General features: G+C 37.1%; 1 non-coding gene across 1 annotated transcript; it reads right to left on the reverse strand.

The window, feature by feature from the left end:
• Window positions 1-40,050: 40,050 nt before the first annotated feature.
• On the reverse strand, window positions 40,051-40,122 carry TRNAW-CCA (transfer RNA tryptophan (anticodon CCA)). Its single transcript has one exon. It is a non-coding gene; the product is annotated as a tRNA-Trp (tRNA).
• Window positions 40,123-72,089: the final 31,967 nt, after the last annotated feature.

Consider the following 72,089-nt stretch of genomic DNA (forward strand, 5'->3'; position numbering starts at 1 on the left):
GGGCAGGAAGGAATTAATAGGTGGAGCACAGAGGATTTTAGGGTAGAAAAACTATTCTCTGATACTATAATGGTGGATACATGTCATTATCCATTTGTCAAAATTCATAATATTCAATTACAGGAGCAAATTCTAATGTAAGATATAAACTTTGAATGTATCAGTGTAGATTCATTGATTGTAATAAATGTCCTGTGTTGTATGGGATGTTGATAGTGGGGAAGGCTTTAGTGTGTGGGGAGGCTCTATGTGTATGGAGTCAAGGGATATATGGGAGTTTTGTCCTTTCTGATCAATTTTTCTATAAACCTAAAACTGCTCTAAAAAATAAAGTCTGTCAAAAAATAGTGACTGTACCAAATGCTGAAGAGTTACAGAAAAACAGGACCTCTCACACTGTTGTTGGGAATTTAAAGTGATAATGCCACTCTGGGAAGTAGATTGGCAATTTAGTTAAAAAACTAAATGTATAGTAATCATATAACTCAAAAGTCATACTCCTGGACATTCATCTCAGAGATTTAAAAACTCATACTTGCACCAAAAACTATATAAGAATGTTCAGAGAAGCTTTATTTGTAATTTCTAAAAACTGAAAACAACCCAATTGTCCTATAGTAAGTGAGTAGATAAACTATAATACATACACACCATGGACAATTTACTATTCAGCAATAAAAAAGGGACAACTAAGATGCATCTCAAAAGTTTTATGCTAAATGGAAAAAGCTAATCTCAAAGGTCACAGAATATATATTCTATTATATAACTTTCTTTATACATGTACACAGTCAATTAGTGATTGTGAAGGATTAAGGATAAGAGGGGGATAGGTATAAATGGGGTAGCATAAGGGAGATGTTTATGGTGATTCAGTTCGGTTCAGTTCACTTGCTCAGTCATATCTGGACTGCAGCACGCCAGGCTTCCCTGTCCACCACCAACTTACAGAGCTTGCTCAAACGCATGTCCGTCAAGTCAGTGATGTCATCCAATCATCTCATCCTCTGTTGTCCCCTTCTCCTCATGCCTTCAATCTATCCCAGCATCAGTCTTTTCCAAGGAGTCAGTTCTTTGCAACAGATGGTCAAAGTACTGGAGTTTCAGCTTCAGTGCCAGTCCTTCCAATGAATATTCAGGACTAATTTCCTTTAGGATCGACTGGTTGGATCTCCTTGTGTGCAAGAGAACCTCAAGAGTCTTCTCCAATACCTCAGTTGAAAGCATCAATTCTTTGGCACTCAGCTTTGTTTATAGTCCAGCTCTCACATCCATACATGACTACTGGAAAGACCATAGCTTTGACTAGACAGACCTTTGTTGGCAAAGTAGTGTCTCTGCTTTTTAATATGCTGTCTAGGTTTGCCATGGCCTTTCTTCCAAGGAGCAAGTGTCCTTTGTTTTCATGGCTGCAGTTACCATCTGCAGTGATTTTGGAACCCCCCCAAAATAAAGTCTGTCACTGTTTCCATTGTTTCCCCATCTATTTGCCATGTACTGATGGGGCCAGATTTTATGATCTTAGTTTTCTGAATGTTGAGCTTTAAGCCAACTTTTTCACTCTCCTCTTTCACTTTCATCAAGAGGCTCTTTAGTTCTTTGCTTTCTGTTGATTAGGCAATTCTATTTCTTGACTAAAGTGATCAGTTCAAGAAATATATACACGTGATAAAGTGGTGTAGAACTCTGCACACATTGTAGTAATGTGAATTTCCTGGTTTTATTATTACCCTTTAGTTAACATAAAATGTAAACCATGGAGAAAACTAAGTTAAGGATACATGGGATCTCTCTATACCAACATTTGGTGCTTCTATAATTATTTTAAAATGGAAAGTTAAAGAATGTACTGTTATAAACATATTAGTATTCAACTGAGACTTATTTCCTAAAATACTTATAATAATGACTGTTTGAAAAGTCACTGGAAACTGATGAGAAAAATTTTACAAAATATTCCATGTAGAGAAAATGGTATTGATTTGTGTATATAAAATGCTTTCTGCTTTCTAGGATCTATTTTATGTAAATGGGATTACAGTTATGTAAATTATTCTTTTTAAAATAAAAATTACTGCCAAATGATAGATTCATACTAAACTAAGTGATGTTAAAATATAAGATCTTAAAAGGAAAATTATATTTATGAAGTTCTGTTTACTGAAATTAATATGATTACTGCTTCACAAGTTTTGTAAAAACATTTTTATTCCCTTGCTCATTTTTTCATTTATAACAATATGTTAGACCAGTGACTCCGAAATAGAAAAATGCTTTTTAAAAAAAATGTGTTTATTTATTTGACTGCATCACAGCTTAGTTGTGGCACATGGGATCTTCACAGCATTGTGCAGGATCATTTCCTGTGGTCTGGAGACTCTAGATCTTCAGAGTGCATGCTCAGTTGTTGCAGAGTGCAGGCTTAGTTGCTGAGTGGCATATGATATCTTAGTCCCCTGAACAGGGATGTAACCCGCATTCCTTGCATTGTAAGGTGGGTTGTTAACCACCTTTTAAATCAGAGTGTGTTTCCGTATTGGCACTCTTCCTATTTTAAGTTTTCAGCAATTCTGTTTTCTCAGTAATTTGACATTTGTTTGTTAGATATGTGATGATCATGACAGTCACTGCATGAAGCACTTTCTTGAAATCACAGTAGTAAAAAAAAATTCAAATCTATCCATGAAAATCTGTTCTCATAAAATTTCCTACCATTGAACTTTTTTATTCTTTCCATCATCCAAGTGTGTGATTTTGGAACATTCATATATATATGTATGTATATATATATATATATATATATATATATATATATATATATAGCTTTGATTTCCCCTGTTGATATATTTCTTTAATGAATTTTTAAAACTAAAAGTATATACACATACAAAATTACTTGAAAGATTGTCGAATAATTTGAGTGGAAAAGGAGGGTAGAGGAAGGGGTGCTAGTTCTCCATCTTTTCTAGTCCCAACTCCATCTTTTGGTAGTAAATATAAAAACAAAAGTTTGCTCTGGCATAGCATCAGGAGTTGTGGTATCCCTTTTTTACTAACGTTGCATCAGCACTGGAAAATGATAATTATGTCTTTGCTTAGTACCATGGCAACCAACAGACCTTTAAGGATACATGTTATTCATTTTAATTACTTGTTCAAAACTTGCTAACATACACAAGAAAATGTGGACTTCACCTTTCCTTGTGCTAACAACCTTGTTCTTTTATACATTTACTGAATAGTTTATGTTTTCAGAAGACAGATGCTGCAGAATGATTGAGAGTTGAATAATGATAATAAAGGATTATTATTTTTAATCTTGCTGGGATTGGAAATCATCACTGAGTGCATAGCTTATTCTATGGCTCTGTTTACATTCCTTGGAGGAAGGACTTCATGTTAGGCAGAGATTTTCAGAGAAATTGAACCAATATTTACTGTAAAGAATTGACTCACATGATTATGGAAATTGAGAAGTCTAGGTCCCAGAGAACTGATAGTATAGTTCCAATCTGAGTTTTAAAGCCTGAGAACAAGGATAGTGTAAGTTCCAGTTTAAGTCCAGACTTGAAGGCAGAAATTTTTCCTGCTAGTGTTCCAACTGGAAGACAGTGAGGCAGAGAGAAAAAAAATTCTTTGTTACTAAGTCTTTTATTCTATTCAGACCTTCAGTGGATTGATTTAGACCTATGCATATTGATGAGGGCAATCTGCCTATTGGTTCAAATGCTAATCTCAGCCAAAAACACTTTCACAGACACATCCAGAATAATGTATAGCCAAATACTTGGGCACCACATGTATCAGTGAGGTGGACACATAAAATTAACTGCTGCAGGGACTTCCCTGGTGATCTACTAGTTAAGGTTTCACACTTCCACTGCAGAGGATGTGGGTTCAACCAGGGAACTAAGATCTTCCATGCTGCAAGGCATGGCCAAAAAATAAGTAAAATAAAATTAACTATGAGATTTATTCTGCAGTGGTCACTGAGTGTATTTTTTTTGCTACAAATGAAATATGAATAGCATTAAAAAAGGATAAGAAAGAATCAAACCCACAGTGACTTCCTTTTATTAAAGGACTCCAGACATCTGTCTTTCTGATATTTTTCCACTGGTTTTATGTGTACCAAAGGCCAAAAAGAACTGTATTTTGTTTTGAAAGTTACTGAGAGAAATCAGTGTTCTGTGTACAATGTAGTATTACTGCTTTTTATCCAATTTCATTTTCCTGACACTACTGAATCAGATATCCATTTCTTCACTTAGCCTCCGCAGAAATACAGATAACCATGGTACCCAGTAACTTCAGACAGTCCATAGATAACTGCAGGACACATTGGGAGGTAATGGAAGCTGTTTCTATGTTGTTAGAGTCACCAGTTGTTAATTTCCTTTCTAACCTATCAGTGAAAAAATAGTATCAGAGAGGAGATAATGGCAGAAGTTATTCTTCTAATAAATAACAATGCGTAGCTGTTTCTCCAAATAATAAGCTGTGTTTACTTAAACATTTGCTTATATAATTTATTCAACATACCTTAACAAAACACTGACATGATTTAAGATACTACAAAGTCCTATAGGAAAACATGAAGAAGAATAAAATATTCTGTTTTAGGATTTAACAGAAATTCAAAAGTCAGTGAGCAACAGGGCATCTTATTCAGAAGAATGAGATGGTGGATATTGAGTGATCCTTAGAAGTCTAGTCAGGCAGCTCCAAAAGTTCTGAAAATGGCAATAAGGCTAATTATTTGAACAAGGAAAATATGTCCAGTCTCTGACTGGGACTGAAGAAAGCAAAGAGAACAATGAAGAAATAGACCAATTACTAGAAGTGGAATTTCAGAAGAGAACTCTAGAAGAACTGAAGCACCTGATGTGAGAAATCAGACATTTGAAGTGAGGTCAGCAGAAATGCATCACCTTGTTGGGGGTCTCATTAATAACAATGGCAACCTGATGCTTACTTAAAAATGCTGTTGGCATGAAGATCCTTAGAGAGCACCCACTTTAATTTATATTTGGTTTTGGAATCTGAATGCTCTTAGCCTTCCAGTAGCTATTTATTCTCAGCTATGGAAAAAGAGGAAAAAATACAAAATCAAGTTTCATCATAGGTCTTAACGAAGCCAGAGTTTCAGCCTCAAGAAGCTGTACTTTATCTGCTTCAGTGGTAGAAAAGAGTGAGCACAGACTTTATAGTTGAATGAGATGGGTTAACCCTTTTTGTTATTAAATGATGAGTGAATCATTTAAATTCCTCATCATTATTGTTCTTATATTTAAATATATATAGGGTTTATCAATTGCACTGAAGGTCTTAATTTCTCAATCTTCCTATTTTGGGGAAGACATTCTGCCCTAATTCTTGACTCGGGAAATAGTCATGTGATTTGATTTGACCAATGGGATATTATTATATGATAAACATGATCTAAGTAGAGTGTCTTAGTCATCTGTTGCTATGTATAAAATCATTCCCAAACATAGTGACTTGAAGCAAAATTCATTTTATTTCCGGTGTCAACAGTATGGGCTTGGCCCAGCTCATTGGTTTTTTGCTGTCTTTTCTGGGATATCTTGTTTGGATCTATTCATTTGGGGGCTTGATAAAGGGGTTGGCTTGCCTATGATTTCTCACTTGCTATGATTGGTTTCTGCTTCATGTGGTACTGTCATCCTCCAGCATGTATAGCAGAGAAGGCAATGGCACCCCACTCCAGCACTCTTACCTGGAAAATCCCATAGCTGGAGAAGCCTGGTAGGCTGCAGTCCACGGGGTCGCTAGGCGTTGGACAAGACTGAGCGACTTCCCTTTCACTTTTCACTTTCACGCATTGGAGAAGGAAATGGCAGCCCACTCCAGTGTTCTTGCCTGGAGAATCCCAAGGACGGGAGAGCCTGGTAGGCTACCGTCTATGGGATCGCACAGATTCGGACATGACTGAAGCGACTTAGCAGCAGCAGCAGCAGCAGCAGCAGCATGTATAGTTTTTTCACATTGTAACATGACTTTCCAAGAACTTGAAAGCAGAAGATACAAAGTCTCTTGAAGTGCAGGCTCAGAAGTTGAACAATGTCAACACTTTTGCCAGTCAGAGAAAGTCACAAGACTAGATTCAAGAGTTGAGTAAATAGACACATTGCAAAAAATCCTGTATAAAGGGAGAGGTGGAATCATTATGGCCTTTTGTTGTAAACAATTAGACATACAAAGGCATGAAAAGCATTTTGAGACTTGATGCCTCCATCAAGCCCTCCAGCTATCATTCTGGAGATTGAGATCTATGGAACGGAGCTGCACCATTCATCATCCCCCCTCTGCCAGGCTAGACTTCAATCAGCTGATCCCCATATATGAGTTAACTCAGTCAAGAACAACTGGCACACACTTGAATGCAGATGCATGAGCAAACCTATTTAAGCTCTCAGAATTACCAAGTTAACCCAAAGACCCATGAGCAATAATAAATAGTTGCTATCTTAAACCACTGAGTTTTCTTCATTTTGTTACACAGTATTATAGTGCCCATAGATAACATAAAGAAGCTATGTGTGTGTGTTCTCAGTTGCTCAATGGTGTCCAACTCTTTGGGACCACATGGACTGTAGCTCACAAGACTCCTCTGTTCATGGAATTTTCCAGGAAAGAATACTGGAGTGGGCTGCCATTTCCTACTGCAGGGGATCTTCCTAATCTAGGACTCAAATCTATGTTTCCTACATTGGCAGGCAGATTCATTGTTACCACTGCACCATCTGGGAAACCCCTAAACAAGAAAGAATAAAACTAGATTCAGAGGAGTTTTTGTATATGTATAGTGACTTGCCTGGTGGCACAGACACTGACCTGGGTTTGATCCCTGGATGGTGAAGATCCTTTGGAGAAGGAAATGGCAACCCACTCCAGTACTCTTGCCTGGAAAATCCCATAGATGGAGGAGCCTGGTAGGCTACAGTCCATGGGGTCGCAAAGAGTCGGACACGACTGAGCGACTTCACACACACACACAGGAGTGTGTGTGCATACTTGTTTATGTGTGCAATAGATAAAGATCTTATCTGTTTCAATAAGCAATCAGTAGAATGACTGGCATACAACTACAATACAGTTGACCCTTGAATAAAATGTCTTTGAACCACGAGGATCACTTACATATTGATTATTTGCAATGATTATATTGGAAAGTTTTTGGAGATTCAGTTCAGTTCAGTTCAGTTCAGTTCAGTCACTCACTTGTGTCCGACTCTTTGCAACCCCATGAATCGCAGCACGTCAGGCCTCCCTGTCCATCACCAACTCCCAGAGTTCACTCAAACTCATGTCCATCAAGTTGGTGATGCCATCCAGCCATCTCATCCTCTGTCATCCCCTTTTCCTCCTGCCCGCAATACCTCCCAGCATCAGAATCTTTTCCAATGAGTCGACTCTTCTCATGAGGTGGCCAAAGTACTGGAGTTTCAGCTTTAGCATCATTCCTTCCAAAGAAATCCCAGGGCTGATCTTTAGAATGGACTGGTTGGAACTCCTCTGAGTCCAAGGGACTCTCAAGAGTCTTCTCTAACACCACGGTTCAAAAGCATCAATTCTTCTGCATTCAGCTTTCTTCACAATCCAACTCTCACTTCCATACATGACCACTGGAAAAACCATAGCCTCGACTAGACGGACCTTTGTTGGCAAAGTAATATCTTTGCTTTTCAAAATGCTATCTAGGTTAGTCATAACTTTTCTTCCAAGGAGTAAGTGTCTTTTAATTTCATGGCTGCAGTCACCATCTGCAGTGATTTTGGAGCCCAGAAAAAGAAAGTCTGACACTGTTTCCACTGTTTCCCCATCTATTTCCCATGAAGTGATGAGACCAGATGCCATGATCTTAGTTTTCTGAATGTTGAGCTTTAAGCCAACTTTTCGACTCTCCTCTTTCACTTTCATCAAGAGGCTTTTGAGTTCCTCTTCACTTTCTGCCATAAGGGTGGTGTCATCTGCATATCTGAGGTTATTGATATTTCTTCTGGCAATCTTGATTCCAGCTTGTGCTTCTTCCAGTCCAGCGTTTCTCATGATGTAGTCTGCCTATAAGTAAAATAAGCAGGGTGACAGTATACAGTCTTGACATACTCCATTTCCTATTTGGAACCAGCCTGTTGTTCCATATCTTGTTCTAACTGTTTCTTCCTGGCCTGCATACAGATTTCTCAAGAGGCACATTAGATGGTCTGGTATCCCCATCTCTTTCAGAATATTCCACAGTTTATTTTGATCCACACAGTCAAAGGCTTTTGCATAGTCAATAAAGCAGAAATAGATGTTTTTCTGGAACTCTCTTGCTTTTTCGATGATCCAGTGGATGTTGGAAATTTGATCTCTGGTTCCCCTGAGATTAGGGACAATTTAAAAAACTTGTGGATGAAACATGTAGCCTAGAAATACCAAAAATAGTTATGATAAAGTTAGATATGTCATGAATGCATAAATTATGTCTAGAATCTAGTTTATCTTTACATAGGCATAAGGTAAATGATGCTGGGAAAGATTGAGGGCGGAAGGAGACGGAGACAACAGAGGATGAGATGGTTGGATGGCATCACTGACTCAATGAACACGAGTTTGGGTAAACTCTGGGAGTTGGTGATGGACAGGGAGGCCTGACTGCTGTGGTTCATGGGGTCACAAAGAGTTGGACACGACTAAGCTAGTGAAGTCACTGAACTATTTATTACAAAATTAATAATGCATTGGTTTTTTACTGTTTTATTGTCATGGGTAAGTGGTTATTAAAGTATGTAGCAATACTTCCAATATAGTATTATTAATATGAGTGCGATACTATATGCCGTAACAATTTTATAACAATTTGTTCATTAGTGTATAGGTTAGGCTACCACAACGCCTTTGTATTGATTTCATTAGGCTACCATAGAGCGATCATATTGCTGCTTGTTTGTTGTCAATATATAAATCATGATCAGTTCAGTTCAGTTTAGTTCAGTTGCTCAGTCATGTCTGACTCTTTGTGATCCCATGTACTGCAGCATGCCAGGCTTTCCTGTCTATCACCAACTCCTGGAGTTTACTCAAAATCATGTCCACTGAGTTGGTGATGCTATCCAACCTTTTCATCTTCTGTTGTCCCCTTCTCCTCCTGCCCTCAATCTTTCCCAGCGTCAGGGTCTTTTCAAATGAGTCAGCTATTCACATCAGGTGACCAAAGTATTGGAGTTTCAGTTTCAACATCAGTCCTTCCAAAGAACACCCAAGGCTGATCTCCTTTAGGACGGACAGGTTGGATCTCCTTGCAGTCCAAGGAACTCTCAATAGTCTTCTCCAACACCACAGTTCAAAAAATAAAGTAAAAAAAAAAAAAAAAAAAGCATCAGTTCTTTGGTGCTCAGCTTTCAAGTCCAACACTCACATCCATACATGACTACTGGGAAAAACATAACTTTGACTAGATGGACCTTTGTTGGCAAAGTAATGTCTTTTCTTTTTAATATGCTGTCTAGGTTGGTCATAACTTCCCTTCCAAGGAGTAAGTGCCTTTAAATTTCATTGTACCTGTAAATAAATATACATTTCTTTTTCACATTATCCTTTCTTTTTTGATGACTAGTGTTAGTAATACATATAGTATCTATAGTGTTTTTTATCATATAAGACAGTATTCATAAAGGTACTGACAGACAGTCAATCCCTTAAACAGAGGATATAAACTTATAAAATTGGTAAGTGCAGTACACTTTTATAAATGAATATTCTTTACCTTATGATTTTCATAATGATATTTTCTTTTCTCTAGCTTATTTTAAAGTAATGGTATACTACATAATGCATATGAAATATCTTTTTTCCATTTAATTTCTTTTTTATTGGAATACAATTGCTTTGCAATGTTGTGTTGTTAAAACTTTCTGCTGTACAACATCATGAATCAGCCATATATATATACATATATCCCTTTCCTCTTAAGCCTCCCTTCCATCCTCCCATTCCACCTCTCAAGGTCATCACAGAGTAGGAAGGTGAGCTCCCTGTGCTATACAGCAACTTCCTCTAACTTGCAAGCTATTTTACATATGATAATGTATCGACTGTTTATTTTATTGGTGAGGCTTCTGGTGAACACTATGCTCTTAGTAGTTAAGATTTCAGGGGGTCAAAATTTATATTTCAATTTTTTTTACAGCATGAGGGTGTTAGTGCCCCTAATCCTCACTTTGTTCAAGGGTCAATTGTATTCACTGAATGGATATATTCAGATGCTAATGAATATTAGCAAAGAGGTCTCAAAATTTTGTTAAAGAGTCTATGGTGGTAGAATGTCATGTAAACACTGACTCTGGATAACTGTAGAGACATTTAAATTGCTTGAGTTCTCTTTTGAGAAATGCATTGAGTTTAGACTGATTACTTTTATTTCACAACATGAGTCAGTGATTTTCTCCGGAGAAGAAAGAGAACCCTTGGAGAAGTTGTCCCGACCTACAGCAAATTCACTCAATGTCATCAAAGCTGTACTTTAAATGACCAGGGGGAAAAATGGATCAAAGATTGATTGGTTTATTGTAATCACTCTTCTGACTAATGCATTAATCTCTGTTTTGTTACTATTGCATTTTAGAAAAAGGTATTTTTCCTCTGGAAACGTTATGTCACGGCAGGTAGAATTTTACAGTTTAAGTAGAATATATCAAACACTCTTTTGTGAGAGACTATTCCCATATGGCACATAAAAAGATAGGATTTACTTTTGGTGGGTTGAATTCTAGATGGTTCTATTTGTTCAAGTTTGTTTGGAAGGCAGTCTCCTTAACTCTAAGTGGGCACAATCTTATTATGTTTTAAGGAGTTGTAGGTTTAGGGTTTAGGGTATTGTTTTTCAAATTTTTTATGCTTCCCACCTTAATTTGAAAAAGAAAAAAAAAAGGAAGAAAAGAAAGAATGAAGGAAAAGGAAAGGAAAAGAGAAGAAAAAAGAAAAGAATCTTTGTAAGCTAAAAAAAAAAAAGAATCTAAATATAAAATAATTGAAAGGTCTCATAGTTAAGCCCTGTGGTTGTTCTAACTCTGTTGATATAATGTCTGATGTTTGCTTACAATGTTGCACATTTTGTGAAGAGAAAGAAGAAGGAAGCACAAGAAGAAAGAAGGGAGGAAAGGAGAGAGGAAGGGAACCAGAGAAAGAAAAAGGAGAAAAGAGAAACAGAAAACACCACCTACAACAAGACATTTAGTCACCTGTGAATGGTATTTCAAGTGTTTGAGGGTTTGGGGAGACAGGATGCAACATGTAACCTTGTGTAATGTTGCAGAAGTAAATATTTGGGCAGCAGAAGAGAAGTAGATTACTGGCCTGGGCCTGGGGCAGTGAGGAGTGAACTGCCTTGGTGACTTTAGTGAATAAAATGTGGTGATGTCAAGATCTGTTTTCAGATGACAAGAACTTAATCTCTTTTGCGAGGGTAACAAGTGGAATGGCGGATCAGCAGTTATTTATGGTGTGGGCATATATCCAGATTTTCAGAACAACAGGAAATTTACTTCTGGCAAGTTCTGCATGGTAAATAGGCAGTGTTGCTATTATCATTATTGCTAATATGTTACAGAAATAGCAAAACATACTTTCAAGTAGTCTAACTAAAGCAGAATGACATTCTCACTAGCGAAATGTTAACTTTGCAGTTTTGCTGTTCTTGACTGACGGGGGAAGAAATGAGGCAAGAAACTGGGAAGAGCTGACTCTTGTTCAAATCACTGGTGGTTTAGTCCTTAAGTCCTGTCTGACTCTTGCGACCCCAAGGACTGTAGCCTGCCAGGCTCCTCTGTCCATGGAATTTTCCAGGCAAGAATACTGGAGTGGGCTGCTATTTCCTTCTCCAGGGGATCTTCCCAAACCAGGTATCAAACCTGGGTCTCCTGTATTGTAGGAAGCTTTCACATCACTAGCTAGTCAGTAATTGAACTTGAGAAAGTGCCTCAGTTTCTCCGAATTTCAGATTTTTTGATTGATGTTTCCCTGGTAGATCAGACAGTAAAGCATCTGCCTACAATGTGGGAGACTTGGGTTCGATCCCTGGGTTGGGAAGATCCCCTGGAGAAGGAAATGGCAACCCCTCCAGTATTCTTGCCTGGAAAATCCCACAGACTGAGGAGCCTGGTAGGCTACAGTCCATGGGGTCGCAAGGAGTCGGACAGGACTGAGTGACTTCACTTCACTTGTCCTAACAATTACTGCAAAAAGCAAGATATTTGTATGAAAAAAAAGCTCAGTGGAAAGTAGTATGCAGGCTAAGGTTTATTTCTGTCATGACTCTTGAAATAATAATTGGACTTTTGAAACAAAAAATAAACTGCATACCTTATGATGTCCCATATAAAAGAATACATTTTTAGGTGCTGTTCTTAAGATTCTTTATATTGTTTTTAATATAAATAATAATTTTATCACTCATCATAGTTTCTGTTACTCCATTCTCAATATTAGAAGCTTTGTTTCATAGTTTAGAATCATTTCTGGATATTAATAGAATAAAACTTGGGACCCTGTGGACTGGACTATCCTAAGAATGCTGTGTTAAATGATTGATTTTATGATTTTTATTGAGTGCAAACAGTTAATTGATACTATGCAGGGTCTTTTCACATACAGTGTTGGTATTTTTCACAATTGTACAAGTTTACAATATCATTATTATTATTACTTTATGGATAAAATGGCCTTGTGTATAGACAATTTAAGTAACTAGCTTGATATTATAAAGGAAAGAAACATGTCTTCCAATTACGTCAGTCTATATAACTTATGCCTATAGGGAACTTAGGATCTAACAAGAGAGGAAAATGCAGATATAACCATTACAATAATTTAAGAGACACAGTGATAAATACCATGAAAGCAAAACAAAAAAAAAAAAATCATAGAGGTTACCTCTGCTTATGGGGATCATGAAAGAGCTAAACTTCCAAAAGAAGTTTGGAATATAAAAATGCAGAAATAGAGGGGAATCTATTTTAACTAGGAGAATCTTGATGATAAGTTTATGGAAGATAGAAATAAGGTGCATTTGGGAAATTTTGAATGTTCTTTTTTCTTTGGCCTCTTTAAGTACATGACCTTGGTTCTGACTTTCTGGGGTTTCGGATGCCTGGATTGATAGTGACACTTGTTATCATGGAGTATAAAGTGGAGAACTGAGGCAAGTTTCAAGTTTGAGTGTGCAACAAAAGATTTTGCAGCAAAGGCAGTGTTTGAATACAAAAGGAATTTCCAAATTCATTTATTATGCATTGAAAACCTCAAGAACTAAACAAGACTTAAAACCGTCAAGTTTCTTCCATAATGTAGTGAAGATGCTCTTTCTTCCAGAGTAACCAAACTATGAGACTTACCTTTGTTGAATAAGGGACATTTGGTACAGAGGAAGAAAAATAAAATTTTTCATGCTGACTCAGTGGGTATTTGGAAGAAGAAAGAGGAAGGGGAAGGCAGAGGTGTTTTAGTAAGTAAAATAGCACTGAATGGGAGCCAGTGGTGCTTTCACCAAAGGTCCTCATTAAAATCTCAGGGAAGGGCATTCCTTGCAAACCATCATATACTAACCTGCGGCACAGTCAGCTGTGCTGCCCTGGGTTCTCAAATGACATAGACCAAACAAGATATGTTTCCAGAGGGAATATCATAGCAGGGGAAAAGTGCCTCTTTTTGAAGTTTTACTCACTTGAGAACTGTATTCATACGAGCCATAGGGAGATCCCAGAGGAGTTGAAAGTACTAGAAAGGTGTATGTGTGTATATGTGTGTGTTTTTCTGCATGCTCAGTAGTGTCCAACTCTGTGACCCATGAGACTATAGCATGCCAAGCTCCTCTGTCCATGGAATTTTCCAGGCAGGAATACTAGAGCAGGTTGCCATTTTCTATTTTAGAGAATCTTCTAACTCAGGGATCAAATCTATGTCTCTTGCGTCTCTTGCATTGGCAGGCAGATTCTTTACCACTGTGCCACTGAAGCCCTAGAAGGGTCTAGTTGAGGCTTAATTAGCCAGGATGTAGCACCAAGTTCTACCAGTTCAAAGTCAGATTATGAGCTATATCAGTGTTGGAGGCCATCAGGTGGGTGAGAACTGTGGTCTTAGAGAGCAGGGAAGCCTAAGAATCCTGAGTCAATCTTTTAACGTGAGGTTGTTTAAGTCAAATCTCTCCTTCCATATACCCAGAAGCTCCCATGAAAAGGAATTGAGAAAGAAGAAGGAAGACTGAGGCATTTGAGAGACATAGCACGTTTTCCGAAGAATCCTAGTTAATCCAAAGGAAATCTTCAATGATTACTCATTTTCCACATTACAGTGAATTCAAGTTTAGGAGGAAGACTATGTTGTTGGTAGCCAAAACTAAAGAAGTTGCATTTTCTCTATGAATCTGAGCTGTATGAATTCAGTTTGTGACTGCGCTACACTAAAATGTGAAGGAGATATTCCAAAGTTTTGATTAAAAACAAAATTGGAGTAGCTCTAATTTGACCAAAGTAACAGAACAGGTTCCTATGCAATATTGCTCTTTACAGCATCGGATCTTGCTTCTATCACCAGTCACATGCACAACTGGGTATTGTTTTTGCTTTGGCTCCATCCCTTCATTCTTTCTGGAGTTATTTCTCCACTGATCTCCAGTAGCATATTAGGCACCTAATGACCTGGGGAGTTCCTCTTTCGGTATCCTATCATTTTGCCTTTTCATACTGTGACACCACCCTTATGGCAGAAAGTGAAGAGGAGCTAAAAAGCCTCTTGATGAAAGTGAAAGAGTAGAGCGAAAAAGTTGGCTTAAAGCTCAACATTCAGAAAACGAAGATCATGGCATCTGGTCCCATCACTTCATGGGAAATAGATGAGGAAACAGTGGAAACAGTGTCAGAATTTATTTTTCTGGGCTCCAAAATCACTGCAGATGGTGACTGCAGCCATGAAATTAAAAGACGCTTACTCCTTGGAAGAAAAGTGATGACCAATCTAGATAGTATATTCAAAAGCAGAGACATTACTTTGCCAACTAAGGTCCGTCCAGTCAAGGCTATGGTTTTCCTGTGGTCATGTATGGATGTGAGAGTTGGACTGTGAAGAAGGCTGAGCACCGAAGAACTGATGCTTTTGAACTGTGGTGTTGGAGAAGACTTGAGAGTCCCTTGGACTGCAAGGAGTTCCAACCCATCCATTCTGAAGGAGATCAACCCTGGGATTTCCTTGGAAGGAATGATGCTAAAGCTGAAGCTCCAGTACTTTGGCCACCTCATGTGAAGAGTTGACTCATTGGAAAAGACTCTGATCCTGGGAGGGATTGGGGGCAGGAGGAGAAGGGGACGACCGAGGATGAGATGGCTGGATGGCATCATGGACTCGATGGATGTGAGTCTGAGTGAACTCCGGGAATTGGTGATGGACAGGGAGGCCTGGCATGCTGCAATTCATGGGGTCGCAAAGAGTCGGACACGACTTTGAATGATAAGCTTTAAGCCAACTTTTTCACTCTCTTCTTTTACTTTAATCAAGAGGCTTTTTAGTTCTTCACTTTCTGCCATAAGGGTGGTGTCACACATTATTGAATTAATATTAAGGGCTTCCTAAATGGCATGGTGGTAAAGAATCTGCATGCTGATTCTTTATTCTAATTTATCATTTTATTTTTTAAAAAATATCTTTCTAAGAACTTAAAAGATCAGGCCTAAATATTTCACAAATTTGCAGGTTTTATTCATGATATAATAATAAAAGTACAGGATTATTTTCTCATATTTCAAATTTATATCTGAGTTATTTTAATTAATTTTCATAAATAGAGTATTCATTTTAGATGTAGAAAAGGGGAAATGTACTTATCACATTTAAAAATAACATTGCATGTGTGCCTGCTTGTTGCTGAGTCATGTCCAACTCTTTATGACGCCATGGACTGTAGCCCACCAGGCTCCTCTGTCCATGGGATTCTCCAGGCAAGAACACTGGAGTGGGTTGTCGTTTCCTCCTCTGGGGATCTTCCTGCCCCAGGGATTGAAGCTATGTCTCCTGTGCTTCCTTCATTGGCAGGTGGATTCTTTACCACTGAGCCACGCGGGAAAATAACATTCTTTACAGATAAAAAAGTCTTAGTTTTAGATTTTTGTCACAGTTTCTCCATCTTTATGTTTTTCACCCTTAGTTCACCCTAGTTTATGCAAGGAAGCTTTTGAATTACAATACTGAAAAATATATTATAAGTTCAATGCAGGCACCAATTGATAAGATGTGATAATTTTAATATCTATTGCATGTAAAAAGAAATGCAGAGATGCAAGGTCTTAGGAAATGAGTTTTGTCTTATTTCATGGGATCGAAAAGATTTGGACACAACTGAGTGACTAAGCACAACACAGAGTCCCTGTGGGCTTCTGAAGTATACTTGGAACTATGAAGATTAGGCTGTTCATAGACCTGTCACTTTGATGTATTTTTTAAGTTCTATGGATACAGAGAACAGACTTTGTGGCACAGCAGGGGAAGGAGACGGTGGGAAGAATTAAGAGAGTGGCAGTGAAACATGCATTACCATATGTAAAACAGATAGCTAGTGGGAAGTTGCTGTATAGCCTAGGGAGCTCAACCAGATTCTCTGTAACAACCTAGAGGGGTGGGATGGGGTGGGCGGTGGGAGGGAGCTTCAAGAGGGAGTGTTAATATATATGTGCTGTGCTTAGTCCTTGAGTTGTGTCTGACTCTCCGTGACCCTGTGGACTTTAGCTCACCAGACTCCTCTGTCCATGGTGATTCTCCAGGTAAGAATATTGGAGTGGGTTGCCATACCCTCCTCCAGGGGACCTTTTGGATCCAGCAATGGAACCAGGGTCTCCTGTACTGCAGGCAGATTCTTTACTAGCAAAGCTACCAGGACAGCCAGGTAATATGTATACTTACTGCTGATTCACGTTGTTGCATGGTGTAAATGAACACAACATTGTAAAGCAATTATCTTCCAATTAAAAATTAAACAGAACCAAAAAAAAAAATAGACAGAAAAAAGTTATGTGGGATCTTGGAATCTCAGAGATCTGAATTTGAAAGCCAACTCACTACTCTCTTCTGTGAAGCTATACTATTTAACCTGTTTAAATACCCAATTTATCATCTCTAAAGGAGAAATAATGTATCCTTCAAAAATGGTTGTGAAAATTAAATGAAATAATGATACATAGTCAGAACACAGTAGGCGTCAATTCTGCTCTATTACCTGCTAATCAAATCTGCTGTATCATGAATATTTGCAGTTCTATACATGTGTTCAACCAAGTAAACCACCACTCAGGTCAAAATAGGTGTTTCCAACACCAAGTATGTCCCCTTATTCTTCCCTTCAGTTGGTGTACACTCAAAGATAGCTGCTATTTTAGTCTCTATCATAATAGATTGGCTTTGCCTACCTTGAATTTCATGGTAATTAAACATAGTACATATGCTTATTTCTGCCTTTGGTTCACTTATGAGTGTGAGATATATTCATGTTTTTGTCTGTTGCAATAGTTCATTTTTTTGTTTGTTTTGTTCATTTTGTTGTTGTTGAAGATTTTCATTTGTTCCTTCTACAGTTGTTTGGCATTTGGATAGTTTCCAGCTTTTGGATTTTTATAAATAACTATGCTATGAACATTCATTATAGTCTTGTATATGTATTATCCTTGTTAAAGTACTCATTTCTTCTTGAGATATATGTAAATTTTCAGTTATACAATGCGTGCTTGTGTGTGTGATTGTCACAGACATTGTCAAACTGCTTTCCAAAGTGTTTGTAGCAATTTACAATCCATCAGAAATGTATGAGTGCTTCGGTTGTGCCATATCCTCATTGACACTTGATATTTGTCAGTGCTGGTATTGTAAATAAAATAAAAAATACATATCTATCCCCTGGAGAAGGAAATGGCAACCCACTCCAGTATGCTTGCCTGTGAAATCCCGTGGACAGAGGAGCCTGGTGGGCGGCAATTTGTGGGGTTGCAAGAGTCAGACATGACTTAGCAACTAAACTACAACAGATGTATAATTTTAACCGTTTGTGTGGGGATGTAATATCTTACTGTGATTTCAGTTTACATTTCTATGATGACTAATGAAGCTATCTTTTAATATGATTATTTTTCATTTTCATTTCCAATGATGTTCCCTTTTAAGTTTTGTTCACTTAAAAAGTTAGATTGTAGGATTCTGAGTTCAAGTCCTTTGCTGTACCTAAATATAGGGAATATATTTTCTCAGTCTGTAGCTTGCCTTTTCATTATCTTGGGTTTTTGATGACAGAACTTTTTAATTCAATATTTTTTCTTGTATAGTTAGTGGTTTTGTGTCCTATTTAAGAAACAATGCCTATTTAAGATTAAAAAAATATCCCCTTATGTTTCCTTCTAGAAGCTCTTTGTTTTGTTTTTTTACAGTTAGGATTATGATCTACCTCAAATTACTTTTATATATTGTTTGAGGTAAGGGTCAGTTTTATTTTTTTCCTTTATAGGTACCTAGTGGACCAGCACAATTTATTGAAAAGACTGTCCTTTAAGTCTGAATTGAAATGGTATTTTGTTGTAAGTCAGGTAACCATATATGTGTGAGTCAATTTCTAGACTTTATAATCTGTTCCATTAGTTTCTTTGTTAAAACTTTATTATAATTTTGTTTATATTTGACATCCATTGTCAAATGTGTGGTTTTGCATTCTTCAATAAAATAAAACAAACATTTATAATTTTGGAATGACTGGATTGCAAAATTATTCTCTTTCTGAAATACATGAGTTGTTTGCTGTCAAATCCTGCTTAATTTTCTATAAATAATTGCAAATTCAGAATCAAAAGGGAATTGTATATGTTGGTTTCAAGCATTGATTTATCAATATTCTTCTTTGTAGGGTTTGAGTTTCAAGTTTGGTCCATAATGGCTTATTTGTTTATCCATTCATGTGCTCACTGTTTGAGGACATGATGCTTGGTTCTCAGCACTAGTGCCAGAGTCACTCACTTGTCAGTTTCCATACTGGCGTCTGATATGTATCGGCACGTGCTATTGATTTGGACCTAAGGAGTGTGGACCATAAAGGTAAAGGTAGGGATGGATTAGAGTGAGGACTGGGGGATGGATTTGGGAGATAGGATCTAAGGTTCACAACAGAAACTAAATTTTTCATTTTGAGTCATTCTGGATGTAATAATGCTGAAAATAATAGCTTTGGAGTTTTGATTCTAGAAAATTTTTTTTCTAAGGAATATCCCTTGAAAAATTGTCACTGATTTTAATGCTCTCATGCTATTCCAGTTAAATTCAATTATTATATTAACTACCTATTATTTAGATAGAAGAATTTTCTTTTAGAGCATGTTTGACTCTGATGTATTCCTATAGAAAAAAAATAGTGAAGCTACTCAAAATACTATTAAAAATGTATTGCAAGTAAGAGCTCTATTTTCTTTACCCATTTTTAAAAAAAGAAAATACAAGTCACTTGATGATGGATTCAGTTTTCTTTGAGCAGTCTTTTATCACAGATTTCAAAGAGAAATTTCTTTGAAGCCCATCTTTGCTGAAATGTAAAACCACAAGTTGTCTAAAGTAGATGTTTGCTACAGTGACTTAGTCTGGAATATGGGAAGAAATAGGAGGGTTTCTCAATTGCAATGAAGAGCTACAAAATCCTGTCTCCTACTTTTTACCATAGGGTATGTTGAACATTATATGTCTTTCTCCTGAGATAGCATTAAAATCGATCATTTTCTTATTAAACTCAAAGAGTATGTTTCAACAGTGTTGTGTTTGGCCTCCAAAGAGCAAAACTGGGAGGTTAAATGTGAGTCATAAAACTCTGTTTATCAATAAAAAGATTGGGTAGGTGGCAAAGGCAACAATGGCCAATAAGAGTTGATATGTGGTGGTCATTGATTCTGTATAATATTCCAAGGCTTTCTTTTTCACATTCTTGTGTCCAAAAAAAGAAATAAAACCAGGCCTGATTTCACTTCATTTTTTGAATAGGTCACGTGGGTTCTTAAAGAACAAAATTCAGCAGAATAGTTCAGACATCATGAAATAGATCATTATTATTTTTCTAAAGTAGCATAGCCACAAACAACAGCAACAACAAAAATGTATCAGTTGGCCAAGTAACTGACAGCTGTTATCTTGGTTTAAAAAGTCTAATAGGTTTTTAAAGGTATAAATTGGAAGATTCCTTGTTATTTATTTCAATATACTGCACTTTGTTTCCTTTGTAATTGTTACTTTCACCAAGTCACCCTACTTTAACATACTGAAGATAGATTTTAATGCAATTGGTTTGATATGAATATAGCAGCTTTCCAAATATTTAGTATCTTATTTATAGAACATACTACTGAGAATATTGCTATCCTTAAAGCATCTGTTTTCAGGGAATATATTAATGCCTACTCCTTCAGAACCTTTCAGTTCTGCTATCAACACTACTGGTCAAACAAACATATTTCACAGTACTGTCTAATGGAATCTTGATTTTTTTTTTTTAAAGGTAATTTCTATTCCTGGACAAGTAAGTTTTAATCTGTGCTAGAGAATCACAAAAGACATTTATTAGTCTTAAATTTAGTCAGTCAGGGTGCTAGTAAAAGACAGAGGCACACTTAAAGTGTTAACTGATATGAATCAAAAGAAGGGGAACTAACTATGAAAATGTAGGTGGAATTAAGAGAAGCAAAAAGGGATGGTTAAGCATTCAGGGACCCACCACAATGGAAAGCCATGACTACTCTAGTACCCACTGGGTGTAATGATAGAGAGACTACCCACCATCCCTAGTGATAGATGAGGCTTGGGAGATGGCCTGCCCAATAGTAGTGGACACACATAGGGGAACAGTCACTGTCAAAATGATGGGTTGGGAGGGAGGGAATTGAGGTGTGGCAGAAAGCTGTACCAGATAATTTTGTCTTCTTTTTTCCTGGTTCCCTGGTGGCTCAGAGGTTAAAGCATCTGCCTGCAATGCAGGAGACCTGGGTTCGATCCCTGGGTCCGGAAGATTCCCCTGGAGAAGGAAGTGGCAATTCACTCCAGTATTCTTGCCTGGAGAATCCCATGGACAGAGGCGCCTGGTAGGCTACAGTCCACGGAGTCGCAAAGAGTCAGACATGAATGAGTGACTTCACTTTCTCCTGGTAGAGCCTCCTATTGGTTGAAACCAATAAGATGCCAGAGGGCAAGAGAAACAAAGTGATATTGTTCTGGGGCAAAGATCAAGGTGAAGAATAGATCCAGAAAAGGTAAAAATAAATGCAGAATGTTCAATAGATCCCACCCTGATTTTCCAATTAGCATTCATTCCTATTCTTCATTTAGATATACAAATCTGAAATATAAGGAATAAAAAAATCCTCAAACATAGAAAAAACATAAAATCTTACTACATTATCATCTCAGGGACATATTATTGTAAGAATAACATTTCATCAGGAATTTCATCAGGAATTTTAATTGTAACCATTATTGAGCATCAGTGTCCTTCATAGAAAGCAAATACCAATATCAGGAATGGATGGAAAGGGGGATAATGATTAATATAAAACATAGCTGATCATAATGCCGCTTCTATAACTGATTATAATGTTTAGGTTACAAGTCTTGTTGAAATTATAACTTCGTTATTTGTTTTCCAATTTCATGTTCCCTTTATTCCCTGCTAACATCAATTAGTGAGGCTCTTTTTCTTGATGGGGTGACCCAAATCTTCACTCCTATAGAAGCCAGGTCTCTAGTGGCCCTGACTAGTTGGTAGTGTCCCAATTTCCCATTGGCAATTAATAAAAGAATGACTGTGCTAACAGGTGCCACTGTGAGTTGCCTGGTTTTCAAAACTCTCTTTGTCCCACTAGTTGGAAGCAATCAAATTTCTCCTTGGAAATTGAATTAATTATTCAAATCAGCACTCTGACCCAATTCTTTGCTGGATGGTTCATCAAAATGAGAAGCCCAAGATAGCCTGAGGTCAGTCTGTTTCTGTTTCAGGAATCTGAACTGTGTTCCCTCCTAGTGTTTGGAAGCATCAGCTTTCCAATCATACTGAGCTCACTTCTAGTGCACAGTTAGGTGTGATAGTAGGAAGGGCTATTCTCAGATCCACTCCTTGTTCCACAGACCCTGCATTCTGTCTATAGGAGAAAAAACACTATTTATTGTCTACTGCCTTGAAACATATTCTGCATCCTATAAATAGCACTACAAATTTGCATGTGATCTTTACTTACCACGTGCCATTCTTGTGCACTAATCCACCCCTGTGGCTTATCCACCACTTTATCAACCAACTGCTCTCTGGGGAGTATGATTAGACCAGAGAACATATTGAGAGGAGCACGTTGCTATATTTCTTTTACCATAAAATGTGTCCTCTCAGCAAAACTGATTTTTTTTAAAGATACTTAGCATGCAAGGTGATGAATGAGGCATTTTGTTAGTCCCTGCATAGCAATACCGGATGGAGTTCTGCAGACACAAAAGAAAATCTGTTTTTGGAATATGGCTATATTCCCATGAGAACAGACTTTGTGATAAAAAGGCTCCAAAGTAATCATCTTTCACCTGGTGAATAGATAGCTCCCCAGGAAATGGTCAGAGCAGGGACCTAGCATTTACTTCTGCTGTTGACATGACAGATACTCAGCAGCTGATGTGACCAGATCAGTCTTAGCGAAGGGAAGTCTATGTTGTCCATGTTACTGAGCCCATGCATAGCCTCCAGCCCTGCCGCTATGGCCGCTTTGTAAATGAGCCCATTAAACAAGCAATTTAGTGGCCAAGGATAGAAGCTAACTTATATCCACACAACAGGTAATGTTTTTTTGCTTGATTCGTGAATGCCTTCACTTCACTGGAGAGAATTTATGTGATCCATGAATATTTTCACACTCTGTGCTCATTCTGAAATGTTTATTCACAATCCTCTCTTCCAGATTCCCTTGTCACCGATTTCTTGTTTTTCCCAATACATGCTCAACAACTAGCCTCTTATCTATTGACTATGAATTAATGTAGATTTTACATCAGGTCATCCATCTCACCTTCTAATTCTCCACAGTAAGTAGACAAGCAGACATACTGACCAAAATTCTCCACTCCAGTTTTCAAGGTTTTACTTCTTTCTAACTGGTGTCTTTAAAGTTAGCCTGAGAGGTCTGAAGTGATTATGCATTTAGCTGGCATTGCATCAGCACTTATAATCAGGCTTTGTATCTGATCCACAGTCATGTCTGTACTTCAGCCTAGAGAAAAGCTTCAGATCAGCTTTCTGTACATTGAAAAGTCATTCTAAGCTTTGAGTTAACTTTCGTGTGTGTTTGTGTGTCAATTAGAAGAAACAAGCATATTTAAAATTCTTACATCAACAATATCAACATAGCAACAAAATACCACTGAAAATTGATCTCCCAAAGTCTCTTTGCACTGCACTCCATCTTACAATGACAATTTGAATAACCGTGGCTCCACTGCAGCCATGAAGTACCATTGTCTTTTTGCCCCTAGCAAAAAGATGATCTGTCTGCTCATTAAACAGATGGGACAGTGATCTTAAAATTCAAATTTTAGAGGTTATTTCCTGGGTATATTCCTGGGAAGATGATTCTGGCAAAAAAAGTCATTGACATATTGACGGATATCATTCAGTTCAGTTCAATCGCTTAGTTGTGTCCGACTCTTTGTGACCCCATGAATCGCAGCACGCCAGGCCTCCCTGTCCATCACCAACTCCCAGAGTTCACTCAGATTCATGTCTATCGAGTCAGTGATGCCATCCAGCCATCTCATCCTCTGTCGTCCCCTTCTCCTCCTGCCCCCAATCCCTCCCAGCATCAAAGTATTTTCCAATGATTCAACTCTTCACATGAGGTGGCCAAAGTACTGGAGTTTCAGCTTTAGCATCATTCCTTCCAAAGAACACCCAGGGCTGATCTCCTTCAGAATGGACTGGTTGGATCTCCTTGCAGTCCAAGGGACTCTAAAGAGTCTTCTCCAACACCACAGTTCAAAAGCATCAATTAAAAAAAAAAAAAAAAGCATCAATTCTTCGGCACTCAGCCTTCTTCACAGTCCAACTCTCAGAGAGTATAAACATGGGGTTATTTACAAAGTGAGGTCAAGGTTAAAGGTAACATTAAGAAAGGATAAGATCTCTAGGTATTATCAACAATTAGTATGCAACAGTCACCAGGACTAGCTGTTACCAAGCCTAGTTTTAAGGGGGAAATAGGAAGCAGTATTTTTGGAATGCACTGAGAGGAGACACTTGGCTGACTGATAACTAAGTGGAGAGGATTTGGGCCATTGTTAACATGGAAGGCCAATGGTAAGAAGCTAATGGGCACCTTCCTGATCCCTTCTCTCACTTTGGTGCCTCACGCTGGTTTGAATGCACCTGGAGAAAGGGGAAAAGTCTCCTGCTGATGCAGTGTCTAAAGTCCAGCAACCAAGGCATTCATTGAAGGGTGGGGCATTCATTCCTCTGGAAGATAAAGAGGAGACAACCCAGGACCAAGCATAGACGAATTATGTTTCTGACTAATAAAGAGATTATTTTGGATTGGCGTGTTTTTGTTTTATTCTTTTAGTCACAAATCTATAGTTATGTTGATGCAACTTCCTTTGAGGTTGAGACACAGAAAAGTTTTCTGATTTGCTGTCAGTCACTGCAATATAGGCATCAAGAGAGAGGGAGATTCCCTGTTCCAATCCTTTGTTAGTTTGTTAGGGCTGCTGTAACCAAGTACTACAAACTGGCTGGCTTAAATAACAGAAGTGAGTTGTAACACAGTTCTGGAGACCACAAATCCAAGATCAAGGTGCTAACAGGGATAATACTTTCCAAGGGCTGTGAGCCCTTGACCCTCCTCTTTCATGATGGTTAACAGGAACTCTTTGGTGTTCCTTGGCATAAAGTAGTGTCACCCCAGCCTCTGCCTTCATTTTCACAAAGTGTTCTCACTTTGTGTATGTGTCTATGTGTCTGTGTCTAAATTTCTCCTCTTTATAAGGATACTAGTTAGATTAGGGGACTACCCTACTCCAGAATGACTCCATCATCATTAACTACATCTATAATAATTATTGGGCTTCCCTGGTGGCTCAGATGGTAAAGAATCTGCCTGCAATACAGAAGACTGGGGTTTGATCTCTAGGTCAGGAAGATTCCCTGGAGATGGAAATGGCAACCTTCTACAGTATTCTCACCTGGAGAAGTCCATGGACAGAGAAGCCTGGAGGGCTACAGTTCATGGGTTTGCAAAGAGCTGGACATGACTGAATGAGTAACACTTTCACTTTCATAATAACTCAGTTCAGTTCAGTTCAGTCACTCAGTGGTGTCTGACTCTTTGTGACCCCATAAACCACAGCACGCCAGGCCTCCTTGTCCATCACCAACTCCCGGAGTTCACCCAAACCCATGTCCATTGAGTTGGTGATGTCATCCAACCATCTCATCCTCTGTTGTCCCCTTCTCCTCCTGCCCTCAATCTTTCCCAGCATCAGGGTCTTTTCAAATGAGTCAGCTCTTCACATCAGGTGGCCAAAATATTGGAGTTTCAGCTTCAGCATCAGCCCTTCCAATAAATACCCAGGACTGATCTCCTTTAGGATGATCTGGTTGGATCTCCTTGCAGTCCAAGGGACTCTCGAGAGTCTTCTCCAACACCACAGTTCAAAAGCATCAATTCTTGGTGCTCAGCTTTCTTTATAGTCTAACTCTCACATGACCACTGGATAAACCATAGCCTTGACTAGATGGACCTCTGTTGAGAAAGTAATGTCTCTGCTTTTTAATATGCTGTCTAGGTTGGTTATAACTTTCCTTCCAAGGAGTAAGCATCTTTTAATTTCATGGCTGCAATCACCATCTGCAGTGATTTTGGAGCCCCAAAAAATAAAGTCAACCACTGTTTCCATGGTTTCTACTTCCAAGTAAAGTCACATTCTGAGATATATTGTGGATTAAGGTTTCAACATATGAAGTTTGGGATGGGGGCACTATTCAACCCATAACAAATCCTAATATTTAATACAGTGTATGACCGAAAGTAGATACCCCATAAATACATATCTTTGAATAAATTTATGGGTAGTGGAAGAATAGATGAGAACCTATTTATCGGTTTTTAAAATTTTGGGTGTGTTAAATCTTATGCCCTATCTATTAATCTACATCTGATTATCCTGAAACTATTAATTTTAGAAACTAGAGCTTATATAAGGATTGCCTATTTGCCCCTAATGATTAGCTAGAGATATAAGAACTGTGAAATGTATTGGATATTGGTTCCCTTCTGCTTGAGTTCTATCTCTGGCAGGGTCCATTTAGCCAGTTTCAGAGACAGAAATCTCTCAAGACCATAAATGTCATTCTGACCTCTGAATTTAAGTTTACTTCCTGCATCGTGAGGCTTGATTAAAGAACTATTGCTAGAGCTAGTTACCTGCAAGTACCTTTGAAGCTTATAAAATAATTCAATCACTTTCAAATCTAATTTCAATATGTATCCCAGTGATAAATTGTGCATAAGAACAGTTAAGATAATTTTTGCTGGCATTCTCTCAGTCATTTATCCAAGTTAATTTCATTTGCTGTCCTGCTGCCTGTCTGGCTATCTCCTACATTTAAATCCACCTTTGCTTTCTGAAATACACAGGCAGCTTTGTCTTTTCCAACATCTAAAATTCACAGGAGGCTTTTCCTTTTTCGATAAATGCTCTCCAAGATTTTTGCACATGGAAATAAATATTCTGATATTTTCAGTTTCCCCATCTAATTTTCTTCTGTGCCAAATCCTGAATAGCAATAATGTGTTTATAAAGCTTTTCTGCAGGAGCCCATCTGTAGGACTTTACAATGCTGTGCTGTGTAACAGACCCCTGGAGTTGGAACCTGATTCTTTAGTTAGGAATTTATGTATTAAATAAGATAAGGTTACATTTAATACTTGCTATGTTAAGCAAGTATTATTTTTTTCTACAATTACTTAGCTGTTATTTGGTCTTTTCATCTTCACTACAACTTTATTATAAATTTCATTTAATACATGAGGAAATTTTTAGAGATTAATTAACCTGCTCAAAGATATGGTGGCAGAATCTTTGACTACATGCTTGATAGTAGTGAAATTTCAAACTACAGTTGTCTGCCTTCAGAGGGCATCATCACTTACATCATCACCTAATGTTAAAGAACAGTTCAACAAAATAGCAGGCTAGACAATTCCCTAACCACATCTGCTTCTTTTCTTTTTTGGCCTTGAATTCTCTTTGCTCAGTTAACTAGTTAGCTCTTGCTTACCTTTTCAGTTTCAGCACTGACATCAACCGTGCACAGATAGCTTCCCTGCTCCCGCTTGCCTTTTTTACTTGGTGAAATTTATTTCACTAATAGTTTCTTGTTTAGTGTCTGTCTTCTTTATGAGATGGTAAACTCTGTTAGGGCAGCGATTGGCTCTGACTTGTTTATCACCGTATCTCTAGCACAAAGTACAGTTCTTGATTGTGCTCTATACACGTTCCTAGATACACAGATGAATAACAACATGTTTGTCTTGCACAGGGCCTAAAATGCAAAGATGCAGTCCTGCAGTTTAAGATTTAAGATTTCTTTTTAAATATTCTGAAAATTTATAAGGAGATGATAGCACAATGCCTGTTTTGAGGTCATTTAGACTCCATGAAATGCTAGAAGACACATACACATATATAACACAGAATGTCCTTTTCTGCAAAGCTATAAACATTAATGCATTTGATTAAAATAAGAATTAGTGCTCCAAAAGACACTAGCTTGGAGTAATATTTTCAATTTTAAATGGATTTCTTATCATTCACAGAGTATGTTCTTGTAAACATTAAGCCTGTGCTTTCCATCTCCCATTTTAGAGACTATAGCTTATAAGATTAGATCTATTTAAAATTCACCTTAATAAGATTTTGATGCAAGCATGAATCATAAATAAATGGTTTTAATTTAAGCATATTGAATTATTTGTTCATAGTAAGATGATTAATCATAAAAATATATCAACAATTAATGCTTATTATTATGGAAAACCCATAGTTATTAGTTCTCCAAATTGATGTCTAATAACTTTCAGTCAAGTGGTTCTGAACATCAGAAATGCTTTGGGGAGCATTATAGGGTAACACAAATGATAATACCTCATTCTGGGATATTCATAAGATGTTTGAGTTTGAACCATGAAATCTACAATTTTGAGGACTTTTCCAGTGATTTGAATTTTAACATGGGGTTGGGAATAGCCAGACTTTTCAGTAACAGGATAGCAAATTTGACTGTTTCATACATAAACCACTACTTAATGATACGTTTGTAACTTGGGGAGTTGAATTATTTCATACAGCAGTCACTCACCATTCTTTTTCAAACTGAAATATAGAGGTCAGGAATTTTCATTCATCCTTTATTTAAATAAAATGAGATATTAGGATAGGCAGTAACCTTGGGGATGAAATTAATATAATATCTTTTGAGTGCAATTATTTTATACATTGAATTCTGCACTAAAGACTATATTTCAAACTGTAGTAGGAGGCCACATAAAACTCAGTTCTCCTCATATATATATATATATATATATATACATATTATATGTATATATATTCAACATGTGCTTTTCTTTTAAAAGGAAAATAAAGATTCATGACCAGAAAATTGAAGCTAAAAATATATATGAGGAGTATATAATTTTCAAATCTTTATTTTGCTCTTTCTTAACCTAAATCCCAAATTACTTTCAAAAGCCTCCATTATTCCTGTATTATATAATGTTTCATTTAAGAAGCCAAGTTTTGGATGAAAGTATAGGAGACCTTTACTTAGAGCCATTAGGCAAGAATACCAGAACTACCTTAGCCAAACTTCACAGAATTGATGCCCAAAGAGATGGAGGTGGAGGTGGGATGGGAACGAGTTTTTATTTTTATGAATGCCTTTTTCCCTTTGAAATGCTATATTTAACTGTGAAACCATTTTCTAGGTTCCAACAGTATTTGTGTGAGCTAGAAGCTCAATAAGTGTTTTCTCTATGACAAAGTGTTTGATAGAAGTGTTACCAATGACAGACGAGGCAGCTTAGAATGGCGTTTACCATGAGAGAGTGTCATTACCGTTACAGTCAATCTGGATGAAGCTACATGCAGATCACCTCTTATAGCTGGCTTCTTCTCTGTTGAACAAGAATCACAAAATCTGATGGCTCATCTTTGTGTGTCAAATTGGATTAATTTCTGAAAAGTTCATGTCTAAAGTCTCTCTCCTAAAAATCTCAAATCAATAGATTAGTTCAGAAGTTGGAGAAGATATTCAGGTTTGTTCCTTAAAGCATTTTAAAATATTCAGGTTTGTTCTTTAAAGGTTTTCAAGTTTTATACAGTAGGATATAATTCTTGATGGTCTTGGAACCAAGAAAGAAGATAAAATATAGATTTTCCTCTTCACTAATATTTTCAGATTCTTTTTGATTGGAAAAGGAATTAACTTCTTAGTTCTTAAATATTGTTTCAGCAATTTGATTTATTTGTGATTTCTTTTTTGTGATTATTTATAATCACATAATTATAACACAAATCACATAAATTATAGAAGCTTGAATCACTCTTTCAAATAGCCCTTTGCCATTTGTGGATTTAACATGTGAGATTTCAGTAATTATCCCGTAACCATAAAGGTTTATGTTATGTAAAAACTTAGTATTTGGGAAAAACACACTTGAACTCTATGTACTGATATACTGGAGCCTATCATGAGGGAAGTACTTAGCCAACTGGGTCTAGGGTCATTTTTGGGCTTCAACTCATTGTCACTCTTGAAATAAATGACTTCAGGTCCCAAGAACTTTATACTTCATGAAAAAGTAGCTCAAAATAAGTTTTGTATAGGTTAAAATGGTAGCTAAGTTGAAATGGATATATAGATATATAAATATAATTTTGCTTGGAAATATAGTTTGAACAAAAGCTGTCAGCCTGTAGTCACATTTCCACATTTGTGAAGGTATCAAGATTTATCATCTCTTGAATGTAAAATGTCTAAGGTAGGAGTCTACTGTAATATGATGAAATTTATTATTTCTTTTCATAAAAGCTGTCATTGAACTTTGTCACACTTTCAATTCATATTTAAAAGTGGGGAATAATTTAGCTTGCATTATCCTCAATTTTCTGCATGTGCCACTATTAAAATAGTAAATTGTAATAGAATGCTTCATAGGACTGAATTCCTCAGGCAATTTTTCTCTTCCAATGAGTAAAAGCTTGGTCCTAAAGAGGTTTGATTGGAAGCTATGGCTATTAAACATGCACAGACACACAGGTTTTACATTTTTTAAGAATTTCTGAGGCTTGTGTGGGTAACTTTGAAAGATGAGAAACTATGTATTGAAATATACATCTATGTTATTCTAGCTGGGAAAGAATAGAAGGTAAGAATTTTTGTTTATGCCAAAATCACAAAAAGTGAAAAAAAAATACAGAAGATGTTATGAAAAACATCAACCCATAAGAGTAAATTACATGGTTCAGAGAAGAAAGCTGAGTTCTGAATCTGCATTCTAGACAAAGTGTTACTGAGTCCAAGCTCATATTGCTTGCCACATGACAGGCCAATATATTGAGAGACGACTTGCTGGGACAAGGAATAGTGACTTTATTTGGAAAGCCAGCAGATCGAGAAGATGGTAGACTAGAGTTGTTCCAAAGAACCACCTTCCTTGAGTTAGAATTCAGACTCTTTTATGCTAAAAAGAGGAGGTATTATTGATTGTTTTCAATATTTTAATGGTTGCTTAATATTTCACTGAATATTTTGAAATGCTCAAGATAATCTTTGGGAAAAAGAAATTTTAAAATATCACTGCATAACCACAACAATAAAATGAGAAAAGATTGGCAATATTATGCTTAAGTAATATTGAGGAACAAGTGTAAATTTTACAAGTTGCTAGGGGAAACATAAAATGCCACAAGCCAAGTTATAGCCTGAAAACTGCTACCATGTAGTAATCTTGGGTAATCATAGAGCCCACCTCATAAATTACCCTTTTCACAGGGATTACATTCCTTTGTTGCCTATTTTCCAATGCCTGCAAACAGAAGTTTCATGTGTTTTATCAGGTCTTGTAGTTTCCTAGTGGTGGGAAAGAAATCTCTGTGGGAGGTTAATTTTTCAGGTGTAGAATTAGAAATTGTTTCCAGAAATTTCATAAATGCCTAATTCTAACTTTTCCGGTTACTACTTCTGAGTAAAAATTATCCTTAAGCATGGAAGCTTTTAAAAAACATTTTACTTTTCTCATAGTTTTGTATATCACGTATTTGGGGCCATATGTCTGGAAAGTTTTTGCTTGGGGACTCATATGGTTGCAGTTTGATGAGGAAATTCAAATAAATTAGATTCTGATAAGGCTGATTTGATGGTCTGCAGTTGATTTGATGGCTTGTCAACTGGCCTGTCCAACACAGTACTCTTGGTACAGTTAGTTTTCTTACGTGGCATCTGGCTTCCCTCACAGAGACTATCCCAAGTGAACTGGGCATCAACTTTACAGATTATTACGATCTTGACTTGAAGGTTGTATGGAGGCCACGTGTTATGTTCTCTGTAGTTGAAGGAGATACAAGCTGATTCAGGTTCATGTGAAAGGAGAGTGGACCCCTCTCTCAGTGGGAAGAATGTCAATGAAGTTGTGGTCATTTTTAAAACTATCACATCTCTGTTAATTTCCTTCCTGCTTGAAAGGTCTGAACTAATTAATTTTTCTGACTAAACCCTGAGTAAATTCAGAAATTGCAGCCATAATTTGGGTGCTGCCATAACAATAGAACTAAAATAAGTGAAGTTTATTTAGCAAAGAGGTGATAAGCAGCAATGAAAAATCTATAGTAGCCAGAGGACTGCAGAGTCCTCATGCTATGGCAAGACATTTTATAAAATTGCCACTTGTCATAACTCAAAATCCTTTTAGGGGGCAGTCTGAAGGTGAGTGACAGTGTGTGCTGGCTACTACTGGTGACATTTTGCCAGGTGTTACAAGAAACAGATTAACTCAAGCAAGAATTAACTGGTAGAGATCAGAGAAGAGATCAAAGGTAATAGGGAAAGTTCAGAGTTCAAATGCCTTGTAAGATTGGAAAAGTTAACTGCTTCTCAAAATGAAATACTAATAGTATTTGATAGTAAAATTATAAAAAGTATAGTAACAAAGAGACAGAGATAGTTAAGACTATTTTTAAGCTTTTTATTTTGTGTTGGACTATAGCCAATTAACAATTGTGATAGTTTTAGGTGAATAGTGAAGGGACTCAGCCACAAATATACATGTATCCATTCTCTCCCAAATCCCTCTCCCATTCAGGCTGCCACATAGCATTGAGCAGAGTTCCATGTGCTATACAGTAGGTCTCTGTTGGTTGAAAGTGAAAAGTGAAAGTGAAAGTTGCTTAGTCCCCATGGACTAAGCCTGACTACAACCCCATGGACTACACAACCCCATGGTCTCCCACAGGCAAGACCTGGAGAATTCCATGGACTATATAGCCCATGGAGTCACAAATCCATTGTAAATATAGCAGAATGTACATGTTCATCCCAAACTCCCTAACCATACTTTCCCCCCTCCCACTGACAACCATAAGTTTGTTGTCTAAATCTGTGAGTCTCTTTCTGTTTTGTAACAGAAATCATTCATCTGTATCATTTCTTTTTACACTCCATGTATAAAAGATGTCACATGATATTTCTCCTTCTCTGACTTGCCTTGTTTCTTCTGCTGCTGCCGAGTCGCTTCAGTTGTGTCCGACTCTGTGCGACCCCACAAATGGCAGCCTACTAGCAGTATGACAATCTTGAGGTCCATGTTGCTGCAAATGGCATTCTTTCTTTATTTTAATGGCTGAGTCATATTCCATTTTATATATTAACATATCTTTATTCATTCCTCTTTCAGTAGACATTTAGGTTGCTTCCATGTCTTCACTACTGTAAGCAGTGCTTCAGTGAACATTGGGGCGCATGTATTCTTTCAGATCATGTTTTTCTCTGGATATATGCCCAGGAGTGGGATTGCAGGGTCATATGGTAGCTCTGTTTTTAATTTTTTAAGAAACCTCTGTACTGTTCTCCAAAGTGGCTGTGCCAGTTTACATTCCCACCAACAGTGTAGGAGGGCTCATTTCTCTCTATACCCTCTCCAGCATTTATTGCTGGTTTTTTTGATGACAGTCATTCTGGCTGGTGTCAGGTGATATCTCATTGTAGTTTTGATTTGCATTCCACTAATAATGAGGGATGTTGAGTCTCTTTTCATGTGTTTGGTGGCCATCTACATGTCTTCTTTGGAGAAATGTCTATTTAGGTCCGCTAGCCCATTTGTTAACTGGGGTGTTTGTTTGTTAAGCATCATGACCTGTGTGTAAATTTTGGAGACTAATCCCTTGTTGGTCACATTATTTGCAAATATTTTCTCCCACTCTGTGGGGTGTATTAAGAATATGAATTTCACTTGTGTGGTAGCTATGAGATTAAAAAAAAATTTTTTTTTCCTTACCAAACTCTATTATTTCATGTGGCCCAATAATATCACCAGTACTTTGAAAAGGAATGAAATAGGCAAATTTTAAGACATAGTTTATGAAATAACTTTGTGGATAGTTGCTGGGAAGAAGAAACTAATTAGAAACAAATAGAATAACTAGTTAGAAACAAACAGAAACAAATAGAGTTTGTTAATATTGAGTTGGCCAAATGTTCATTTAGATTTTTCTGTTGCATCTTATGGAAAAACCCGAGTGAATTTATTGGTCAATCTGATATTTGGTAATCTTTAAAAATTCAAAACCAAAAAGACCTGGAACCAAAAGTCAATGCAAAATTTGTCCAGCTCCCAAGGAAGGCAGATATTTCTCATATTTAGCTAGGTAATAATGGATATTCAACGAGGAAGTGCTTGAAAGAGGGCAAAAATAGAGTTCTCAGAGAATAATTTTCCCCAGAAAGATTTAGAATATGAATAAGAATATTATTCTCTATCCCCAAGAATGGGGCCTTCACAATGACCACCAAGCAGAATTTCATACTTCTTATGGACCAGTGACTGCTTGTTATCCATTTCCTTGTATTCCAAAGAGGAGATTTTATTAGAATCTTCTTTGCCTGCTCCACCACTCCACACGTGACAGTGTGGTTCCTAGACTGCTGGAGCCTGGGGAGATGCATCTGAACCTGTTGACAAAAAAATGTGCATAATTTTGCATTTTTTGGACATTCAATTGAGTTCATGAATGAATCAGATATTGGGAAAGGATGAATGAGTTCTATGTATGAGAATGAGTATTATTTATAAAGGAATATATATCTTATGCTTACATATTAATAAGAATAAGAGGATAGAGAGCATTAGCAAGTTTGTATTATCAGAACTACTTTCTCCTGGATACACAGCTAGACTAAGTTCTTCAATCTTCCTGGCAGTTAGCTGCGAGCATATGATGAAATTCTGATTCATGGAATGGGTATAAGCTATTTCCTGAAACAGAAATCTCCTGCAGAAATCCCATAGAGATCTCTTGCATAAATCTTGGCTTTTCTTTCTCAGTCTATCGGGTACATTATTAGAATTGTTAAGAGAGTTCCAAGGGATATAAGAGAAGGGCCTGAGTCAACTGAATGACTACATGGAATACTCTCTAACTATAAACATTTACAGGAGTTAGATGTGAAAATACACACATTTTTATCATTTTAAGTCACTGAGAATATGAGAGTATTTCTATTATAGCAACCAGAGTTACACTTAGAAATACATAATCATTATAGGAAGTGGGGAGGGACAGCAGATTTTTACTGAATCAGAAAAACTACAGAAAAGGAAAAGGAAATCTAAAACTTTAGATTGTCTCACAGTTAGAGAACCAGAAAGTCTTTATGAGTATTCTAAAATAATTTCTTATTCTTTATAATGATAGGGCTAATGGCATTTATAACCTGACTCAAATTTACCCTGTGAGAAACAGAATCACAACACAATTAAATTCACCTAGCTAGCCAAATCTCATATGTTAGGGAAGTAGTTGAAAAAGGGTGAAACTCTTAAGTATTAAGATAGAATGATGTATATATTCCAATATCCTTGAGTGTTCAAATTTCAGTAGACCTCTCTTGTCACCAGAAAAAGCCTGTAATAATTTTAGCTAAGGCAAGCAACTTTCAAGTGTCTCTTTAAGACACTCCACCAATCCTCTTGGCTTCCAAATCTATAGAAAAGGGTCTGAGCACACCTAATGGGAGACTAGCCTAATAATGATCTAGAAGATAAGGCCTTCCCTGGTGGGGCAGTGGTTAAGCATCTGCCTGCTAATGCAGGAGACAGAAGAGACACAGGTGCAGTCACTAGGTCAGGGAGATGCCCTGGAGTAGGAAATGGCAACCCCTCCCAGTATTCTTGCCTGGAAAATTCCATGGACAGAGGAGCCTGGCTCCTTCAGGGGTTGGTAAATAGCTGGACATAACTGAGCTACACAAGGGAAGATAATTTTCAAACCTAAATAGTTGTAGAATTTCACATTTATATCAGTGAATTCCAAGAGTATACGTAGAGAAAGGATAGTACAGTTATTTAACCAAAGAGAAAAGGGCATAATATTGGATTGGGCTGAGCTTAATTATATAGGTTTGCTCTTCATAGAATTTTTGGCAGTTTTGAATGTCACTGACTTTGATGACAGGTTTTAGGTGAAAGAACTAGTAGTGAATCTTATTGTCTTTTTGGTTGATTGAATGAAACCTGTAAAGAATGATAATCCATATTAACAGGACTCTGTTTGTCATTATCCCACTCAGATGACCATGAAATACTTTGGTGTAGGAAGAATGGAAATACTCCTATGGACTGAATATCTATCTGTATGTTCAGTTTGTGTTGAAGGAACAATGACCAGAGGTATGGGTTTATACTTGTTTTGGGGTAAAGGTTAATTTGGCTGACTGGCCAGAGAATTTTTGCCAAAACAAGTATGGGTAAGAGATACGTGGATGAAACTCTCAGAGTGTAAAGATAGTGCTATTGCATAGAGATGCTCTCCAGAGGACATCTACTCAATGGAGGCTCACATTATTCAGGTAGACAAGATGATTCATTCAGCAAAGGTCAAGCAATCTCTTTCCTCAGTAATCCTTGTGCTTGATCAATGGGTTCTATGATGATAGGAAGTGGGGAGAACTGTAGGTAAATAAAATACACATCCACTTATCAAGTCTGCTGTAATAACTAATAAATGACCAATTTGCCAATGGTGGAGGCTAATGCTGAGTTCCTGATATGCCATAATTTCCTGAGGAGACCAGCCAGTCTCCAGATGTCAAGTTGATTACTTTTGACCCTCTCTATTTTGAAAGAGACAATGATTTGTCCTTTTTGGCATAGCAGTCTGAAAATGGATTTGCCTTATCTTTGTGCTAGCTTCTACTAGCACCATCATTTATAGACTTTCCAAATGCTACGTGTACTTCTGTGTTTGGCTAAGTAATATTTTTATAGCAAAGTAGTGATGAAAGTGAACATAGTGAAAGAATTAGCTACTCAGTTGCATGCGACTCTGTGTGACTCCGTGTACTGTAGCCTAGCAGGCTCCTCTGTCCATGGGATTTTCCAGGCAAGAATGCTGGAGTGGATTGCCATTTCCCTCTCCAGGGGATCTTCCCAACTCAGGGATTGAACCTGGGTCTCCCACATTGCAGGCAGACTCTTTACCATCTGAGTCACTGGGAAGCCCAAAAGTAGTGATAAATGGCTTAACATAGAAGACTTACTGGTTTTATCTGGTTTTATTATGTACCAAGTCAGCCATTGTAAAGGATGAATGATTTAATAGGGAAGAATAACCTATTAAAGATACCAGTAACAGTCCTAGCTGGGTGATAACAAAGTGCAATGTTGGGATACAGTTGAAAAGAACCATATGCTCAGATCCAGTGACTGGTGTGATGTGGGAATGAGGCCATCTCCTATCGTTAATAATCTACTCACATGCTTTTTGTGTTCAGTTCCCATGACTTTGGGCTCTGATGCCTTAAACATGGAGGGTTTCCACTAGAAAACATATCCACAGTACCATTGAAAGAGAAGTTGTGATTGCCAAATAAACACTTTTGTCTTTTCATGTCATTGAAGGAACAGTCAAAGGAGTTAAACTAATGTCTACAATGACTATAAAGATAAAATATGCTTATTGGGGTTAGGAGTGCTAGATAAAAGTGTAGGCTATCCAGTTAAATTTGAATTTCAGGGAAATAATAAAGGCAAAATTAAGGAGATACTTACATTAAATAATTATTTGCTATTTATCTGAAGTTCAAATTTAACTGGGTTTCCTATGTTTTTAGTTTATAAATCTGGCAACTCTAATTGGGTGTAAGGTGACATATTGCTGGAAAGCAAAGGATTCTCAGGTATTGTTAAGAATCTTACTATCTCACTTTTCTTTCCTTTTCTAATCATTTTAGTTTATATCTCCATTACAATACCAACTGTTGCTATAGCCATAACAGGCAATGCTTGCTTTGGTCAATCCTATATACTAAGAATAGAAAAGTTAACCTAAAACTGCTAACATACCATATCATGCCCCTGCCCAAAAAGCATCAGGGACTCTTCTTTGCTGCAGAGATAAAGTTCAAACCTCTGAGCACCAAACTCAAAGCCTTTCATGCTTCATGCTCTTTCCACACAGCATCTGTAGGTGAACTCCTTAATCCAACCAGAGAAATTTTCTTCGCTCATGCATGTTTTCTCACATACACTTATCTAAATCTGAGATTTAAAGTCTCCCATATGTTAAAGTTTCTCTTACTATTCAAACAATAAAAGTTAACTCTTCTGACATATATATAAAAAATGTAGATTTGTGCTTATTGTTCTGCATGTATTTCCCACAATTGGCAGTAATATTTTCTTGGGTACATATGAACTTTTAAAATATCTAAAATTATACAAGTTATAGGAATTACATTAATATGTATAAGGGCTGGTACTGAACTCTATACACAGACACACATACATATGTATATATACACATATAACCACACACACATATGTATATATATCTATATATACACACACACACAGATATATATATACACACACATGACATTTTAACTCAATCATCAAATATATCCAAAATGAGGTATAATTAGGCTCAGTCTTTATATCCATTTTACAAATGAAAAGCAAAGGAGCCAAAAGGTTAACACATATGTAAATAGTGGAGTTGGAATTTAAAGCAAGCAGTCTGGCTCCAGAGTCTGTACTTCTAACTATTGTATTGTACTGTGACTATGAGGAATGCATTTTCTTGTTCTAAAAAAATTGAAACAATAAAATATGGTTAAATTCTCCATTGATATACCAATTTTAAAAGTTCAGCCACTCAACTAGAAATAACTATTATAATCAATTTAGTTTTCTAATTTTCATATATTTTTCTATGTATTTCTATGTCTATATACCCATAGAAAGTACACAGTACTGTTTGAATATGTTTTAATGTATGTAATATATGTACTATATAAAATAATAACAGTATAAGGAACATCAATGTACATGCCTCTTTGAGAATATATTCTGTAGGGTAGGTACAAAACAAATGAATTTTCAATTTTGAAGTGCTTATATCTAGTCACATTCCCAATAGTAGTGCTTGGTAATATCTATTTCATTTCACCTTTATTAATACAAGTAAACATATAATTATATAATTATAAAACTTTAAAAAATGATGAAATTTTTCAATTCATTGCTTCTGTTTTCTCAAATCCTAGTAAACTTCAACCTGTTTTCATACATAATTGGCAATAAGTATATTTTATCCGTGAATTGTTCATTGTCAGTCCTTGATTATTTCCGTTAGACTGTTCATCTTGTTCATATTGATGTTATGGCTTTCATACATACAGTATACTCTGTGTATTATATATGCTGTCAATATTTTTCCTAATCTTCTGCTTAAATTTTAAGTTTATTTACCATTTTGATTATTTATAGTGTCTTTTTTTATAAGTTTTTTCTTTGTATAAATTTTTATACCCCATTCTTGCAGCCCATTCAAGACCTAATACTTGGAGTGATCTTTTAAAACTACAAATAAAATCATTTCTTTTTCCTTCTTGAACGAGGTGGGTGACTTCCCATTGCAAACTCCTTACTCTGACTCTCACTGCCCTCTGCCCTCTGCCCTCTGCCCTGGGCAATCTCACACAGTACTGCTGTTTTCAGTCTCTCTTCTCCAGTCGCAGAAAGCATGTTTTCATGCTTTCTTTCCAAGTTCAAGTGATTTGTACTTGCTGCTCTCTTTGTATGTAATCCTCTGTCCCTCATCACCATTTGACTGGTGTTATGACAGCGGGAAAATAATCATATTTAGAGTAAAATATAGGCTTTCCAGGTGAAATTCAAGGTAAAGTACAATCCAGGAGACCTAAGAGACACAAGTTTGATTCCTGGGTTGGTAAGATCCCCTGGAGGTGGGCATGGCAGTCTACACCAGTATTCTTGCCTGGAGAATCCCAGGGACAGAGAGCCTGGGGAACTACAGTCCATAGCATCACAAAGAGTCAGACACGAGTAAAGCGACTTAGCATGCAAGTATGCATGGGTTGAATAGTGTCTCCCAAAAATGATATGTTGAAATCCTAGCCCCCAGTTAGTGTGTGTGATAATGAAAGTTATCATCCAGGTCAATAGACTAAATACTGACACTAATACTAATATCAGTGAGAAGACCCCAGAGGCATAGTCAAAGTGAGCTTGGCACTAATGTAAGGTAAGGTAAGGTAAGGTAAGCTGAAGTCGCTCAGTCGTGTCCGACTCTTTGCAACCCCGTGGACTGTAACCTACTAGGCTTCTCCGTCCATGGGATTCTCCAGGCAAGAATACTGAAGTGGATTGCCATTTCCTTCTCCAGGGGATCTTCCCAACCCAGGGATTGAACCCGGGTCTCCTGCATTGGAGGCAGACGCTTTGACCTCTGAGCCACCAGGGAAGACTGAGCTTGGCATTGCCTCTGCCTTATTCAAAATATCCCATAGGGCCCCATGCTGAGCCTGATGGGACCAAGGCTAACTTCATCTTTCCTTTCTTCCTATCCTAACAACTTTATCCTTAATTATCTGAGTTGTTAAAGCCCCTTTTTCCTATTTTCACCCCTAGCATGCTCCTTTCCCATGACCCCTCAATCATGCACCTCTAAATCTTCTCAAAAGTTTCCTGGTTTCTTACCGTTTCTTGTAAAAATATAACAGAAAGACCATAAAGTCCCAAGTTCTATGTAAAGATGTTTTCATCCCTAGTCATTGACATTGCCCTGCCCCAAATCTTTCCTTTTCACCACCTCTCACCCATATAGCCTGTTTGTGTCATTGTTCCTGCTTAATTCAATATCACTGTCTCCATGTCAGGGTAATTTTTTTGGTAATAAATTACGCTTCCTATTTAATTTATTTACCAAATAGAGATAGTGATTTCTATGCTATAGTATTTTCAAAAATTATTTTCCAAGATAATAGGGTCTAATAAAACTAACAGAAACTGTGTGAGGATGCTATCATTATCTCCATTTCACAGATGAGAAAACTGAATCCCAGAAACTTTAGGTTATTTACCTGTTATAGCTTCTGCTGCTAAGTTGCTTCAGTCATGTCCAACTCTGTGCGACCCCATAGACGGCAGACCACCAGGCTCCCCTGTCCCTGGGATTCTCCAGGCAAGAACACTGGAGTGGGTTGCCATTTCCTTCTCCCATGAATGAAAGAGAATAGTGAAAGTGAAGTCACTCAGTTGTGTCTGATTCTTTGCGACCCCATGGACTGCAGCCCACCAGGCTCCTCCGCCCATGGGATTTTCCAGGCAAAAGTACTGGAATGGGGTGCCATTGCCTTCTCTGACCTGTTATAGCTAATAAGTAGCAAACTCAGTACTTTCTAGACCTCAGAAAGTATCTAGAAACCAAACTCTTAAGCTCTGCACTATGCTATCCTCCATGACAGCGGAATGAAAAAGAGAAAATGGAAGGAAAAGAATCAACTATAGGAAATGACAAAAACTGAAAGATAACTTTAGAAAAAGACCTGCAAAAAGATGAAGAATGACACAGAATGACAGTCATCAGAGAAGAAAATGAGAATGATAGGAATGGAGAATGATAGGCTGAAATACATATGCTCAGAGAGGCAGAAACAGAGAAAATAATGTCAAAAGGATAGCACAGAAGCTAAGACATTCAAGGTTATAAAAATGTATATTCAATATCCTGCCTATTTGTGAAGTGTATAGTTATTTTTTTATGAATTGAAAATCATCAGGAGTAAAAGCTGAAGTATTTTAAATACATTAAAACAGCTAAGCAACTGAAACAACTGTTAGGTTGAAACAACTAATCACAGATAAATGATTTTATATTTAGAAAAATATGACATGAATATAGTGATGAATAATTTAAAATGAAATGTGGAGAAAGGCTGTTAAAGTGAGTAGCTTAGCAACAGTGAAAGGCCAGTGACACATTAAAGAAATAATGACAATATTGGTTGTTTGTTTGGAGAACCTAGATTTTTTTCTTTTTAAGTTACTTGTTGGTGGGTGGTGGCTCAGATGGTAAAGAGTATGTCATAAATGCAGGAGACCTGGGTTCAATCCTTCAATTATTCCCCATCAATCCCTGAGTGGGGAAGATGCCCTGGAGAAGGAAATGGCAACCCACTCCAGTATTCTTGCCTGGGAAATCCCAAGGACAGAACTGGCTGGGCTCTAGTCTCTAAATTCCCTGCCCCAAAGTCTTTCCAGTGACACCCTAATGTGCTCATTTAAACCAGAAGAAAAATGCACAGACTTCTTTCAGTTCACAGTGGCAGTTAGAAACTTGGGAATGAGTAGACCTGTAAAAACATCTATGGAGAAAATGCTCTGGTTCCCTCTTTTCAGAACTAGGGAACACCTGTAGAAACTGTGCTCGATGGAGAACCACATGAGAGAATCTCTGTTTTTTCCACATGCTTTGTTCCTGAAATCTGAGTGTGGCTACAGTAAAGTGTCAGTGTCACAAAGCTGGCAGTGTGTACAACAATCAGTTTCATGTGTTCCCAATTTGTCCCGGGAATGATATACAAGAAATTGGCAGAGAGCTCAACATATTTCCCAAGAGCCTCAGACTAGCTGTTGTACACCTGCATAACTGAAGGCTTTGTTCTGCAGAGTAACTCAGATTCCCTCATTCATTCAGTTAAACATGCACCAACACTCCTCATTTTGAAGTATAATTGAAATCCAGCGAATAGCACACAGTTGATTCTAATGTGCACATCTCATATTTGTGCATAAGCCTGCTTGCTCAAATTTATTTGTAACCCTGAAATCAATACTCATGGTGCTTTCTCAGTCCTTCACAGACATGTGCGTGCTTAGTTGCTTAGTTGTGTATGACTCTTTGCGACCCCATGGACTACAGGCCATGAGGCTCCTCTGTCCATGGGATTTTCTAGGCAAGAATACTGGAACGGGTTGTCATTTACTTCTCCAGGGGATATTCCCAAACTCAGGGATTGAACCCTGGTCTCTTATATTGCAGACAGATTCTTTACACGTGCAGAATAGCAAAACATTAAAAAACTGCCCTACCTTCCCATTTCACTTCTCAGACTGTAAACAAGTGCCCTTTTGGTGATGCAGACAGAATATGCACATTGTTCACATTCTTTCTGTGCTTTTTGTTGGTGATTTGGCTTCCCTGGTGGCTCAGATAGTAAAGAATCCGCTTGCAATGCAAGAGACCTGGGTTAGATCCCTGGATCAGGAAGATCCCCCAGAGGAGGGAATGGCAACCCACTACAGAATCCTTGCCTGGGGAATCCTATGGACAAAGGAGCCTGGCGAGCTACAGGCCATGGGTTTCAAAGAGTTGGACACGACTGCAGTGACGGACGCTTTCACTTTTGCTGTTTAAAACAGTCTCTGCAGCCTAGTGCTGAAGTGCCATCTGGTATTCATAAGAATAAACAGACTGTGATATGCCTAATGAAGAAGAGATACAGTTTCAGTTTAGTTCAGTCCCTCAGTTGTGTCAGACTCTTTGTGACCCCATGAACTGCAGTGTGCCAGGCCTCCCTGTCTATCACCAACTCCTGGAGTCCATCTAAACACATGTCCATCGAGTAGGTAATGCCATCCAACCATCTCATCCTCTGTTGTCCCCTTCTCCTCTCACCTTCAATCTTTCTCAATACCAGGGTCTTTTCAAATGTGTCAGCTCTTTGCATCTGGTGGCCAAAGTATTGGAGTTTCAGCTTCAACATCAGTCCTTCCAATGAATATCCAGGACTGATCTTGAGGATGGACTGGTGGGATCTCCTTGCAGTCCAAGGGACTCTCAAGAGTCTTATCCAACACCACAGTTTAAAAGCATCAATTCTTTACAATATTGTATTGGTTTTGCCATACATCAACATGAATCCACCACAGGTATATGCGTGTTCCCCATCCTGAACCGCCCTCCCACCTCCCTCCCCATACCATCCCTCTGGGTCATCCCAGAAATTTATATTAAAAGAAATAATAAAGTAAATACTGATAAAAGCATCAATTCTTCTGTGCTCAGCTTTCTTTATAGTCCAACTCTTACATCCACACATGACAAAAGAAAAACCATAGCCTTGACTAGACAGACCTTTGTTGGCAAAGTAATGTCTCTGCTTTTGAATATGCTGTCTAGGTTGGTCATAACTTTCCTTCCAATGAGTGAGCGTCTTTTAATTTCATGGCTGCAGTCACCATCTGCAGTGATTTTGGAGCCCCCCCCCCAAATAAAGTCAGCCAATGTTTACACCATTTCCCCATCTATCTGCCATGAAGTGATGGTACTGGATGCCATGATCTTAGTTTTCTGAATGCTGAGCTTTAAGCCAACTTTTTGACTCTCCTGTTTCACTTTCATCAAGAGGCTCTTTAGTTCTTCTTCACTTTCTGCCATAAGAGTGGTGTTATCTGCATATCTGAGGTTATTGATATTTCTCCCAGTAATCTTGATTCCAGCTTGTGCTTCCTCCAGCCCAGCGTTTCTCATGATGTAGTCTGCAAATAATTTAAATAAGCAGGGTGACAATATACAGCCTTGACGTACTCCTTTTCCTCTTCGGAACCAGACTATTGTTCCATGTCCAATTCTAACTGTTGCTTCCTGACCTGCATATGGGTTTCTCAAGAGGCAGCTCAGGTCGTCTGGTATTCCCATCTCTTTAAAAATTTTCCAGTTTATTGTGATCCACATAGTCAAAGGCTTTGGCATAGTCAATAAAGCAGAAACAGATGTTTTTCTGGAACTCTTTTGCTTTTCCAGCGGATGTTGGCAATTTGATCTCTGGTTCCTCTGCCTTTTCTAAAACCAGCTTGAACATCAGGAAGTTCACGGTTCACGTATTGCTGAAGTCTGGCTTGGAGAATTTTGAGCATGACTTTACTAGCGTGTGAGATGAGTGCAATTGTAAGCTGTAGTAAAAGGGCTTCAGCACCTGATCTTCATGGACAGTGAACCCTTCGCTTTAGGAAAGAGTTCGGGTGTTCAGGTTCTGGCCATGTTCAGGTCGTCTTCCAGTCCTTTGGTTCCGTGGCAGGGAAGAAACTTTGGTTCAGGTTAGAAATCAAGGTTTTCTTCTCTGCGCATGCTTGGGCTTCATGATTTGCGCTTTTGTTCTGTCGTCTCTATAAAACAATTGGCATCTTGTTGTAAACAGGATAGGATCAGATCTGGACTGGTTCTGCGGTTACACAAGCACAAATCAGAAAGTACTGGGATTCAATGAATTCACTCGGGCTTCATATCTGACCTTATTTGCATAGATTAAGGAACAAGAAACTAAGTATAGAAGCTCAATTAGGCTTGGTTGTTTGCCGACTGGACTGACTGGTGATACTGAGTTTCTCGCCTAAGAAGGAGCATTAACAGGAAAATGAAATTGAAGTTTCAATTTGTTGATGTGGTAACCACAGAAGGAGTGTCTCCATCTTGGGGCTAGATATTTAAACACATGTGAAAAATGTTAATTTGTGTGTAAGTTCTGCAGATCAAGAGACTGCAGAAGAATTTTTAAGAGTACCCACTAAGTTTTACACAGGAAGCATGTCATGTGAAAGAATAGTTTTTTTTTTTTTTCTATTTTAAATTTTTATTTTTACTTTATTTTGCTTTACAATACTGTATTGGTTTTGCCATACATTGACATGAATCCGCCACGGGTGTACATGAGTTCCCAATCCTGAACCCCCCTTCCACCTTTTCAGTGCTGATGAGACAGGCTTATTTTACAAGAATGTTGGCAAGTTTACTTGTATTAATGCAAGTGGCATTTTGATTGATGAAAATGTTGTTAAACAGAGAGGCTCATAGGAACATAAGTGTGCATTTCCCTAGGAGCAACAGTTGCATATTCTCTTAATGTTTGCAACAACATTACAGGCCACAGCTATCATGAATAACAAGAATTGATCTTATATTTAAAGTATACAGATTGATCAGTTTGTATACATCCTCATGTCATATCCTCAAGGTGATGAGCATCTTCATTACAATCCGAGGTAACTTGTGCTCCCTTGCCGTCCACCAAGTCCTCTGCCAAGTGCTCTAGACAATCACCAAATTGGTTTTTTTTTTTTTTGAGTCTATACTCTAGTTTTATAATTTTACATAAATGTAATACACTCAAAAAAAAAATCTGACTCATTTTACTCAGCATAATGTCTTTGAGATTTTTCCATGTTGTTGCTTTCCATTGCTGAGTAGTATTCCATAGAATTGGGCATACCCAATCCTCTGTTCATGGATTTCAATTTTTTGGTTGTTACAACTAAATTGCTGTAAACGCTTTGTGCAATTGTTGTGTGGACATATATTTTGTATTTTTTGGATAAATAGCTAGGATTGTAATGTCTGGATCAGGTGGAGAGTAGTTTTAATTTTTAAGAATTAATTTGAACCATTAGTATTATACTGTGATTTTAATTTGCATTTTCTCTGATAACCAATAATGTTGAACATCCTCTCATGTATTAATACTTTTGGTTTCTCTCTCTCTATATATATGTACTTTCATCTTTTCTAAAGTGACTTTACATGTTTATTTTTCTAAATGCATTGTTTGTCTTTTTATTATTAAAGTTTAAGAGTTCTTTGGATATACCAGTTACAAGTTGAGGAGAATGACCTCAGAAGAAACCAATCCTTCCAGCACCTTGTTCTTGGAAACTTGCTTCCAGAATATTGTGAAAAAATAAGTTTCTATTTATTGTTTAAACCTCCCAGTTTGCAACACTTTGTTATGGTGGCCCAAGAAAAATAATATGTCTCCTTTACAAGTCTTGCTTAGATGGTGTCTCAAATCTAGTTTGAACTATTGTTTATTATTTTGTACTTGCCCTTTGAGGCCTTTAGCAGAAACCAAGTGAGGAAGAATCTCAGTTTAAGATTGGTATTGTATGTTTCATATCCTTTAGAGTTTGCTATGTCTGTATTCCATTTCTAAGAATCTCTGAATTTCTTTCAACTAACACAGTCTTATAAAATTGCAGATTTATGGTTCTAAGAAGCCCAAACCATTTGGAGAACAATATCACTTTGAATGTCACTCTCTTATTTTAGAAAACATTAAATTTTGATAAAAAGTCAATGGGGAAAAGATTTTATAAATATGCTTTTAAAGTATGAATGTGATTCTGTTTCACTCTCCAAAAGGGAATAAAATGAAGGAGCCAGTGCTTCTGATGACTGTCATTCAAAATGGAACCCATATTTTATTTCCTATCCCAAGTGGAACTTGCTTGGGTAAATCAGTTTAATGATGATAAGCAGACATAGTGTAATTCAAAAGACATTTCTGTTACATCTCACATCTAAAGTGTAATGTTTTGAGACATAAGATGTCTCTGTAAGTATAGAAGTCTGGGAGTTAAAAGCTTAAGCAATATAAACAGGAGAGAATAGTGAATAAAATATTTTCAGGATGCAACATTAAATCAGAACTTTGTTAGCACATAATTCATTTATCCTCAGTTGTAAAACATAAAAACGCCTCTAAAGATATACAGCTGTGTGATGCCTCTCATTTAGTCTCATAAAGCCGTATATTGAGATATGGTCAGTGTGCAGTTATAGAGATTTTAGTGCATCTCTGCAATAAGATCAATACATTCATTGATAATACATGCTTTGGTTGAGAGCTTATATAGTTCTTAAAGAAAAGTATTAAGTTGGAAACATAAATGCTATCTAAAAATTAAAATTTGCAGTGAGAGTCACTCTTCATCAGTATTCTTAAATTGTGTACCTTTCATATTCTTGCTTTATTCAGAAAGCTTAATGAAATCCAGCATGTAGAACACGTTCAGAGGGTCTGCAGTTTGTCAGATACTCTCATATTTTTCTCCTCACACTGCAGAGACTTCCATAAACTTCATAGATTCTTTTTGTCAAGAGCTTATTGAAAACAGAAATCCATTCTGTCTGCTAAATGTGAAGAACTGAGATTCAAGTTCTGGCACAGCTAAGCTGTCAACAAAATGTAATGATTGGGCTGATATCCAATCTTCTAATATTGACCTGGTTCTTTGGAGTCCTAATAAAGTAAAGTAGCAATGACAGCTACAGCAAAAGTCATGCTTTGGACACCTTTATGTTTTGTGGGGACACATATCAGTTTTCTGTGGTAACATGCAATATTTACTTTATTACCTGTGATGTGTTAGCACTAGGTTCCTGACAACTAGCAGGCTCTCAAACCTGAGGCATTGCATTGCCTTGGAAATCAGGCACTCAGACTCCAGTCCTCAGAGCTCACATTTCCCACTTTTATGAAAAGTTTAAATGCTGTAGGACCTGTGAAAATATTTCAAATGATATTCATAATAAAACCTTTCTGATTCTAGATGGAAACAGCTGAATTTTCTCTTTGGAGCTTGAGGTTAGGAAAGGATAGCAAGTGATTTCCAGTTAACTCTGTCCCTTCAGGGAACACTGACTTTTAAAAACATGTGAACATTCAAACTATATCTCCATGGTTTCTTTTTAACTTTACAGCCCTTCTGTTTAAAAGATAATTCTTTTTTTTTTTTTTTTTGTCAACTGGATGTTAGCTCAATTCACTCAGTTGGTTGAGATTTAAGCAAAACCCAGGAATGTCCAGACTGCATACAACACAGACTTTCTCTAAGTTTCTGTGGGTTTCTGGGGGATTACAACCTGTGATTCCTTCTGGCTCCGAGTTCCTCCTTATACTGACCTGTTATTTTCATTTCTGTTCCCTTGTTTGTATCACACTAAACTGTCCCCATACCTAAGGTAATTTCTTACCTTTAATTTTCCACAAACCACCAGTAAATAATTTCTACATATAATAGGCTTTACTGAGATTTTAGGGCAATAGGATTTTACAGCATCAGACTTTACTTTCACCACCAGATACGTCCACAGCTGGGCATCATTTCTGCTTTGGCTCAGCCTCTTCATTCTTTCTGGAGCTATTTCTCCATTCTTCTCCAGTAGCATATTGGACACCTACCGACCTGGAGGGTTCATCTTTCAGTGTCAAATCTTTTTTGTCTTTTCATACTGTTCACGAGGTTCTCAAGGCAAGAATGCTGATGTGGTTTGCCATTCCCTTCTCCAGTGGACCACACTTCGTCAGAACTCTCCACCATGACTCGTCTGTTTTGGGTGGCCCTACATGGCATGGCTCATACAGGCTGTGATTCATGTGCTCATTTTGGTTAGTTTTCTGTGATTGTGGTTTTCTTTCTGTCTGCCCTCTGATGGAGGAGGATAAGAGGTTTGTGCACACTTTCTGACCGGAGGGACTGGCTGTGGGGAAAGCTGGGTCTTACTCTGTGTGCAGGGCCATGCTCAGTAAATCTTTAGTCTTGTATTCTCTATGCAAGGGCTATAGCTTCTGTGTTAGGCCTAATGATGACATCCTCCAAGAGAACTTATGTTAATATGCTGTACCTCCCAGGAATTCTCCTGCCAGTGCCCCTGACCCCGCAGCAGGCCACTGTTGAATCACACCTCCACCTTAGACTCCCAAACGCTCACAGGCAAGTCGTGCTGTCTTTTATGGGGTCACTGCTTTATTCTCCTGAGTCCTGGTATATGCAAGGTTTTGTCTGTGCCCTCCAAGAGTCTTTGTTTCCCCAGTCTTGTGGAAATTCTGTAATCAAATCCCGTTGACCTTCAAAGTCAGATTCTTCCTGAGGATGAGATGATTAGGTGGCATCACCGACTTAATGGACATGAGTTTGAGCAAAATCCAAGAGGTGGTGAAGGATAGGGAAGACTGGCATGCTGCAATCCATGGGGTTGTAGAGTCAGACATGACTGAACAATTGAACAACAACAATGAGAAGGGATTTTATGTTGCATCTTTGCAAATTATCTTATTCTAAAAAGCCTTTGTCTGTTTGGTACTGGGAGTGTTTTCCTGGTAGATTATTGTAAAGCAACCTGCACCATGCTGCATTCCTTACTATTCCCCCTTTTACCCCTTTCTAGTTTTTGGTGTTTACCTTTGGCAAGATTGCTTAGAACCGGGCTTCTCTCCAGCCTAGTTTCTCTCATTCTACTTAGCTCAATGTTCCTAACTTGTCTTTGGGACTATGTTTTCATATCCAGAGACTTGTTAATGATTCTAGTGAAACAAAGTATCTCTGCTCTCTGTCTTGCCCTTTAGCACACCCAAATATTGGATAGTTTTTCTTTATAATTCCCCTTTAGCCATGTTAAGTTAGCAGATACATAGACATTATCTTGGGCATTATTTAAGATGTACATTTAGAAATATTGATAATATTTTAAAAATATAGACAACATATACCCACAAAGATAGACATTGCTATATTCATGGTACATTTGAATTTTCTCCAGTGGTGAATGATAAATATTTACAACCATCTTTTTTAGACTGTATAATACCAATGTGGCCCTTTGATTTTTTCATGAGCAGGACTTCTGGAAAAGGGAAGACTAAAAATATTTCCCGTAAATATTTTCATAATGGTTGTGTGTTAAATATATTAGTTTTTTAGGTTTGAGTAAAAACAACTCAACAAAGAGTCTGAAACGCAGTGCTTGGATGCAGTCTCAAAAACGACAGAATGATCTCTGTTCGTTTGCAAGGCAAACCATTCAATATCACAGTAGTCCAAGTCTACGCCTCAATCAGTAATGCTGAAGAGGCTGAAGGTGAATGGTTCTATGATGACCTACAAAATCTTTTAGAACTAACACCCAAAAAAGATGTCCTCTTCATTATAGGGGACAAGAATGCAAAAGTAGGAAGTGAAGAAACACCTGGAGTAAAAGGCAAATTTGTACTTGGAATGAGAAATGAAGCAGGGCAAAGACTAATAGAGTTTTGCCAAGAAAATGTACTGGTCATAGCAAACACCCTCCTCCAACAACACAAGAGAAGACTCTACACATGGACATCACCAGATGATCAACACCGAAATCAGATTGATTATATTCTTTGCAGCCAAAGATGGAGAAGCTCTATACAGTCAGCAAAAACAAGACCGGGAGCTGACTGTGGCTCAGATCATGAACTCCTTATTGCCAAATTCAGACTTAAATTGAAGAAAGTCGGGAAAACCGCTAGACCATTCAGGTATGACCTAAATCAAATCCCTTATGATTATACAGTGGAAGTGAGAAATAGATTTAAGGGACTAGATCTGATAGACAGAGTGCCTGATGAACTATGGACGGAGGTTCGTGATATTGTACAGGAGACAGGGATCAAGACCATCCCCATGGAAAAGAAATGCAAAGAAAGCAATATGGCTGTCGGAGGAGGCCTTACAAATAACTGAAAAGAAGAGAAGCAAAAAGCAAAGGAAGAAAGGAAAGATATAAGCATCTGGATGCAGAGTTTCAAAGAATAGCAAGAAGAGATAAGAAAGCCTTCCTCAGAGATCAATGCAAAGAAATAGAGGAAAACAACAGAATGGGAAAGACTAGATATCTCTTCAAGAAAATTAGAGATACCAAGGGAACATTTCATGCAAAGATGGGCTCGATAAAAGACAGAAATGGTCCGGACCTAATAGAAGCAGAAGATATTAAGAAGAGGTGGCAAGAATACACAGAAGAACTGTACAAAACAGATCTTCATGACCAAGATAATCATGATGGTGTGATCACTCATCTAGAACCAGACATCCTGGAATGTGAAGTCAAGTGGGCCTTAGAAAGCATCACTATGAACAAAGCTAGTGGAGGTGATGGAATTTCAGTTGAGCCATTTCCAATCCTGAAAGATGATGCTGTGAAAGTGCTGCACTCAATATGCCAGCAAATTTGGAAAACTCAGCAGTGGCCACAGGACTGGAAAAGGTCAGTTTTCATTCCAATCCCAAAGAAAGGCAATGCCAAAGAATGCTCAGACTATTGCACAATTGCACTCATCTCACATGCTAGTAAAGTAATGCTCAAAATTCTCCAAGCCAGACTTGAGCAATACATGAACTATGAACTTCCAGATGTTCAAGCTGGTTTTAGAAAAGGCAGAGGAACCAGAGATCAAATTGCCAACCGCTGGATCATCAAAAAAGCAAGAGAGCCCTAGAAAAACATCTATTTCTGCTTTATTGACTATGCAAAAGCCTTTGACTGTGTGGATCACAATAAACTGTGGAAAATTCTGAAAGAGATGGGAATATCAGACCACATGACCTGCCTCTTGAGAAATCTGTATGCAGGTCAGGAAGAAACAGTTAGAACTGGATATGGAACAACAGACTGGTTCCAAATAGGAAAAGGAGTACGTCAAGGCTGTATATTGTCACCCTGCTTATTTAACTTCTATGCAGAGTACATCATGAGAAACGCTGGACTGGAAGAAGCACAAGCTGGAATCAAGATTGCCAGGAGAAATATCAATCACCTCAGATATGCAGATGACACCACCCTTATGGCAGAAAGTGAAGAGCAACTAAAAAGCCTCTTGATGAAAGTGAAAGTGGAGAGTGAAAAAGTTGACTTAAAACTCAACATTCAGAAAACAAAGATCATGGCATCTGGTCCCATCACTTCATGGTAAATAGATGGGGAAACAGTGGAAACAGTGTCAGACTTTATTTTTGGGGGCTCCAAAATCACTGCAGATGGTGACTGCAGCCATGAAAGTAAAGTTGCTTTCTCTTTGGAAGGAAAGTTATGACCAATCTAGATAGCATATTCAAAAGCAGAGACATTACACTGCCTACAAAGGTCTATCTAGTCAAGGCTATGGTTTTTCCAGTAGTCATGTATGAATGTGAGAGTTGGACTGTGAAGAAATCTGAGCGCAGAAGAATTTCTGCTTTTGAATTGTGGTGTTGGAGGAGACTCTTGAGAGTCCCTTGGACTGCAAGAAGTTCTAACCCATCCATTCTAAAGAAGATCAGCCCTGGGTGTTCTTTGGAAGGAATGATGCTAAAGCTGAAACTCCAGTACTTTGGCCACCTCATGTGAAGAGCTGACTCATTGGAAAAGACTCTGATGCTGGGAGGGATTAGGGGCAGGAGGAGAAGGGGACGACAGAGGATGAGATGGCTAGATGCCATCACTGACTCGATGGACATGATTTTGAGTGAACTCCGGGAGTTGGTGATGGACAGGGAGGCCTGGCATGCTGCAATTCATGGGGTCGCAAAGAGTTGGACATGACTGAGCGACTGAACTGAACTGATTAAGAGCAATTAAACACCACTGAATTATTTTTTAATCACTGGGCCAAAGAATTGCCAGTGTAAAAATGTTTCATTGAATATTTCAAAATAAGATAAAGCATATGTTTCTAGTCATCTTTTTAGATGTTCTGAGAGCCGTCTTTCTAACTATGAATATTTTATCTTTCTGAAATGTCTTCATGGGGTGGCAAAGATATTAGGGGTGCTTTGTTTGGGAACATAAGATGTCCCATGATAAAACATTGAGTGGTAAAATGTCTTTGCAAGCTGTCTTAAATTCAGTGACTTCTATGTAGAAATATACTTTGAGTCATATGAAAAGAAACTTACTTGCTTTCTGGAGTCTGTTGATGCCTTTGAAGTGACTTTGTGATTTTTTTTTTTTTTTTCATCCAAGACCCATTTACGTCAACTTTCTAGAGTTTTGGAAAAAAGAGAAGCTGTTGCTCAAATTAAGGGAGTAAAAAATGTGAGAGAAAAAAAGAAATTAATTGTTTTTGATCTATACACTTGGCTAGTTGCTAATAGTAGGTAGAATTTTTAAAAAATGTATTATATTAACTATTATTAGTTTGGGATTCATTGATAATATAAAATGAAAAAGCAGGATGTGTATGTGATTGTGTGTATGTGTGAGTTTATATTTGATGAGTTAAATGCTATTTAATGCTATAGGATAAATATGTATATGATAAATTATCCTTTTAATTATTATTAAAATGACTATTTTCATAAGGACTCACTCCTTAAGAATATAGTATAACTTAAAATTTAGCACACATATTTTCAAATATGATACAATTGAACTTTAAATTTTATATAGAAGTATCAGATACTACAACATATGATCAAGTCTTATCTCTTTGTGTTTAAAATGTTCTTCTTAAAGGGACTATAACAATTAAGAATGTGTGGGATTCAGGACAAGTGTATTTGCATGAATTGGTATAGAAAATAGCTTCCTTTAATTATTTAAAGGACAAGACTAAGAATGGCCTAAATTTTAATTTTATCTAATAACTTTGGTAAATCATTAGAATACTATTTTGATTTCTTTTTTGAAGAACTTTTGTATCTACTGATCAAAACTTGGCTCCTTTAGTTGCTGATAATATAAACTTTGTCGATTTATATGTCCTCCATGTCTTTATTAACTCGGTTGTAAAATAAAAATGAAAATAGTACCTACCTGGTAAGATTACAGTGATTAATGAGAATGACTGAGAGAGTACCAAATGACTAAATATTCAGTTCAGTTCAGTTCAGTCGCTCAGTCATGTCCGACTCTTTGCGACCCCATGAATCACAGCACGCCAGGCCTCCCTGTCCATCACCAACTCCTGGAGCTCACTCAGACTCACGCCCATTGAGTCAGTGATGCCATCCAGCCATCTCATCCTTGGTCGTCCCCTTCTCCTCCTGCCCCCAATCCCTCCCAGCATCAAAGTCTTCTCCAATGAGTCAACTCTATGCATGAGGTGGCCAAAGTACTGGAGTTTCAGCTTTAGCATCATTCCTTTCAAAGAAATCCCCGGGTTGATCTCCTTCAGAATGGACTGGTTGGATGTCCTTGCAGTCCAAGGGACTCTCAAGAGTCTTGTCCAACACCACAGTTCAAAAGCATCAATTCTTTGGTGCTCAGCCTTCTTCACAGTCTAAAAATATTAGTTACTCTTAATTGGTTTTTAGCTTAAATGAAAGATGAATTCATATCATGGTTTATGTACTTGCTTGGGAAACATGCTGTGAGAAAGTGTGTATCTTCCTATGGAGTTTGATGTAACAGCTTTAGAGGAAACACCTTTGGTGCCTGCCTGATGTACCTTATAAGACTGAAGAGTAATTAGCTTATTTTTCAGATCAAGAGTTTTCTAAGACTCTTGACCATTTTCCTGTTCTAACTTTTCATGCTTCGTATGAATGTAACCATACCTGTACCACGGGGAATGATTTTTCTTTATATATCACAGACTAGTAAGAAACTGTTGACCCTGTTTATCAGTATCATCCCTAAAGTCTTTCCTCTGTCCTACTGTCCTTCATCCTGGATGCAGCTGGCGCTTTCCATGTAATACATTCTTCTGTTTCTTGTTTTATGGCCTGATGTTTACATGGGGATTTGGTTCATATGCTTTTTGTGTATGTAAAATTCACTGGAACTTTAATTAAACATATAAGACAGCTAAACTTCTAAAATTTTATGAAAAATTATATAGAAAATAATTATATAAAAATTATATAAAATTTATATAAACTGGTGTGTCTTAAACTCTGCAGTAGGGATTATATCATAGGCAGAGATAAGGAAGGATTTCATTGAGATTCTGTTTCACATAATGACACAACATTATCTTAGTGGTAGGAAGAACAGCAAAGTGAGGAAATGTATTCAGTTTCAACTTCTATAAGCATCATTATGTTAGCTAATATAAAAAACTGACAGTGAAATTGCTTTGAATCCTTATTTTTTTGTTTGATTATTTACTTTTACATAGGCAATGAGAAACCTATATTTAGTATACACTATTAAAATATTGACTCAATAAATGAAAATCTTAAATTATTTATTAAGAGAAAGTTTAGAGTCAATAAATAAATAATCTTTTAATACCACTTTGCAATTACAAAGAATATTTTTTGCCATTTGCAAAGTACCATGATTAGGATTTCTTTACATACATCTACTTGCACATATATAAGAAATGCAATTACTTTGTTTATACTCATAGGGATGAGATACACTGGACAGAATTTACTTTTTAATTTCAAAGGGAAAGGTTATTTCAAAGCAGTTTCCAGATATCAGCCCTAGATATATTTTTATTCAGTTCTTTTTCTAGAAGGACAAATAACTTCAAAGGAGGTCCTTTAGAAATATGTTTTATAATCAATTATAAAAACACTGAATGTTTCCTTGACACAACCTTTGAAAGGTACTTCATAAATCACATGACCTTTATTTGAGTATCCCATTTAACATTCTGAGAAACTGCAGTGATACTGAGAAGACTGTGGTAAAAATAACAATGGGGAAAGTGTAATGAATGATAGAGAGAAATCAGTGTACAGCATTTATACTCTTTCAGATATACAAGAGGAAAAAACAGAATATGCAAATATTATCCAATAATACTAAGTAGTAGTGAATAGTTTGAATGATTTTCATGGGTGACATAATTAAGTTTTCTGTTTTTGATTTAAGAAAACCATTCTCTTTCTCTCTCTCTTTCACACACACACACACACACACACACATAACCTGCCTCAAAATACTTTTCAGTTGCTTCTCTTGTTCAATGTAGTGGTTTCTCTGTTCTTGGTCTGTCTAACTCCATTATCTTCCTTGACCCGTTTTTGACCTCAGCTCTAAATTGGATGAAGCCCCTTTTAGGAGTAAAATTCCTTGATCCTGTGATTCTATTTCTGTCCTGCACAAATCAGCTGTATTTATATATTCGCAGCCCATGGAGGGAGAGGTAATTTTAGATTCCATTTTTATTTTTTCCTGGTCTATTAATTTTTCAAGAACATATAGCATGATCAAAAAATCAGTTTACACAGTGAAAGAATAAATGGATTTTATTCACTCCTTCATTCCCAAGTGATGCTTATGACATGCAAAGCACTGCACGGGATATTAGAGACCCAAAGAGACTTGCTTTCAATTCATCCTACCAGAGAGCTCTCAGTGAAGCAGGAGGAGGCAGGCACATAAATAAGTGTAAATGCAGGAATACTGTAAGGGGCTGAAAGATGAGTAGACTTTTGTCATGTGCAAGAAAGCCATTCCAGGCACAACAACATATGTGAGCAGTAAACTTAGGTGTGAAGCTGCTGAATGTACTTTGGAAACACAATAATTCAGTTCAAGTGGAATGTACAGAGTACCTCCCACGTGGAGGAATTTGGATTTGATCATCTAAAATAGATGTCTCTTATGTGAGGGAGTTGGTGAAGGAAATGGCAACCCACTCCAATATTCTTGCTCAGAGAATGGGGTCACAAAGAGTTGGACACAACTGAGTTGCTAACACACACATGTGTGGGAACTCACGTAGTTGCTTAATATATTCCATCATAATTTGTACTATATTAGTACTGTTATATAATATCTTATCACCCTTTAATTTTTATTTTAAAGTATGCTTCATTAGATATATGTCTGACTTCAGTTCAGTTGCTCAGTTGTGTCCGACTCTTTGCTACCGCATGAACTGCAGTATGCCAGGCCTCCCTGTCCATCACTAACTCCCGGAGTCCACCGAAACCCATGTCCATCGAGTTGGTGATGCCATCCAACCATCTTATCCTCTGTCGTCCCCTTCTCCTCCTGCCTTCAATCTTTCCCAGCATCAGGGTCTTTTCAAATGAGTCAGCTCTTCGCATCACGTGGCCAAAGTATTGGAGTTTCAGCTTCAACATCAGTCCTTCCAATGAACACCCAGGACTGATCTCCTTTAGGATGGACTGGTTGGATCTCCTTGCAGTCCAAGGGACTCTCAAGAGTCTTCTCCAACACCACAGTTCAAAAGCATCAATTTTTCAGTGCTCAGCTTTCTTCACAGTCCAACTCTGACATCCATACATGACCACTGGAAAAACCATAGCCTTGACTAGATGGACTTTTGTTGGCAAAGTAATGTCTCTGCTTTTTAATATGCTATCTATATTGGTCATAACTTTCTTTCCAAGGAGTAAACGTCTTTTAGTTTCATGGCTGCAATCACCATCTGTAGTGATTTTGGAGCCCAGAAAAATAAAAGTCTGACACTGTTTCCCCATCTATTTGCCATGAAGTGATAGGACCGGATGCCATGATCTTAGTTTTTTGAATTTTGAGCTTGAAGCCAACTTTTTCACTCTCCTCTTTCACTTTCATCAAGAGGCTCTTTAGTTCTTCTTCACTTTCTGCTATAAGGGTGGTGTCATCTGCATATCTGAGGTTATTGATATTTCTCCCGGCAATCTTTATTTCAGCTTGTGCTTTCTCCAGCCCAACATTTCTCATGATGTACTCTGCACGTACTTTAAATAAGCAGGGTGACAATATACAGCCTTGATGTACTCCTTTTCCTATTTGGAATCAGTCTGTTGTTCCATGTCCAGTTCTAACTGTCTGACTTATATGTAAACAAACTTAACATGTTGGGAGCATGTTTAAAAGTTGTTTGAAGATGGTTGTGCAACCAAATTGTTTGGAGATGGCTACTCTAGGAATTAGAACCTTTGAACTGTTTTGAACTGAAGTGATCTGGTTTGGCATTTTTGAGGGGCCAATAAAATTGTTAGGAATTACTGGAATTGTACACTTAAAAATTCAGGACAATAGTTAATAACAAGTGGCCTTTGAAGATTGGTTATTATTGTGGTGGTGGTGGTTGTTACCATTATCATCCATAGTAGTGGTAGGTATAGAGTGTAGTTTAGAGGTGCTGCTGCTGCTGCTGCTAAGTCGCTTCAGTCATGTCTGACTCTGTGCAACCCCATGGAGAGCAGCCCACCGGGCTTCCCTGGGATTCTCCAGGCAAGAACACTGGAGTGGGTTGCCATTTCCTTCTCCAGTGCATGAAAGTGAGAAGTCAAAGTGAAGTCGCTCAGTCGTGTCCAACTCTTAGCGACCCCATGGACTGCAGCCTACCAGGCTCCTCTGTCCATACGATTTTCCAGGCAAGAGTACTGGATTGGGGTGCCATTGGCTTAAACATCTGGCATGCTTGAATTCTGGCTCTATCAAGCAGGTGAATTTTTGGCAAGATACTTAAGCTTTTGGAGGCACAATCTTCATCAGTGGCATGAGGATAATTCCCACCTCAGTAGTTTGTAGTGAAGATTTCAAAAATGCTCATGAAGGACCTGACATAGGCCATGGTCAATACTCAATAAATCATTATGTAAATAATTACTGTCTTCTTGTTCAAAAGACTTTGCTGCTTGTTTCTCTTTGATTCTAACTTTTTGGATTTATAAACATTCCCATCAAATTTAAAGTCCTTGACTTTTACAGATGACAGTGGTAAGGGAAGTTCACTTCTATTTCCCCTATATCTAATAAATGTTTATTTGTACTAGTGGTCTTATACTCTATTTGTAAAACTATAAAATAATATCTTCATACAGAATATTTTGCATAGTGGAAACAGATGTCAGCCAGTGTGATTCCTCTCTTGACTTTGTTCATGCTCACACTTTTAAACATGTTGTACAGAATATAGCTTTCTTTGGCTCAGACTCTGACTTAAAATAAGAATCAGTTTGGCCTACATATCAGTATCATGGACTAGGCCCTTGGTGACTGATAGCTATGTAGAATTCTGTCTTACTAGATTTATGAAAATAAGGATAAATTAGAATGTTTTCCTGATAAAGCAAATAATTTCAAAGAGTGTAATAAAATACAGCTGTGTTTGGATCTCTCTTCCTTTTGTCTTTTATGTAAATATTTTGAAGTAATTCTGGTTCAACTGCATGATCTGCATACATGGGCCATGAATTTTTAAACTGAGAACTAACCATGACTTTATTGAAGCATTTATTAAATTGCTTCTCTTTCCATGGGATTCCCCAGGCAAGAATATGAAAAATTATTGATAAAAAATCAATTACTTGTAAAAATGAACAAAATAATTATTTGTAGCTGAAATGACACAGAATTTGATTACAGCATATCCCATAATTCCATAAAGAATTGTAACCAGTTTAATTACATAAAGATACACTTTGAAAATAATTTATTTTGGCAAGATGACCAGTGTGGGGTGGGGAGGCTAAAACAAATGTTTCAATTTAGCCTTAAACAGAAAATGGAGCAGAAGTAAAAACAGGTGTCAATCACAACTGAAGAAGAGCTAGAAAGGGAATCTGTTAACACAGGTGTTTTCAAAAGCCAAACAGTGGGAAAATTTTCATCTTGTTAAATAGACAAATATTTTTACATAGTTGTGATTACAAATGTAAGTCAAATCTTTATTTTACATCTTAGCATAAAGTTGAATCTGTGTAAAGCTCTATGCTCAAAAGGATGAAGATTATTTTTTTCTGTTAAATTGAGCATGTATAATGATTTCAAAAAATGTTGTTTGTAAAGTTGAAATCAAAAATTTTTAAAAAGTTTTGTTTGTATCGACAACTACATTTGTTAAAATGTTTGTAGTAGCAAACTGTTCTCTCAAAATATTGACATATCTCTTGGTTGCTCAGTTAGCTTGCTTTTTCTAGTCTTTTGGTTTCAGCGGTTTCAGCTGTTTCACTTTCTTACGTTTCACTTGTCTCTTGAAAGCCATGCTACTGCTGCTGCTGCTAAGTCGCTTCAGTCGTGTCTGACTCTGTGAGACCCCATAGACGGCCTCCCACCAGGCTCCCCCGTCCCTGGGATTCTCCAGGCAAGAACACTGGAGTGGGTTGCCATTTCCTTCTCCAATGCATGAAAGTGAGAAGTGAAAGTGAAGTCACGCAGTCATGTCCAACTCTTAGCGACCCCATGGACTGCAGCCCACCAGGCTCCTCCGTCCATGGGATTTTCCAGGCAAGAGTACTGGAGTGGGGTGCCATTGCCTTTTCCTCTTGAACGCCATATCAGGGATAAATATTTCCTTGGTGGCCCAGTTGGTAAAGAATCTTCCTGCAATGTAAGAGACCTGGGTTTGATTCCTGGGTTGGGACAATCCCCTGGAGGAGAGTGTGGAAACCCATTCCAGTATTCTCGCCTGGAGAATCCCATGGACAGAGGAGCCTGGTGGGTAAAAGTCCATAGGTTCGCAAAGAATCAGACATGACTGACGTGCCTTAGCATGCATGCCTGCAACACATAAATATTCTCTCTGGAAATCTTTTTAACTGGTGAATTTTACCTATCTATATTACATATATGGATCATTTTTACCATATTGTTTCATGCTCTCTATGTATATCATTTATCTATATTTGTTTTCTTCCCTCTTATAGGATAGATTATTTTTATTCTTATATGTTTCCATCAACTAGATTAAAATCTATGTACCCTCTTATTATAATCTTTATTACTACTCTTGAAATTTTACCATAAATATTTAATTTCAAAGTCTCAAATTCCGGGAGACAGAGGAGGACAGAGGAGCCTGCAGTGCTGTGGTCCACGGGGTCATAAAAAGTTGCACATGACTTAGCAGCTGAACAACAGCAACAAAAGTTAATCAATAGTTTCCTCTCATCACAAACTGAAGGGAGAATCCTAATATTATTTTTAACTCTTATAAACTCTCATTAGGCTTTACAATTATGATTCTTTTAGTGTTTTATCTCTGTTTTCCAGCCTCACACTTTAGGGTTGTTTACAATCTTTGAATCCAGCTAACTGTCCATTCTACTAATTTCTCATTTTCTGTGTCATAGAATTTATTAAATCTTTTATCATGCAGTATACTAAGCATTAGGGATAAGAGATGAAAAGTACGTGATCCATCAAGAAATTTTACACTCGACTAAAAAGAATGTGATAGAGTTTTCATTAAAATAATTCTCTAAGAATAATTGAACACGGAGGATAATGTGGCTAAATAACCAGAATTACATATTACATTTGATTACTGTTTTTTAAAATAAATAACTATTTTTAGATTTATTTCCATTATATATACATATGTTTTTACTCACAGTTCCTTCTTACATCTGAAGTTTTTTCTACACGGATAATTATCTTGCAAACAGACACAATTTTATCCACACTCCCGCCCCCCTCCCCGGCCCTTGGACCTGACATATCTTTTAAAAGTTTATTGTCTTGTACTGGCTAGGGCCTCCAGTCTTTGTTCAATAGGAGTAGTGAGAGTGAACTTTCTGGCTTTATTCCTGAACTTAAAGAGAGAGCTTTCATTCTCTTACCATGTATGATATTACTGTAGGATCTTTTTGTAGATGCCTTTTCACAGTTAAGAAAATTCTTTTCCAATCCTGATTTTTCTGAGAATTGTTATTCTGCTTGTAAGTTCAATTTGGTTAAACTTTTGTTTAGGTCATTTTTATATGATTTTCTTCTTTCATCTGTTACATGGAAAAATATACTGACTTATTTTTTAATGTAGATTGATTTATAGTATAGATTACAGTTTATCTTGGTGAATATTCCATGTAAACCTGAAAAGATTATATATTCTATCAGTTGTTATGTGAATTATTCTACACATGTCAATAAGTATAAAAATAGGTTGATAATGTTGGCCTGGCCCTCTGTGTTGTATTGATTTTCCATTTGTTTTACCTATTACTGAGAAAGAAGTGTTAAAGTCTCCAACCATAATCGTAGATGTGTCCATTTCTATTTTTAGTTCTATCAGTTTTTGTTTTATGTATTTTGAATTTCTACTGTTTTATACATATACATTTAGGATTATTAGGCTTTTTGGTGTATATTACCACTTTACCATTATAAAATGTCTCCTTTTATTTCCAATAATACTCTTTTTTTTGAAATTTGTTGTTGTTCAATCGCTAAGTTGTATCCAACTTTTTGCAACCCTATGGACTGCAGCACACCTGAGCTTCCTGTCTCTCACCGTCTCCCAGAGTTTGCCCAAGTTCATGTCCATTGACTCAGTGATGCCATCCTTCTTGAAGTTTACTTTGATGTTAATATAACCACCTAGGTTTTCTTTTGATTACTATTTTCATGATATGTTTCTTTTCATCCTTTTAATGTATTTATTGGTTTCTATTTAAAATGAGATTCTTAATAGATCACAGATACTTGTCTTATTTTTTATCCAGTCTGTCTTTAGTTGACATGTTCAGAGTATTTATATTTAATGTAAATATTGATATAGTTGGATTAAAGTCTACATTCTTTTTTCTAGTTGCTATTTGTTTTGTTTGTCATTTGTTCCTCTCATCTTAATTTTTTTTCTTGCTTGCTGTTGGATTATTTAAGTATTCCTTATGATTCCAGTTTAGGTCTACTATTTTTTTTTGTACTTCTTTTAAAAAGTTGTGTTTTCATTTTAGTGATTGCTCTAAAGTGTACAATAGAAATGTAACTAATTTTAATCTATCTTCAAATGATAATACAGCTTCACATGTCATCTAAGCACCTTACAACCCTTTGCTCTCTATTCCTTCCTCTCACTTTTTGTGAAATTTTTAAATGTTTTAAAAATAACATTTATTTCTTAAAAATTATGTGCATAATAGGAAAACAAAAACATTTTATTCACACATTTTAGTTGTATGCATTCTTAAAATACTCAGAATATTGTTACTATTTGTTTACATAAATAATCCACTGTGCTTTAGAGTAACTAAAACTAAGAAATATGCATTTTAATATTTACCTTCGAACTATTAACCTTATAAATTCTCTAAAGTTGTCTTGGGGTCCTCTGGGAACTCCAGAATCACACTTTGAGACTGATTGATATAATCTATTAGGATTTATATAAGCTCCATTATTTTTTCTTATAATTTTCAGTGTTTACTTATCTAAATTAGTGGTTCCCTGGTGGCTCAGACAGTAAAGAGTCTGCCCACAATGCGGGCGACCTGGGTTCAATACCTGGGTGGGAAGATCACCTGGAGAAGGAAATGGCAACCCAGTCCAGTATTCCTACCTGGAAAATCCCATGGAGGATGGAGGAGCCTGGTAGGCTACACATCATGGGGTGGCAAAGAGCTGCACATGGCTGAGTGACTTCACTTTCACTTTTCATCTGAACTTGAAGACATCATTCTAACTTAGTACTCTACTTTTGGCAGCAGATGCAAAAGATGTTTTTAATAGAAAGCATAATAGTTTGCCTTTGGAAGACTAAATCGAAATGTGCTAATAAAGGAGATGGACACCTATATAGTCCTAAGAAATATTTTTAAAGAGCTAGTGATTTTATTACTATTTAGCACTGTGACCCATTTGTCATACACTCATAGCATTATTATATATTCTTTTATTTTTTAAGTTATAAGAGATATCACCATAGGAAGTAGTCCAGCTACTGGACCTTTTAATTTTACTTTGGGTGACTCAGTTTATCCCTTGAATGGGTTGAACCATTTCACTCCATTACGAAATGTCACGTAGCAATTGGATTCACTAATGTGGAGAGACAGATCCTGTCAACCATGTAAAGGCTCTAGACGATCAGCTTAAGTCAGTCTATCTCTCAGTCGCTCACAAAATGTACACTTTCAAATGGAAATAAAGAACATGTGAAATATATCTTCTACTATGCAGATATGGTACACAGCTCTTACCAATTATATTTCCTGCATATATCAATGGCAATATACTTTGAAATACGTGAAATAGGTAAGACTGTTAGGACAAATTTTATCTAAAGATTTTCTAAAAATGTTTTTTGATTCTCTGATTTTTGTTTCTAAAACATATCATCTTCTGTTACCTATATTCTTTTCGGTATTCTTTATTATCAGTTTTTCATCATTAGAGAAAAAGTTATAAAATATCTTTGTGCCTCATCATTATTTGATGGAAACATTCTTTTTGCTTTCAAGAAATTGCCAGTTTTAATATGATTCTGTAAATTTAAATGGTTTATAGTTTGCAGGTTTCCAGAAATGTTGATATGAATTAAATTTTTACACAAAAATATAATAGTATGTAATTTAAAAAATAACATGTTAAAATATAATAATTACAATCTACTGAATCAGTCTCTTTGTTTGTAAGTGTAAAATTCTAGCACTGGATAATAGATGTGAACTGTAAAGTAAGGCATTAATCTCAGAATCATTACTTTTTAACCTCTAAAAAATCTATTATAAAGAGCTTAAATATATATTTGAGATAATTTTCATGTTTATGGAATAGATGGCTCAGTTCAGTTCAGTTGCTCAATCATGTCTGACTCTTTGTGATCCCATGACCACAGCATGTAAGGCCTCCTTGTTCATCACCAACTCCCGGAGTTTACCCAAACTCGTGTCCGTTGAGTCAGTGATGCCATCCAACCATCTCATCCTCTGTCGTCCCCTTCTCCTGCCCTCAATCTTCCCCAGCATCAGGGTCTTTTTAAATGAGTCAGTTCTTCGCATCAGGTGGCCAAAGTATTGGAGTTTCAGATTCAGCATCAGTCCTTCCAATGAATATTCAGGACTGATCTCCTTTAAGATGGACTGGTTGGATCTCCTTGCAGTCCAAGGGACTCTCAAGTGTCTTCTCCAACACCAGAGTTCAAAAGCATCGATTCTTTGGCACTCAGCTTTCTTTATAGTCCAACTCTCAAATCCATACATGACTATTGGAAAAACCATAGCTTTGACTAGACTGACCTTTATTGGGCTACATAAATGATAACTATGTATTTGCAAAATTATTACAGAATACTATATCACAGTAATAAAAATGTCAAGTTTAACACATTTACAAATTAAAATCAAAGTAATATTTAAAAAAAATTGCAAACATCTTTGCTTGCTTTTCAGAGACATCCTTGAGCTTCAAGCAATCCTATCAAATCTGCTTAAAGATGTGAGAGATGTCATTTAATCCTATAAGGATATGATTTCTTATAATGTTATAAATCCTTTATGAATTATTCTGTTTAACTAGCTAAAGATGAATTTTTAATGGGTACTCATTTTCTAATGTTATTTTCAAGGAATTTGGAAAACATTTCCCATTTTATTTTAAACATTTCAATTTACTTTAACATGTACCTGAAGTCAAATTCTGAATCTTGGGACAAATGACAACATCTTTCAAGTAGATTTTTGTTTGTTTGTTCTGTTAATCATTTGTTGTCATATAGCAAATTACTCCAAATTTAAAGGTCCCAAACAACAGATTATTATTTCATAGTTTCTGTGTATTAGGAATCTGAGTACAGCTTAGCTGAGGGCTTCTGGTTCAGAGTCCCATAATTCAGTTGTTGACTGGAGCTGTGCTCTCATCTGAATGACTGGCTGAGGTAAAAATCTATTTTTAAGCTCCTTCATGTGGTAGTTGGAAGGATTTAGTTCCTCATATAGGATTGTTTGGCCAAGGGCCTCTATTCCTGCTTGCTGTTGGCTAGAAGGCTTTCAGAGGCCCTTGCTATATGGGTCTCCCTATAGGTGAGCTTATAATATGACAGGTAACCTCCATCAAAGCAAAGAAACAAGAAAGTAAGAGAGGAATGCAAAATGGAAGCCACTATCATTTTATAACCTCTCTTTGGAAGTGACATCCCATCAGTTTGCTATATCTTATTCATTAGAAGAGAATTATTTGGACCTCCCTGGTGGTCCAGTGGTTAATAATTTGCCTTGCACTGCAAGGGATGCAGGTCCTATCCCTGGTCTGAGAACTAAGATCCCATAAGCCAAGGGGCAACTAAGCATGTTTGACACAACAAGAGAGTCTGTGTACCTCAGTGAATGATCCCTCATGACACAACTGAGACTTGACATGGTCAAATAAATAATTAATTAATTTTTAAAATAAGGAAGAGAATTACTAAGTCTTGCTTATATTCAACAGGAAAGGGTTACATAAATCTGTGAATACAAGGAGGTGGGTATCATAAGAGGCCATGTTAGAAGCTTTCTACCACATTTGATTAAGACTCTTGAGTTTCTTACATACAGAAAGAAGAAATTTAAAATGAAGCCGTGTTAGAAGCTTTCTACCACACTTGTTTAAGACTTTGAATTTCTTACATGTAGAAAGAAGAAATTTAAAATGAACCCACATTTGGTAAATTTTGAAGTAGATGCAGTAAAGGAACAGTATTTTGTTTCTTTAAAAAGTATATGGTTTTATTGTTCAAAATAAATATCAAAATTTATCTCTTACCTATTTTTTAATTTAAATTTATTTATTTTAATTGGAGGCTAATTACTTTGCATTATTGTATTGGTTTTGCCATACATCAACATGAATCTGCCACAGGTGTACATGTGTTCTCCATCCTGAGCCCCCCTCCCACCTTCCTCCCCATACCATCCCTCTGGGTCATCCCAGTGCACCAGCCCCAAGCATCCTGTATCCTGCATCAAACCTGGCCTGGTGATTCATTTCTTATATGATATTATACATGTTTCAATGCCATTCTCCCAAATCATCCCACCCTCTCCCTCTCCCACAGAGTCCAAAAGCCTGTTCTATATATCTGTGTCTCTTTTGCCTTCTCGCATACAGGGTTATCATTACCATCTTTCTAAATTCCATATATATGCGTTAGTATACTATATTGGTGTTTTTCTTTCTGGCTGACTTCACTCTGTATAATAGGCTCCAGTTTCATCCACCTCATTAGAACTGATTCAAATGTATTTTTTTAATGGCTGAGTAATACTCCATTGTGTATATGTACCACAGCTTTCTTATCCATTCATCTGCTGATGGACATCTAGGTTGCTTCCATGTCCTGGCTATTATAAATAGTGCTGCGATGAACATTGGGGTACACGTGTCTCTTTCAATTCTGGTTTCCTCGGTGTGTATGCCCAGCAGTGGGATTGCTGGGTCATAAGGCAGTTCTATTTCCAATTTTTTAAGGAATCTCCACACTGTTCTCCATAGTGGCTGTACTAGTTTGCATCCCACCAACAGTGTAGGAGGGTTCCCTTTTCTCCACACGCTCTCCAGCATTTATTGCTTGTAGACTTTGGATTGCAGCCATTCTGACTGGCGTGAAATGGTATCTCATTGTGGTCTTGATTTGCATTTCTCTGATAATGAGTGATGTTGAGCATCTTTTCATGTGTTTGTTAGCCATCCGTATGTCTTCTTTGGAGAAATGTCTATTTAGTTCTTTGGCCCATTTTTTGATTGGGTCGTTTATTTTTCTGGAATTGAGCTACAGGAGTTGCTTGTATATTTTTGAAATTAGTTTTTTGTCAGTTGCTTCATTTGCTATTATTTTCTCCCATTCTTATTTTACCCTTTTCTTTTTGGTGGCATGAATTTATAGAGGACAAAATGTGTAATATATTTCTAATGCTTTTGCTACTTCCTACAAATGCAGTGCTTGATCTGCTTGAATTCAGTTGAACAACATGTATTTATGGGTCAGAAAGCCCTAGGGAAGTGTTCTATTTTAACATGACTACACGTTCAAGATTATGACTTGGAGATTCTCAATAAAACTATTGACCAGCCCTTAGGGTTCTAATGTGCACAAATTTGTATTAACTAATCTATATATTAGGGTCAAGAGAGAAACATTTCTATGTGTGCTTAGTCTAAATTCTCTGTGATAGAGGCTAGAAAATCTTTGACATGCCTACATTTGCTTTTTAAATAATTATTGGTCTGCCAAATGAATTTCAGCTTTTAATTTGCACAAAAGGCAAAACTATAAAAATAGAGACCAACTGATTTTATTTAAAAAGTGGTTAAAATTCTCTTCAACTTGATATTAGTTCTCCGGTGCCCTGATTTCTCTTCAAGTTCATTAACATTTTCTCTTGAAGAGTGATAATAATAGCTTTTGTCCTGTCATTAATGTTAGCTGTCATTAATGTGAATCAGTCACTATGGCAAGGAATCCCAGAGCCAAGTCAGTCAACTATAAAATATAAGACTATCCAAACTAGAGCCTCATTAGAGAGCGCTTCATTAGATTTAATGCTTGTCTCATGGCACAGCTTCATAATTTGAATACAGAGGTTCCCAGACATTGCATTCTGTGACTTGATACTGCTAAATGCTCATCAAAGTGCCTTAATCTGTCTAAAATATTTGTAATGAACCTAGATTCACATCTCTTGGAATTAGCACTTAGGATGACCAATGACTTCTTCTATTATTCATCACTTCTTGCTTCCCATTAGCACAATTAACTGCTGTTCCACCCCAAATGATGAGAATAGTTTCAAACTATTTAACAATGTGGATTGAGCAAAAGAGCTGTTAATTTTGTCTGACAGAGATTCAAAGGATTGTGAATCCCACAGTTGGGTGATAATTTATAAAGTTGATACAAGTGGCTATGATTACAAAAATTATTCTTCTGCTAATCAGAACAGATTTTAGTAGGATAATATTGATAGCTAAACTGCTCCTGTATCTTAGTTTGAAACTGAAATTGAAGTAAGCTCCACATATTTCATTAATTCTTATTGTATTTTTATTCATAAAATCATATCTGCACTATGTTTTCCCTTTACATCTTCCAAGATTGTGTTTAAAAGTAATTTTCTCTATTTAAAATGAGATTTATATGATCAGACTTTCTTTGATGTTGTTCAGATGTTTTCAGAAGTACCAGTTAGGGATTGCTATTCCCTAGAATGCAATTAAGAAGCATGTATATTTTAATATTCTCTCTCCTTCTCTACTCTTTTGTCATTTAACTTCTTATTTTCCAGAAATTATAACTTATGAATCCATTAGCCTGAACTTTATTACTCTGTCAACTTCTGACATTTAAAATTCTTCTTATTGGTGAAAAAAAAAATGATGAATCAATAGATTGGAGAGTCTAATAAAGCTAGCTTTATGTGCGTGTGTGTGTGTGTGTGTGTGTGTGTCTGTGTAGTCAGACTTATACAGTTAATAAGCAGGAAGAAAATCTTGGAATAGAGATTTCAGAAATGATGCAGTTGGTGGTTGTGGCAAGAGTAAGTTTTTTCCAAAGGAAGTGAGTACCAGAGATGACGGCAAGGATATCCAGAAATTGAGAGGGCAGGGATTTATCTATATTGTTGCAAAAAAAAAAGTACTATAAGTATGGGTAAAAGAAGGGGAAATCATAGAGTAAGTGCCAAAGGCATCAATACATTAAGAAGTAACTAGGTAATTTGGAGATTGCCTAGTAATTAGGAGATTACCTAGTCATTAGGACAGCAATAAGCAGAGGGAGAGATTGGTATACTCTGGAGGCTTATGATGACTCTACAGGTAGTACAGGGCATATTCCTACCACTCCTGTTTGCAGGACAGAAATTATCAACTCTGTTATTTCTTGCATTGCTCTCACAGGCATTTCTTATTGTGTTATGCTGTCATGTTTTCCTTTACGATTATTTTAAGCACATTTAATTGTGGGCTAACACCAGAAATTCAAAGAATGGAAAGAGGAGGAAAAAAGATATCATCTATAAAAAAGAATTCAGTTGAGCTTTGTTCCTTTAGGAACAAATCAAATACTTTTGATAAATTGTGATTTTTATAACAATTATCCTTTGGATTCCCAAATCTTTGCATCTTCCATTACCCATCTAGCTTCAAACTCACCAATCCAATTCCTCCGTGGATGTTAACCGTGTAAGATCAATTACCTTAAAACCCCCAAATGGAATAAACTCAATGACATTTACTGTACATTTAGCCATTTACACCTTTTCATCAATCTTACAATGCTTCTTGAATTGCAATTAAAACCTATGATAAATAAAGATGCTGAAGTGTCAAGCAGCATTTTTAATGATTTAACATTTAGATTTTTGTCAGTGCCCCCCAAAATAAATATCAGTGTAAAGAAACAGAGGAAAACAGTAGAATGGGAAAGACTACAGATCTCTTCAAGAAAATTAGAGATACCAAGGGAACACTTCATGCAAAGATGGGCTCGATAAAGGACAGAAATGGTATGGACCTAACAGAAGCAGAAGATATTAAGAAGAGATGGCAAGAATACATGGAAGAACTGTACAAAACAGACCTTCATGACCCAGATAATCATGATGGTGTGATCACTCACCTAGATCCAGACATCCTGGAATCTGAAGTCAAGAGGGCCTTAGGGGGCATCACTATGAACAAAGCTAGTGGAGGTGATGGGATTCCAGTTGAGCTATTTCAAATCCTATAAAAGGATGCTGTGAAAGTGCTGCACCCAATATGCCAGCAAAATTGGAAAACTCAGCAGTGGCCACAGGACTGGAAAAGGTCAGTTTTCATTCCAGTCCCAAAGAAAGGCAATGCCAAAGAATGCTCAAAGTACCACACTGTTGCACTCATCTCATATGCTAGCAAAGCAATGCTCAAAATTCTCCAAGTCAGGCTTCAACAATACATGAGCTGTGAACTTCCAGATGTTCAGGCTGGTTTTAGAAAAGGCAGAGGAACCAGAAATCAAACTCCCAACATCTGCTGGATCATGGAAAAACCAAGAGAGTTCCAGAAAAACATCTATTTTTGCTTTATTGACTATGCCAAAGCCTTTGACTGTGTGGATCACTATAAACTGTGGAAAATTCTGAAAGAGATGGGAATACCAGACCACCTGAGCTGCCTCTTGAGAAACCTATATGCAGGTCAGGAAGCAAGAGTTAGAACTGGATGTGAAACAACAGACTGGTTCCAAATAGGAAAAGGAGTACATCAAGGCTGTGTATTGTCACCCTGCTTATTTAACTTATATGCAGAGTACATCATGAGAAACGCTGGGCTGGATGAAGCACAAGCTGGAATCAAGATTGCCAGGAGAAATATCAATAACCTCAGATACGCAGATGACACCACCCTTATGGCAGAAAGTGAAGAACTAAAGAGCCTCTTGATGAAAGTGAAAGAGGAGAGTGCAAAAGTTGGCTTAAAGCTCAACATTCAGAAAATGAAGATCATGGCATCTGGTCTTATCACTTCATGGCACATAGGCAAACAGTAGAAACAGTGTCAGACTTTATTTTTGTGGGCTCCAAAATCACTGCAGATGGTGACTGCAGCCCTTAAATTAAAAGACGCTTACTCCTTGGAAGAAAAGTTATGACCAAACTAGACAGCATATTCAAAAGCAGAGACATTACTTTGCCAACTAATGTACAACTAGTCAAGGCTATGTTTTTTCCAGTAGCCATGTATGGATGTGAGTGTTGGACTGTAAAGAAAGCTGAGCACTGAAGAGTTGCTGTTTTTGGACTGTAGTGTTGGAGAAGACTCTTGAGAGTCCCTTGGATTGCAAGGAGATCCAACCAGTCCATCCTAAAGGAGATCAGTCCTGGGTGTTCTTTGGAAGGAATGATATTGAAGCTGAAACTCCAATACTTTGGCCACCTGATGAGAGGAGCTGACTCATTTGAAAAGACCCTGATGCTGGGAAAGATTGAGGGCAGGAGGAGAAGGGGATGACAGAGGATGAGCTGGTTGGATGCCATCACCGACTCAATGGACATGAGTTTGCGTATACTCCAGCAGTTGGTGATGGACAGGGAGGCCTAGCGTGCTGCCGTCCTTGAGTCACACAGAATCAGCTATGACTGAGCGACTGAACTGAACTGAAGGTTTTTGTGTTGACTTTTCAAAGGAATGTTAATGAACCAAACTCAAATACAGTCACAATCTCCAGAAGAGTGTTAATTTCTAGAAAACTTTGAAAGTGAAACAGGAATTTTTAACAT

This window comes from Capricornis sumatraensis, chromosome 7 (assembly GCF_032405125.1).
Source record: "Capricornis sumatraensis isolate serow.1 chromosome 7, serow.2, whole genome shotgun sequence".
In the NCBI taxonomy this organism is placed as follows: Eukaryota; Metazoa; Chordata; class Mammalia; order Artiodactyla; family Bovidae; genus Capricornis; species Capricornis sumatraensis.